Consider the following 72089-nt stretch of genomic DNA (forward strand, 5'->3'; position numbering starts at 1 on the left):
CAATGGGATCATGCAGTCACTCAGACACTAGTCATGCACTCATCTAGCCGGGCACTACTGATGCACTTATTCAATTCTCCATGCACTATCCATGTAGTTATCTAAACATTCAGGTACTACAAGTTTCTCAATCAAAAACAAATGGGCAGCATCCAAATGCAGAAACACTATTCATACACTCATCCAATAGGCCTGGTGCTATGCATGGGCTTAAAAATCATGTACGCACTATCCATCCACTCTATAAATCACCTATATACTATTTATGCTCTCTTGCAATCATACAGGCAGTAGAATTGCAGTCATTTATTCATCCCACCAGTATCTATGCATGTATAGAATTATTAAAGCATTAGTCACGCACTTGTCTAATCATTCAGGCTCTACTCATGAACTCATCCAAACCCCCAGATTCTAGTGGTATACTCATGGAAACATGCAGTCAGTAAGTATGCAGATATCCAATGACCCATGGAGTTATGTCATTGTCAGGGAATCGTCTATGCACAACTTGTATCCTCAGGGAACCACTTAGGCACTACCTGTGCACACATTCAATCATCCAGGGAGTATTGATGCATTCAGCCTCAAACCCATGTATTTACAAGTTTTACTGGGGGATTTGTAGTATTTTAGAACCATGTGGGTAATTATATATGCAACCTGTCAAATAATCTTTGCAAGTACTTGGAAGAATTAGTAAAACATATTGTTGGATATAGATTACTGTGCAGATGTTTATATGCAGCCTTTCTCAAAGTTCAAATCTGGTACATTTAAGTAGAGAAGTACTGGATACTAAATACACAAGTGACCCAGTGCTAGAGAGGCTCACAATGAGCTCTTTTGGTGTGTTTTTGGATTTACAGTGTTGAGACACTGCACGTACTTCTACACTTGGGTAATATGAAGCAGAGCTGTGATGAATTACTTTCAAAGCACAGGGATGCATGCTATTTTCAATAATATAATGGATCCCTGTGCTCTTACTTGCTCTGGTGCACAACTGGCTTTAATGCTCCAATTGAGGCCCCCTTGCAGCATTGTACAAGCTTGCCTGTGTTGCGGGAATTATTGTTTTTGTGCAGGAAGGCACCCCTTCCTGCAATACAACAATCACAAGAGGTGTGTTCCTATTTCTATGTGTGCTGCAGAATGCAGCATGCATAGAAAGAGATACAAATGAGGAGAAATAAAAGTATTTCTCCTTGTTGTGCCTCCTTACACCTCCCCTGGCGAGGCATAGAATTCTGACGTGTTCCCAGGTATACAAATTGTTGTAAATCTGTGAATGTGGTAAAATGCACCCACAGGCATGCTTCTTTCACTCAAAGTGCTGCATGAAAAGGGCCTGTGTTTACAAGGCCACAAAAAGCCATGCAGAGTGGCGTTATGTGGCCTTGTCAATATGAAGCATCACACTATGCCAATGGTGTGTCAAAAAAAGTTAAATTTTCCCTCATGGGGCTTGTAACATGCTCCCTTGGCTTGATGTTCATTTTAAAATTTACTAGAGAAGGGATAAACTGGTCTTTCACCATGTATAGGTTAGAAGTGAGATATGGGTCCTCTGTGTTGTAGGACAGGGTGCTAAAATATTCAAAAGTAACTAATAAATAAAGTTTGTGTTTTGCTTTGGGTTTGCTATATTGAAGTAAGTGCATGCAGTAATATAGCTAGGTTCAGCTGTAGATTTAAAACGACAACATACCATAAAAACAGTTTTTGTATTATATGTAAGTCAGCACTAAAGTAGTTTGTACATTAGCTAAGATACAAACGAAAATATACTTGTTTTTTAACAGAACAAGATACACTTAGGTACACACAGTTAGAATGCCTACAAAAGCACAGATGAAAAGGCAATAGAAGCAACTTCAGAATCTCCGCAGAAATGAGTTACAAAAGGGGCAGAATGCAGAAAAAGTGCTGAATGAAAAAAGTGCTACTGGTAAGAGGACAACGTCATTTCTTAAAAATATATGTGGACATTTGCAAAGATTACAACATAAAGAAAATACAACTATGAATATGGGAAACAACAAGAGTGGACAAAGTGTATATTGGAAGAGAAAAGTTTGTAACAAACATGGACACAACATAACCAGGGGACAGAAGCAGTTTAAGGTAATCAGAGCCAGGATGTTTCTTAATAGAGTCGTTGTAAATTTTGTGATGAATTTTAAAAAGTGTAGAAGAAGGAGAGATGCTGTGAAATAGAAAGAACAAGTTAAGAGTTTAGTTGATAAGGCTGTTGCTTTGAAGAGGAAGTCTTCCATTTTGATTCTAAATAGAATGAAGACTCTTGATAAAATAGTGTTGTGAATGAGGAGACAAATCCAGAAGTAAAGATTAGTGAAAAGTAGTAACTTTTGTACAGTTTTTAGTGGAGTTGGATACATACTTCTTGTACAGATCTCCAGGATAACAGATTTGTTTGTGCTATTGATTAAAGAAGTTATTGCAGAAGAGGTACAAGGAGGGCGTAGTTAGGGTCCTATATACAAATTGAATTGTAGTAGTGTTTGTAGTATTACACCGCAATCCATCGATATATTAAGAACATTCCTACATATCTTTCCAAGGCAAAGTTTAAAACACAAAATAAGTTATACAATTCAACAATGCAACCTTTAGTTTAGTGGCTGTACTATGTGAAAACTCCTGCTTTATGTTTAGGTGGAAGAAATAAACCACTTTTGCATGGTAGTATGGCAGACGTAGAAAAGGTTTATGGTAGTGTGCAGTTTCGTTTTTTGGTCCTGAGCAGGATTCCAGGGAAAATGCAAAGTTGTTAAGAGGAGGAGTTGCAGAACAGGGCACATGTATACCAGTTGATAGTTTTAAAGAAGAGATTACGAAATTTAACACAGTGTTGTCTAAAAAAACAGAGTATGTTTGTAGTTGTTGTTGATGCACTTACTAGAAGATTTGTACACAGACTGGTGACTTATATTTAAAAAGTGAAAAAGAAAATAATGATAACTGGCAAAGGTTACCTGTATATTTATTAGTAGGTGGACGGTTTGACTTTTCTATATGGCAAGTTATATGTAAGTAGTGTTACAATAAATTTGAAGATAATTAAATGAATAAAAAATAGACATTAGATACCCCTTTTGTAAGATAATAAAATGCCTGCTAATGTAGAAAAACTATGAAGGGCAAAAAATAAAACAAACATCAACATTTATTACTCTTTGCAACATTGCGAAAGGCCATTATGGACTGCTCTCCAGCATTCAATGCAACTCCACAATCCATGCAGTATGATGCCATCGGGGAAAGCTGTGGGGCCAAATCTTGAAGTTGAGATTGCACTTTTGAATGGACTCTTGCTTTGGTGCTGTTGTGGCTTCTATTGAAGTTGAGGGTCCTTCAGCTTTGTGTTGCCTTCCTGCTGCTCACTATGAACTCATCTTATAAAATGTGCAAAACCTATAAAAGGGAGAAAACATTTGCATGTATGATTTTTGGCAGCATTGCGAATAGCTGTAACACACTGCTCACTAGCTCTACAGTGCATGCAATACGTGGCCATTCTTGAAAACTCTGGAACCATATCTGTTGTAGTAGTCTGTACCTCTGAAGGGACTTTCTGGACAGGAATTGTTGCTGCTACCACTGATGCAGATGGTCCTCCAGCTTCCCTCTGCTTAATTGGCAATTGGAAAAAAATGTGTATGATAAGTTTTAAGATGATATAACATGAACTAGGGGAGAGGAGTTGACCTAACGGATAAGGAGCTCGACCTCGGTCCTGGGGATCTGGGTTCGAGCCTCGGTAACGACGCCAAAAACCTCCTGTGATTCTGGGCAAATCACTTAGGGCCAGATGTAGGTAGCCAAATACCGGTCGGTAACGGCCGAATTCGGCCGTTACCGACCGGTATTTGGCTTTTGACATGTAGGGGGAAGGAAACAGGCCAATTCGGTAATTTTACCGAATCGGTAAATATACCGGTCGGTAAATTTACCGACCGGTATTTTTACAGAATCGGTAAAATTGAGATGTAGGTGGGACTCTTCTGAGTCCCACAAGCCCTACAAATTCGGTATTTTACCATCAAATTCAATTTGATGGTAAAATACCGATTCAGATGTGCATGCACATGTGTGCATGCACACCTGTGCCATATGACAGGCAGACCTGCCCTTAGGGAAGGTATGCCTGCCACATGGCCCCCAAACCTTTTTTGGGGGTGCTAGAGGGTGTCAAAGTGACACCCCGTGCACCTTTGTCAAAATCGGTATTTACCAATTTGGTAAATACCGACCGGTAATGCCCATTCATTCCTACGGGCTTCATAGCCCATAGGAATGAATGGGCATTACCGGTCGGTATTTACCGAATCGGTAAATACCGATTCGTACCGATTCGGTAAAAGGAACATCTGGATGTTCCTACATCTCCCCCCTTCTTATTTACCGATTCTTATTTATCGAATCGGTAAAATTCGGTAAATAAGAATCGGTAAATTTTCCCTACCTACATCTGGCCCCTAATCTCCCCGTGCCTAAAATGAAAGTGTGACCTCATGTAACATAACTGGTGCTATGTAAATCGCTCTGATACCTGATTCGGTTCGGGTCTAGTTCGCGCTATATAAAACTCTGCAAAAAAAAAAAAAATTTAAAAAAACGTTGTCCCACATAAGTCCCAAACAAATTTCCAGCCAAAATCTACCACCTGCTCACAATAAAGTTCTGGAAAAGAAGATTGATAGTCATTTTACTGAAAAGTATATTATCAAATAATATTCCTTACTTTCCCAGTCATTTGATGTTCGCAGCAGTTTTTAATTCCCCATGAGTTTGGGTAACAATCAGAAGTTTGATGACTGTTTGGTAGTTATGTTCTATTCATGAGTTCAGATGCCAAGTTATTTTTTTAAACTGTTATTTTTATAAATCTGTTGTTAAAATAAAGGTAAACCAAAATGTTACTAAACAACTAGACTCAAACTTTGTGCAAATATGTCTATATATCTGTTTTACACTTTGTCATTTTTATTCATGCCTACTGATGGTATTGGCGACCTGCGGTGTTGCTGTGAAGAAGGAAAATACATTTTTTATTTAGTTATTTTGACAAATGAATACGAAGGGGAAAGCTAACTTAGTATTTTAATAAATAGCTTCACTTAAACCTTATGTAAAATATGTCTATATGTGTATTTTGCACTTTGTTTGTATTCCAGTGTGTCCTTGGCAATGGCACTCATAGAATCATACAGGCACTACCTGTGCAATGATCAAGGACGTCCTTTCTCCCCCAATCTGCAAATGCGCCTCCTGGCATAGTACTAGTTGGGGGTTGAAGTCCCCTTAGCTATTGAGGATATTTGGGGGGCAACTATCGCTCCTGTTACCTCCAGCAAGTCCCATAAACTCAGTTTGCTAAGAGGACTTTGGAGGCCATGCTCCCTTTGTGTACCACTCTGCAAATGGGTCTCCTGGCACACTACTGGTTGAGAAATAAAGTTATCTTGGGTGCTAAAGGACCTTAGGGATCAAGATGCCCTCCTGTTACTCACTGTAAGTCCTACTCCATTGGATTCCTGAGAGCTGGTCAGAGACCTGCCCCTTTTCATACCATTCTGCAAACACCATTGCTACTAAAAAAACATGGAAATTCACTGGAAAAAACAAAGGGGACAGGTAAGTTATAGTTAGGAAAGATAATTTGAAAAACACGTAGATATTCACTAAAAAAACAAAAGTTACAGGGTCGTTATAGCTAGTCAGATTTCATACACACAAAACAAGAGGAACTTAGCAGTTACGGTTAGCTGAGCTAACTATAACTTGTGCCACTGCAATGCACTGCTTATTGAATTACATTTGAATTTGTAAGGTGCACAGCTACCCCAAGGGGTTTCCCGGCGCTGTCCAGATAGGAGATCAGAGAGATAGCGGAATGTCTAAGAATTGAAGAGCCAAGTTTTCATCTGCTCATCCACCAGCCTCCCCTTCTTGACCCGCTTTGCTAGTGGGTGCAAATAAAGGCAACAACATTTCTCTTACACAATGCATCAAGCACTTCCCATAACAGATATCAATATTTCCCAATCTTTCATTCTCAATTTAGGAACTTTGCAAGGATTGACGACTGAGTGGACTTTCCTAGTATTTGAAGTCATGGTCGGCCAGCCAATCACCACTATTCTTGGACAAAGATTCTATTTATTGAGCTATTTTTCCAGCAACCTCCCTGTTGTTTCACAACTGATAGAAGACAGAGACGCCAAAGCACATGAAAAAACTTAACACTACTGTATTAAATATGACATTCACCTTAATCAATGTTTATCCACTTCATTCTAAATATAAAGAGCAAAATAGAGAAATGGACAGATAAAAACATCACTTTGTTAAAAAAATTGGGATTCTCCGAGTAACATTGAGAGTCTCGCTTGTCAAAATCCTACAAAAGTTCAAAAGGGATATTACAAATTTACTCAAAAATTTGGCACATCATTAATCTAACCATAACTATACTTGGGTTTTTGTAGTGTGAAATACCTTGAGGTACATTGCATTTTACAAATATATGAGAAACTCACCTGCATACACATGGCCATATTTATGAAAAAGTTGCACAGTGAGTTACCTTGCTGTTGTGCGCAGTGTCGCTGAGAAAGGACAGAATTGCACTGTATTTAAGGAACTATGGCACATTCATGTCCTTTCCCCTGTGCTAGCTCACAATGGGATGCCCAGTCCCAATGCAGGCACCCTTGCACCATGGGGCGAGGGTGCTTGTGTTGCATGCAGGATTGTTTTGGTGCAGGAAGGGGTACCTTTGCGTAGGATGCAGGACACATAGAAAGAGGAAAAACAAGGAGAAACAAAGATATTTCTCCTTGTTGCGCCTCTCCTGCCACATTCCAAGGTTTACCTGTTCTTGTAAATCTGGGTATGCGTCACAATTTGTGGATGTTGTATGGGCACACCCATGGAAAAACCTCCCTGGCGCAGAGTCTTGCAACACAGCGATTTGCGCTGCGTTACAGAACTCAAGATTTATAAGCCCCCGCAGGGCCACGAAGGGTGGCCTTGTGTGGCTTCATAAATCTCATGTTTCATTTGCGTCGCTCTTGCACCACATAGCGTAGCGCAAGAGCGACGCAAAAGGGCTCATAAATATGCCCAACAGAACCTCAACAATTCCACCGCAAGGAGTGCCATCTTGATTGAGCCTGACAGAGAAATGCACAGTATGTGTCGTCAATTAGACCTTCCTGACCTGTTATTTTATTTATTTAGTCACAAACGTGTATCTTCACAATGTGTTTCAAAACGGCTTGAAGCGACATCTTTCAACAAAGTATACAGCAATTACATTTCATTCTGCATCTTAAAAGGCCTAATCATGGAATATTTCCCATCTGTTCATTTGTAATGTGTGGATCGGGGGCAGTTATTTAATGCAATTACTTTGATGTCCCACGTCCCAAGATAATACATGTGTCCTTTTCAGACCCTCCTGTGATACCAGTGCTTAACAAGTGGGTTACAGTATCTTGAAAACTTGGTCGATACTAATGTTATGAAGGGAAATGACTCCAAGGCCCCGGGACAAAAGTTAAAGGCATGTGAACATGTAACAAGTTCTGTTATCTTAAACGTATGCAGTAGACAGCCCGTGAAATCTGAGACATTGTTTCAACCCTACTCCTGCAGAAAACTCAAATTGTCCTCGGCGTCCTTGAGATCAGCGTGGCACAATGCAATCAGAAAGAACTGTTCATTAACATAAAAGATGCTCAGGGGAATGCTTTTAACTCAGGAATAATTGAAGGCTCGAGAGATACTGTGGCTAGAGCTCTCAGTCACCTTTGACCAGGAATAATGGATAGAAGGTGACAATGATGAAAGTAATCTGTGATCAAAGCTTGATCGTGGGACCCTTGAAATGGCTGAAGGTTATTTAATGAAATAGATGAACAATCAGGATTCAAAGGCGGGTTCTCTTTATAGGCTCCTGCTCAGGGAAGTGTAATTGACACAGTAAACCTTACACTGAATGCTTGTCTTTTTTGATGTGGCATCAGTGATTGGAAACTGGCTTTTGAATATGAAAGAGAGACATGTAATGGCGCATTGCATACTTTTTGAGACAAAATGCCATGAATTGTTTTCAATCGTTGATTTAAGTTGACCAATTGCTCCTGAAAGGAAAGGAGTGACCTTTCTGTTTCTAGATGAGTGTAAGTGATGGATGCTACTACATCCAAAGAAGATGCCAGGATGCTGAAGTTGGCAAAAATAAGGTTCAAAGAGGTAGGTGCATGCCCCCAAACAGACTTCACTAAATTACTCCCCAAAGTTTCAGCTCCGAGAGACCTCTGACATTTCAGAAGTTACGTGAATGCCTAAGATTCCATTCTATTGGCTTCAACCCTTTACAAGCAGCTCTACAGCAGTTGCAAATAATATGTGGGCAGGGCTGCTTGGGCCAGTGTTGCAATGGAAAAAAATGGGGGTCCCTCTGTAGAATCTGTTTAGGGGGCCTATGAGTCTCCCTTATCTTACTGATATTCATTGGCCTTGAGGTGAATGGGGCTCCCTGAAGGTTTGGGCCCCTTTCTGCTTCGCACAGGCTGCAGGGGCCTGATTATGCCCCTGACTGGTGTTTTTGTTTAAACCAGATTTATTCCTATTAGTAAAGGAATGGCCAAAAATGCCCGACCAGAAATGATGCCTTTTTTTGTGCTCTCCTGTTACCATATGAGCACTGGGGTCCATGGGTAATGCATAGGGCATAACTCCAGGCATAACATTGGTAAATTAGCCGAAAGAGCACGATCTTTGCTAGAGTAACTGTGTGAAAAATGTGTTTTTATGCCACATGACATATACTGCTAGAATTCACACCAGCTTCATTTTGAATCTATAACATATTATCGACCTTAGAAGAATGATAGGCTAAAAAGACTTGTTAGGAATCAAAATTGTGATTACGAGGTAGAACTTAACTACTTCGCAGTGGCGCAGATTCCGCCACGGTGCGACGGAATTTGACGCGTGAGCAGATCGGACAGCCCCCGGCTGTCCGACGCACACACACACGGGGGGCGTCCGACCCATGGAAGAGGCTAAAGCATAGATTTCTGTTATGGAAGAAACAGTCCACTGGACCCCAGAACATAAACTTCAAATACTACATGCAAGACTGTACTGTTTGGCACAGTTTGCTTTCACATTAGGACCAGCTTTACTGTTTTTCATGTTACATAGTGCAGCAAGGCAGGTTGCTGCACTGTGTTGTGTGAACGGAAGAGAGCAGAAATGCACCATACCTACTAAGATATGACTGACTTCTGATCTGTCCTAGCACTTCTACACTGAGTGCTGCCTAACACCACCGCAGGCACCCTTCAGTCATGGTGCAAGGGTGCTTGTTTTATGGGCAGGACTGTTTTTGTGCAGGGACGTGCACCTTCCTGCACAAAAACAATTCTTATAGGCATATATTCCACATGGAAAGGGAAAGTAACACGCAGAAAGAAGGTTATTCATCCTGTAACAGGTAGACATACCATTGTTGCGCAGACCCAGGATAACAAGTCTTCGTAATCACGTGTTTGCATCAAAATACATTGGTGGATGCATGGGAACCCCAAGGCTCCACCCATTTATCACCTACCCGACACAAACTAATGCAGGGCAGTGCTTTACACTGTCTTGCATTATTTCGTAGTTACCAAACCTTGCAAAGCCACTCAAAGTGACTTTGCGTGGCTTAGTAAATGCCATAAAACGGATTTTGCTTCACGGTGTGCCATAAAAGTGGCTCAACCCAGGCGCACAATCTTAGTACATTTGGGCCCTAATGCCTTGCTGACAGCACTATTCAGTTACATTTGATCTGGGCTGGATCAAGGCCAAAATCCGAGATAAAGCTTTTCCATGGCAAACACTATTCATTTTGACATTATTTGCCTTGTCTCTATCTAAAAAATACATTTGTTCTTTTAAGCATCACTTTTTTTCTCATCTGAGGCTGCTCCTCAAATGGTATTAACCACTCCATTGTAACTGACTTATGATGCGGAATAAGGTAGCATCTTGTAGGTCAATCATGTTGCAAGGTTCGTAAAGCTGATTTCCCTTGTCATTTTCAATTCCTCAGGGTGAGTTTTCTCTTCAACAAAATAGGCTGTGTTCAGTGAGAAATTCGGTATTACAAACACATAAATAAGAATCACCTTTTTGCAGCAGCTATGCTGTTTCATTTATGACATATTTCTTCGTTGATTTTGCAATTCTAAGCTCGAGCACCACATGGTCCAGGATGATTCAACATCAAAATATCAATACATTGAAAATGTTGAATCTTTGTTATGCTTTCAATTGTGTTATTAACAGTATAAATGTGTTAAAATTCCAAATGCGTAAATATGCCTTACACAAAGAAACATGTAGCAATACATGCAGCCCCATAGATTCCCCTTTAAAATGAGGAGTCGTCAAGGTAATCTGTCATCCAAGTTCTGATTCCCCTGGTTATTCCTCATTTCCCACCGAGATTTTCACTCAGAAACTCCCCATGCTGTTATAAGGTGGAATAGCCGGACACTGGACCAGTAGTGTTCCGGTGGGACTTATATTTCTGAGGTACCTCATGATCCTAACCCAATCGGAATTACAGGACTCAAAATCTAGCCTTTACATGATAATAACTATACATCATCGGTTCAGGTTGATAGCGCTACACAGAGACCAAAAATACTTCAAACCATAATGGTGTAGTGGCTCCTTTCAAAACCACGAAGACCTAAGTCAGTGCATAAGCAAAGCAATCATGAGCCTGGTAACTGAATAGACGGTCTTGTGAAGAGACAGTTAGAGGCAGAAAAAGATTTCTCATTGGAAGAAAAAAAGAAAGAAAAACAGCTGTATATAGCTGGCAGGCTCGCAAAGTTATCCACTGTTGGACTTGGCACGTTTGGCAGGTTCACCCCGAAACTTTTTGCGTTCTCCTAGCCTTTTTCTGTAACCTAGTGTTGGTGACTTTTGGCCTCCGCGCACTTTAGCACTATGGTCCAGTGTGAATTGCGTGTGCTCTCTGTGTATGTGTGGTGAGACTGGCCTGCCCTCCCTTAGGAATGCATGGGGGAGATGTGTGTCCCTGGTAGTTCCTGATATGAGAAGAGTGCAGGGGTGAGTTTAGTATGTGCGAACTCGTGAGAATAAATGCTATGCAATGGTGTGCTCAGATTTATTGTGACTCGTGGAGAAGTGCGACTTTTAGAAGTTGGCATTTCTGTGTGCAATGTGTCTGCCTGCCTGATCTGAATTGCATATCTGGCTTGTGATTGACAGGTGCTGGATGATGTGGGTGGCTCCAGGAGCCAGGATGGGTCTACCCAGTGGTGAATAGTGAGATCTTCATGTAGATGGGAGGGAGGAGTTGCACCTGGGACCTGAATAGGGCAGTGCCTTCCCTCCACAATGCTGGCTCAACCTCCTGTGGAACATATAATGTCCCTGGCCTGTCCTGTGAATAGAAGAGAGGAGCTGAGCACAACAAAGTGCTCCAAAGCTTCCCTATACCAGTTCTGACTGGTATCCCCCCAGCCCTGTGCTGTGACACAAAGGGTTTATCAAATATATATATAGGGGCTGTGGCCCCATAAAGTGGTTCAGTTCTATTCCAGAATCCTGCCAGGGCATCCTGCTGGGGCACACGGGGGCTGCCATGGGGGCTTGCCTCCCTGGGCCCTGCATTGCCCCTTTGTCTTTGAAAAGGACTTTCTTGGAGCTCCTAGCGCCCAGGGAGCACTTTGGTACATTTTTATTTTTGGAAGGACTTTGCTCTTTGTTGCTGATGAGGAGCGTGGGCTGTGCCATGCTGAGCTGTCCTTCAGTGCAAGGGAGTCCCCAGCATGGGTATTCCCCCGTGCATCATTGAGCAGAGAACGGGTGCCACCCCGCTTATGGCTGTCTTGTTCGCGGGTGCCCACCCCGCTTTTATCATTATGAAAACAGCGGGTGCCCACCCAGCGTTGACGACGAGAAATCACCACTGCCAGAAAGGTACAAAGAGGAAAAGCGAAGTGCTGGGTCAACAGATCACCGCCGCCGGCCCGGGAACAAAGTGGAGCACTGAGGGCTGGTATTGTATTACCACTAGCTCCCGATCTCCAGAAGTGCTGCGTGCAGATTTTAATCTCACCCCCGCCGACCCGGGAGGGTGAGTGCGCCTGGTGACGTGTCAATTTCGCCATGCTGCAAAGGTGCCTCAGTGTGTCGCCTGGTATAAAAGGGGGTGGTGATGGACGGAGAATCTGAACCAATCAAACACTCACACCTAGTCAACAGATCTGGGTTTAATCCATCACCGTTCTTTAGCCCACTCTGCCACCCCAGTTCAGACATGGCCATGTGCAAATCAGTCTGACCCTGTGCCTCATGGGAACAGTCCAGCCCAAACTGCCAAGCCATGCCTTCCCTGGACCGGAAACAAGCTACTGAGGACCGGTTTCTGGTATTTCAGCCGTCTTCAGCCCGGCTCGCTTGAATCAAGTGGCAAAGTGAGCAAGGGACCCACGTCTGAGCATACCCTGCCAACTTATGGCAAACAAAGTGGTACAAAAGGGGGTGGTGATGGACGGAGAATCTGAACCAATCAAACACTCACACCCAGTCAACAGATCTGGGTTTAATTCATCACCGTTCTTTAGCCCACTCTGTCACCCCAGTTCAGACATGGCCATGTGCAAATCAGTCTGACCCTGTGCCTCATGGGAACAGTCCAGCCCGAACTGCCAAGCCATGCCTTCCCTGGACCGGAAACAAGCTACCGAGGACCGGTTTCTGGCATTTCAGCCGTCTTCAGCCCGGCTTGCTTGAATCCAGTGGCAAAGTGAGCAAGGGACTCACGTCTGAGCATACCCTGCCAACTTATGGCAAACAAAGTGGTACAAAAGCACGGGGAGGAGCAGCATTGGAATCCCCAAGCATGAGGAAGCCCTGCAGTTAACTGAGGAATTGCCAGCTGGGCAGGAGAGTAAACAACCCCCCAGGTAATGCTCGAGCTGCCGTCCCAGTGACGCTGGGGCTTTGTTGTGTTGGTGCCTGTCCCAGGCACGTTGATGGTGCTGAGCGGCCCCGTCTAGCAGAGGGCCGCTCTAGCGAGGGTGCAGAGTTTCTGTGGAGGCTCCGTGTCAGTTAGAGCGGCCCGTCTAGCAGCAGGCCGCTCCAACGTTGACCATATGGTTTCAGGAGCCCGGGTGGCCCCCACGAGGGGCACGGGAGGTGCAGGGTCCCTGTGGGGGGGGAGCCCAGAGGGGCCATATCCATTCCAGAGTTTTGGCCAGTATTCTCCAGCTGCCCCACGTAGGAGAGAGCAGTTGCAGCGTTTTGGGGGCAAATAGGTTTAGGAGCCCCAGAGATGAGCCTCAGGAGGGCACAGTGGTGCCAGGCTCTATTTGGAGATGCACAGCTGCCCCACCAGACAGAGGGAAGCTGCACCATTCGGTGCAAATCTTGAGGAAGTCACTGAGAGGGATAGAAGTGGCACAGAGGTGCCAGGCCACCCCCATTATTTACAGCTGCGCAGCAAGTAGTGGGCAGCTGCACCGTTTAGGTGCACAGTTTGCTGGGGCATATCTTGTGAAGTTAGGAGTGAGATGCACTCCTTTGCCCCAAACTTTCCACAGCTGCTTAGCAAGTTGTAGGCAGCTGCCACGTTTAGGTTTGCGCAGTGGTGCACCCTTGACTTTCGCTGCTTGGCAGCGCGCCCTGACTTTGGGAACACAGGGCATTTGAGCCCCTTTTTGGATGGCCAGTTGGCCAGGGGGACTGTTGGGATTTGTAGGGCACTAGCCCTAATGTGATGTGGTGCTAGGATATGTAACGCATTTAGTATGTTTTACGCACCCTGTTTGATACCTCTAAATATGGTTTATGATTATGAGGTTGTTTTGCATATCATGGTTTATGCTAGTGAGATTATGTTTCACTGTGTGATGTACGCCCCCAATGTTAGTTATGCTTAGGAGGCTAGGGCCTAATGTGTTTAGACTTGAGAGATGATTGCATAATGTGTTTATGCTGGTGAGGTTGGCGCAGAATGTAATTTGAGCCTGATGTGAGAATGTGCATAATGTAGTTTATGTTACAGGCTGATGCTAAGTACAGAGATTACCAGTGTTTACTGGTTGTACGTTTATGATCTGTTTTACTTTTACCAAGTTCGCTTTGTGATGGTTCTGACAGTGGTCCATGTGGCCCTGTCATGTGTATATAATCCCTTGTGAATATTGCCCAGTGCAAGTCGGCACAGTGTATATGGTGTGATTACAATTCTAATGTGTTATGAGAATACAAAGGCTATTTTTTATATAACCTTGTGTGGAGTTCCTTTTGTGGTCTGCCTGGGATGTTGTTGCTGTGTGCGTGAGCAAATGCTTTACTCATGGCCTCCGAGATAAGCCTAACTGCTCGTGCCAACCTACGAAGGGGTGAGCAGGAGTTATCTTTGGCGTGGAACTCCCCAGCCCTGACTAGAGTGGTGGTTTCTGCCTGGCTTTGGCGCAATCCTCCGCCAACCAGAGATACCATTTCTAACATCCATGCACTGGAAAGAGTGGAAACGTATGGAAATTTACAGTCAAGATGTCAGTCATCACATGGATAAAAAAAATGCTGATGCTCGCTAACCACAAATGTGAGTGATTTACAAAACTATAGAAGGACAATAGCATTTAGGGAACTAGTCCAATTTATTATTAAACCCTGTATCTCATTTTGGTATTAATGTATATTCTTGTGAATATATTTGTCGATTACTTGTGAGATTCACCCCATGGTAGTGTGTATCGATAGTGGAACATAAATATGCCTGTACAGCTGAAGATAGGGCAAGTTTGCTTGCAGAGTAGTGTTTGTCAAAATCAGTGGAGCAAGGATCACATTTTCAGGGGGATATGAGCTATGAGAGGATAAGATGCTGATGAAGAGGCAGCCGAATCAGTGGTTTAAATAGCGAGGCATGAAGAAACAAAATACTGAATAATCAGAAAGCATGGCCCAACTACATCAAAACCTCAGAACAGACAAGAGCATAGCTACACCACAGAATATCTGGATTATAATATTACCACCTATGATTAGTCACTCAGTCAGTGAGGCAAATTCACTTTATTCGGGTAATTAAAACCATAAAAGCATATTAAAAATATATAAGTACACAATAAAAAGTATTTCCTTGATATTACAATGTCAAATACATCACAGAACATTGAAGACAGAATCTAATTCATCAAATTGCAAATGATGAGAAGAGAAAAATAAAAATATGATTAAAAATACTCAAGTGAAGTTCTACAGCTATCGATCTGGTGAAATGAGAATGATGTAAACTTGAATTAATCTGTTCAAATCTACAGAGGATTTATATTAGATTTATGATAACAAGTCTATACATCAAAAGTGCTTGTGCCCTTCTGCAATCACCACTACTGCCACTTTGGCAGTATGGAAGTCAGTGATGGTGTACTACTGATTTAGGAGCTACCATAATTACAGTCACCTCGGATTTACCACAAATGCCACTTTTCCAAGAGCATCAAGACTAAAATATTTCCCTTCTGTGTTATCATCTGTTGAGAGAGCTGTGGCATACCTATCATGTCCAACACAACCACAGTCACAATTCCCTATCTTAGGTGCTTGTCATCCCCTTCTTTCCCCTGAAGGGATTGTATTGTAGTGTATTGAAATCTGTTTTTGCTGCACTTTCAGAATTATATTTCTGATTGTTACCCTTTCTTCTTTGTAAAGTGATGAATCCTAGCGTTGGTCTAAATCTCTATTGGAGAATTACATTAATATGTAAGTACTTAGCAACTTTAAGTGAAGGTAGGGTCATTTCACAAGGTATCTTGCTTTGTTAGGCTGTGTTGGTTTGCAATTTTAGAGTGATTTTTCTCAGAAGTGACAATATGGTCCGGGTATGCAGTTTTTCAATTTAGAAAAACATATTATTTATAATATGGTTTAGGCAGTAAAAGCTCTGGTAGAAAAAGTTAAAGCTTTTGCACCCTAAAGGTCCCTGGAGTTGATTGGGCCCTTCACTGGCGGACCGATCAAACTGCTGTTGGGAACCGAGGAGGGCTCTTTTTGGACAGATACTGGCTTTAAGAGAAGAACATAGTGTGAGCTATGTAGAAGTCAGGCCCACTAGAATGCACCCTCAGTGAACTGGCTGGACCTTGGCCCCAGTCTCCAGGTGGTTCTCCAGGTAAAAGTTTCTAAGTCCAAGGTTTTAGGTTTAGGCAGAAAAAGAACACTGAGGCAAACAGTTCAAGGTCCTGAGAAACAGGACTTAGGGTCAGGGCTCATTTCAAAAGAAGCCACCAGCAGGGTTTGGAGCAGGTCAAGTTGAAACTAGTCACCGGGGCTCTTCCAGGAAAGTGTCCCTGCAGCTTTAGTGTCCCTGTAGCTTAACACAAGGTAAGCCAACTGACCCTTGAAGCCGGAGCAGGTCCAACTGTAAAGGGTTTCCTCAAAGGTCTCAAAAGCAGATGCTATCCTTCTTCTGTATTCCACAGGTCCAATAGTGTTCTGAAGAGGGTGTCCAGGGGGGTCACATTTATGCATGGCACTAACCTATGGGTAAAGGTGACTCCTGCCCCCCGAGCCAACAGAAAAAGTTAATAGGGGTATCCCTACCCACTTGTGCGGTGGTTCCTGTGTACCCTACCACAAACAATCCCACAGAGCTCCTCTCTATCTAAATCTGTGCCGTTCAAGAGGTTTGGCCAGGAAAATAAGCAGTTCCTCCTCAGTGGTCACTCATATGCAGTTCTTTTTTTTTTTTTAAATATATTTATTATTTTCCATTCAGCACATAATTTAGACAGAGCGCCACAATTTCAAAACCATAAATTGATAAACATAAACATAAACATAAACATAACAGTACTTCGTATCTGATTCCGATAAATGAATTTACAAACATACATAAAGTCCCAATGCCTCTTGCATAATCCTACTTACAGACATTTCCTAAACATTACCCAGAAATTACCGAAGTCCTCATGACTACCCCAACCCCGCTCGCCATTTACTAATAGGTTCCCAAATTCGTAACCCCAACTGTCTTCTTTTCCTGCCTTTCCTTGCATAGATGGGTTTTTCTAAATTATATGCTGCCAACAAATTAGACAACCATGTTTGCAAACCTGGGGGGTTCTTATCCAACCAGGCCCTGGCTATGCATAACCTATACACAGCCATGGCAACAAAGATGAAATCCCGCTGCGGGATACCATCTTCAGGGACTACTCCTAACAATATGTGTACCGGTCTAAGACTTATCTTAATGCTTAAGGAGACCTCAAAGAAATTCTCTATATCCCTTAAGAGTGTGTGCAGCTGTGGACATAGTGCAAACATATGTATTATATCTGCTTCTACTGAGTTGCAGCACGGGCAGGTAATGCCTGTAGTCCCACCCCATTTCGCTATCCTGGCCGGGGTATAGTAGAGTGAATAAAGGGTTTTATAGTGTTGCGACTGCAACGACGCAGAGCAGAGAACTGTCCGTCCTAAATCCAGTGAGTCCTGAAACCACCCTATCTCGCCCTCCAGTTTCCCTGCCCATTTATCACTATACTTATCCATATCATCCTCCTTTGCATCTAAGAAACTGGCATAGAAACTTCGTATCGAGCGATCCCCCCCTAACTTTATTTTCTCTATGATCTCAATTCTGTTAAACTCCACCTGCCCCCCGTGCTTACTCCCTAGAAAACTCCTTATCTGCAGGTACTTAAAGAAATCCTGCCTATCCAATCCGAACCTATCCCTCAAATCCGAAATTAATACAAAACCCTCCGAATTCCTAACATCTCCTATCTGAACAATCCCCTTTGCCGCCCACCTTTCCATTGTCATATCCCCAAATACCTCAGTTGGAAAAGATCTATTTTTAAACAACCTTGTATACCGGTTAAATCTCCCTATGCCCAACTTTTTCATAAAAGCACTCCATTCCTTGATACCCGCCTCGACTGTCTTAAACCTGGTCCTTTTATAGTACCCATACTCTACACATGTTAAAAAACAGTTTTGCACGTCCTCTCCCTGGACGGCGGCATAAATTCTAGAGGAACAGTCTGTTATTCTTTGATCTAAACCCCCCCTCCTATCAGCCCTTGCAGATACTGAATTGCAGCAGCCCAATAATATAATCTAAAATCCGGTGCCCCCCATCCACCTCTTTCTCTCGGTAGTGTCATGAACCTATACGCCCTAAGAGGTTTGCCGTTCTGGGGGCAGCTCCCCTTCCACTGGGTTTGGTACCTTACTGACTAGAGGGACAAAGGAGGTGGTTGGCCCAGATGTTAGCTCTATCGGCCTTTGACAGAGTGAGCAGCTTTGAAGTTAATTAAGTTCCTTTTTTTTTCCTTTTTTTTATTGAAGGTAAAGTGCAATATACAGCTTAAACCATTGAATAAACACAGATAGAGCATTAATACCAAATACATATATAAAATGACATAAATAAGTTATTCCAAATAAATAGATGTTCAATTCTTGATATGGGACTGTGATTCAATGAGAGCAATTAAATACAGATAAAATATTGCAATCGAGTTATATTCTGTTCATAAAATGATTCTGACTTCCCTCCATTTCAAGACAGGCGCCCAAAGACGTCTACCCATCTCTCGTTTTTTAACTCCTTTGAATTCATACAGACAGGACTCGATATTGTGGATGCCCAAGAGTCTCCCTGAGTGGGCTAAAGAATGGTGATGGATTGAACCCAGATCAGTTGACTGGGGGTGAGTGTTTGATTTGCTCAAACGCTCCGACCATCGTCCCCTTTTGTATCGCTTTGTTCGCCCTAAGTGTGGCAGGGTATGCTCAGACGTGAGTCCCTTGCTCACTTGGCCACTGGATTCAAGATAGCCTGGCTGATGAGGATTATGAATCCGAAACCGGACCCAGGATGCTTGTTTCCGGTCCAGGGAAGACATGGCTTGGCAGTTCGGGCTGGACTGTTCCCATGAGTCACAGGGTCAGACCGATTTGCATATGGCCATGTCTGAACTGGGGTGGCTGAGTGGGCCAAAGAATGGAGATGGATTGAACCCAGATCAGTTGACTTGGGGTGAGTGTTTGATTTGCTCAAACGCTCCGTCCATCGTCCCCTTTTGTATCGCAAGAGTCTCGATAGCCACATCTGAAAGGGGGCGCATTTTCTTCTTTCCAGCCAGCTGAAATGAGTATTCACATGACCGCTACTGACACAAAGACCAGAGCTTCCTCATCCTCTTCCAGACCCAATTTTGAGTCTGTGCCAATTAATACCAATGTCGGGGATAGGTCGATCTTGTGACCTAGCAGCCCCTCCCAGAATTTCATTATCTCATCCTTAAGAGGGCCAAACCTGTCACATGTGACAAACATATGTATTATGTCCGCTTGATGTGAGCCACATCTAGGGCAACAGTCATCCTGTCTAACACCCCACTCAAAAAATTTAGCCGGGGTGTGATATGGCTTAAATACTGTCTTAAAATGCTGATCCCGTAGATTAGAGGCCCGAAAGAGCTTTTTATTCAATTCAATAGAGAGATCAAGATCAACATCGGGATTGTTCAAATTACTATCCCAACCTCTCTCCGTTTTCTCAATGTCATCCTGAATCTTATCTACCAGTAGGTTATATATTATTTTAATCTTTCTACACCCGCTGTCCAATGCCTCAAGAACAGAGGTATCTATTTTGGGCTTTAATTTAGGTCTTAGGCCCCGTAGAGTACGGGCTATTTGTTCATATAGGAACCAATGAGTGGCTGGGACGCCATACAGCTTTTGCTGGTCCTCAAACCCTATGATCTTATCTCCCTCCATTACATTTTCAATACTCTTGACCCCCATTCGCTTCCATTCCTGAAGATTCCTATCTGACCTCAATTGTGGTAACAGACATGAGTTTGCCAGGAGGAGATATGAATTTGCTTTAGGGGCTTTAAAATGTTTCAGAATGGCTTTCCATACAGACCAGGCCCCTAATAAAGTCTTAAAGCGTGCTTTTTTATAAAACCTGCGCTCAACTTCACGGAGCAGAAGACCAGTAGCGTTTCTCTCGAGCAGCATTTCATAAAATGGGGGTGGTCCTTGAGTCCCAGAGTTTAAATTCCCCTCAACAGAGTTGGCATTGATTTGGAGTAAAGTGGACATTTTAATTAGAAGGCAAGACCAGTGGTACAATCTGAGATTCGGAAGTGCCATACCACCCCTTTCCCTTGGCAGTGACATAAAATTAGTGGAGCGTCTGATATTCCCATAATGCCAAATAAACTTTATAAAAACTGATTCCAGCTTGTTCAGTAGTTTATCGTCTATAAGAAGGGGAATAGCCCTGAAGAGGTACAAGACTTTGGGGAACATTACCATTTTTATAGCATTCACCCTTCCAACCAGAGAAAGATGCAATACATCAATTCTTTTCAATTCTGTCTCTATGTTTTTGATTAATGGGAGATAATTCTCTTCTACTATTCTTTTGACCGAGGCATTAATTTTTACTACCAAATAAACTGTAGAGTCCACAAATCTGGAATCAGACTTTACAATGTTTCCTGAACAAATTATTTGAATTTTGGAATCATTTAAGAGATACCCAGAGCTCAGTCCAAAAGTCTTTGCTATCTTTACCAAGACCGGTAATGTCTGTTGGGGGTTCGTTGTAAGTATAGCCAGATCGTCGGCATACGCTAATAGTTTGTTAGTATATCCGTTAAAAATCACAGGGGGGATATTTGGGTTCACTAATATTTTCTGGATGAGGGGATCGATATATAATGAAAAAAGGATAGGAGAGCAGGGGCAGCCCTGACGTGTCCCTCTCTTTATAGAGAACATAGTGGACTTTTCCCCCATAGCCACGACTCTCGCAATCGGGTCCACATACATGGCTCTGAGTGCCCTAATGACTTTCTCCCCAACTCCTCTACCTGCCAATATCCCCCAGAGAAAGCCCCAATCAACGCGATCAAAAGCCTTCTCTGCGTCCAGCAGGATCATGGCAACCTCCCCCCCGTGGCAGCCTGGGCGTCAAAAAGGCTTATAGCTCTGCATGTATGGTCTGTTGTGCCCCGGCCTGGGACAAACCCATGCTGCCACGGGGAGACGAGATCGCCAATGATCCTGCCCAACCGCTTGGCCCAGTAGAGCTTTGTGTCAGTATTTATCAAGGAAATCGGCCGGTAGGAACCCGGCTTCTCTGCTGGTTTACCTTTCTTATGGAAAATTACAATATTCGTTTCCCTCCATGAATCGGGCACAACCCCAGAGTACAAAATTCCATTAAATAGATCAACTAACATTGGTACAATCTCACGTTCCAATGCTTTATACACTTCCAGGGGTATCCCGTCTGGTCCAGCAGCTTTACCTGGAGCTAATTCCCGCAGGGCAGACAGCACTTCAGCATAGGATATATCTTTATCGAGGTCCGCTCTAGTTACCCCATTCAAACAAGGGCCGTTATCTGGGTAATTTTGCCCCTGCTTGTGCCCATTTTTTCCGACATCATATAGTTCTTTATAAAAATTCTGAAATACTTTTAAAACATCCTTAGTTTCTGTATAAGTATTACCATCCTCCTCGATACAGGCAATGTGATTTTTTAATTTTTCCTGCCTTAACCGAAGTGCAAGGGCTCTGCCCGCTTGTTCTCCTGTTTCAAACCTCTTAACTCTGGAGGCTTGAAAATCCCTTATTGCCCTTTATGTTACTTCCTTCTGTAGAGCCGCTTTAACATTCAGCAAGACATTATGACTTTCTTTACCATCTCCCCCAGAGGCAATATCTGCGACATGCTGTTCTTCCACGGTGGAGAGTTTGCCCATGAGTTTCTCTACCTCCATCCTATCCTCTCTTCTAAGTCTTGAAGAGCAACTGATCGTCTCTCCTCTTAACGCAGCTTTAAAAGCCTCCCAGACCTCGTTCCGTGATGTACTGTACCTATTTGCTGCAAAATATTCTTCCGCCCACTTATTCATATGATCAACAAACCTGACATCTGCTAACAATCGCCTTTCAAAGGACCAAGAGGATTTAATTATCTCCACTCTTCCTAAGTCGTAGATAAGCAACAAGGGGTTGTGGTCAGAGAGCACTCTTGGGAGTTTGATAATCTCAACCTTCTCTATTTCTGACTTGAGAAGTATGTGTACCCTGGGTTCTGGGGTTATTTTATTTGCCATACATCTAGCAGCCCGTGCGAGCTAATAAGAGCCTGGACTGATCTAAAAACTCTGGGTTTTCATCCTACATAAGATATGCCATTACCCCAGTCTAATGAAATATTTAAATCTCCTGTGACTACCAAGGGAGTGGACCATCCAGCCAACTCTGTTTCCAAATAATCAAAAATTTCAGGATCATCATCATTTGACCCATAGATTACACAGATTGAAAAACCTAAATCCATCTAGGCGATTGCCCATCTACCATTCCAGTCCGTTCTCACTTTCCTGGCCTTGCCCAAGGTGGTTCTTGCTAGTATGGCAACTCCTCTAACCATTGATGATTGAGTTGAGCATGCGACTAATTCAAAACCCTTTAAGAATAATAAATTTCTCTTAGCCCACGGAAGGTGGGTTCCCTGAAGGCAAAGAATGTCTATTCTATTATACTTCACGAAGTATTCTAGTCGCTGTCTTTTCTTCCAGTCATTTAAACCAGCCACATTAAATGTACAGATTCTAATGCTCGTCATCTATTTGAACACAATTGCCTACAATGAAAAACATACCAGATATTTCTTTTAAACTTATTTGCTCTCTTTGATCTCTTTCCATATTGCAACATTTCCTTCTTTCCTTAATTTTCACCCCAGCCCTCTCCCCCTCCACTCCCCCCCCAACAGCCCCCCAACCGTCCCAACCCCTACCCCGCCACCCACCAACCTCCCTGCTCTGTGAGGGGCTCAGATCTGTCTGAGCGTGTGATGGATCACGGTGCTTTCGGTGAGAACTGCCATGACAATCCGCCAGACGATTACAAATCATTAGAGCTCAAGAAAAATACCAATTGACACAAATCACATATTACTTTCAGTGACAACCTATATCTAGCACCCAACTACCCAACCCATCGTCTTTAAGACAATAATTAATTTCAGTCAGTGTCTTAGTTTAATTTCCGATGGAGTCTAAATATTCCTTTGCTTTGATCTCAGAAGAAAAAAACATTACTTTCCCTTCATTAATGATTTTTAGTTGCGCAGGGTTTATTAGGAATACCTGCATCTTTTTGTCCTGAAAGGGTTTAATCAAGTTTCTTAGGCGCCAGCGTCTTTCTACCGTCGTATGACAGAAATCTGCTCGCACGAAAAAAGAGAACCCTTCGCCACCTCGTTGTGCATTAGGTCTTGCTAAATCAGATATAGCTTGTCGTAAGTTAAAATTTCCTAGAAAGATCAGGATCGTCCTGGGTTTGTCTCCTGCTTTCATGCTCCTTTTAACTCTGAAGGGTGTACGATGGACTCTCTGTAGCTCGCTTGACCAGTTCCAATCCTTAAGCTCTGGAAAAGCCTGCTCGAGGAGTTTTAACATGAATGACCTAATGTCGGACCCTTCTGATCCCTCTGGAACTCCCAGGACTCTCAGGTTGTTTCTACGGAGCCTGTTCTCCATCTCCTCAAGCTTCCATTGGATGTCAACAACCTGAGAGCTTTGTGCATTAACTATCGCCACAGCCGTCTCGACTTCTGCTTCTGTTGAGACAATCCTGTCCTCCAAATTTGAGACTTTATCTCCTGTATTAATACAGGCTTTAGATAATTTCCTGACAACGCCCCTCATTTTTCTCATAGCTGCTTGCGATTTGCGGCTTTCTTGACATGTCTCCTCTCTATGGTCTAAAATCTCTTGGTGGATTGTCTCTAATAGAGATATTTGGGTTCTTTCGATACTCAGGCTGTCCTGTGCGGTTTCAGACGGTGGGTGATCCCAAGTGAGTTCACCTCGGGGGTCTTTCAGGTCTTTAGCTGTATCTATTAATGTCTTCCTTGCCGCTGCGGGGTGTTCTGATTCGAGATCGCTACTTGAATCTCCCAGGGAGCTACAGTCGTCATCTCCATCCTCTTCAGACCATTCCAAGCCATCAGAGGCAGAGAAGAAAAACTCACTTTGAGCTGCATCCGTTCTTACTGCGATGATTTCATACACCTTTCCCCTATCTGATGGCCCGACTCCTTACTGCTAGCTTCCAGGCTATCTTTAAAGCTCTGTGCTGGTACCTGTAGTTTAGCCTGTTTTACCGCCTGTCTTGGGGGCTCTGATGTAGTCCCAACAGTCACTACCTGATCCTTATTGAGGTTGCAGAGATCTTCCCCTTCCTTAAACCCCTCAGGTATCACCACTTCGCCCTGCATCAGTTTTTCATTATCGGGTTCCGAATTAATGGTTTCACAACTCGCATTTTGTGGCACTTGAGTTGATTCAGCCTCCATTTTTTCAGGTAATTCAGAAGCACCCCCTGCTACCTCTAGCCCCTTCTCCTTACCGGCTTTTATTACCATTTCGGCTATTGAGATTGCAGCCTGGCGAGTCCGGGTCAGAGGTTGTTTCTCCTTGGGGTTCTCCGGTGTTTGATCCCCATTTGCCTTAATAGCGCCGCCCTCCCGGGGGAGATTTTTCGTCTTCATGGTCGTTTTTGAATTTGCATTGATTTTTGGAGCCATTACAGAGTAGTGGGCAACACTGGACCTCCGCCACCTGCACGAGCGGTCAGACGGCATCCACTTCGTGCTTTCCGAGCCCTTCTCTGAGTTCTCCCGCCGTGGCTGTGCTCTTTGTGTCAGGCTCCGCCCTCCCAGGAAGCTGCGCCGCTTTGATCCGAGAGAGCCGAGAGAGAGAGAGACAGCAAGGTGGCCGCCAGCTCCCGCAGTGCATGAACCGCTGAGCCGCGACAAGACAACGCAGCTAACATCACCCCCGACAGCGCCTCCAGACCATCAAATCAGCAGGAAAAGGTAAGCAGCGAGTTAGGCCATTCGGTCGTCAGATGTAGTCCATTTCGCTCTTTCAACCGGCAGCCTCACCAGGACACCGCTACAGCCGCGTCTAAGCAGCCGCCATCTTGCCCCCCGAAGTTAATTAAGTTCCTAGGCACTGCCCAATGGTCATTGTGTGAGAGGAGCAGAACACCTCCTCATGCTGAAGGACGTTGTATCAGCTTTGGAGCAATTCGATACCTCACCAATGAACTATTCAGCTTCTTGGAAATAGCTCTTGGAGCTGTGTTACAGTAAGGGCATATTTTACAATAAACCATTGCGTTTCTTACTCCTAAATACTAAGCACTATGCCATATTGGGTATTGAGGCTTATTTAGGGGTGAATTACTAATATTTCAGAAATGGGTCCAGGCCTGTCAAAATGGGTTATTTTGACAGGTCGAAATTGCAGTTTTAAAACTGCACAGTCAGACAACATTAGACGCTTGAAGTCATGTTTTGCATTGTTACTCTAGTGATGTCACAATATGTGCTGCAGTCAGTAGTGGTCAGTAGTGGGAGTAGCTGCTGGGCGGTGACGTGGGGAGGGGGAGGGGCAGGGGGGTAGTAATCTCTTGATTATGGAGGACTACATGTAAGTAGCTACTCCCACCACTGACCGCTACTGGCTGCAGTCCAGCAGTGATATTTAATATACAGGTCTTGGGTACACTTTGTCAGCACACTTGCACTGTGGCCTGGTTAGCAGAGTGCCACTGCAAAGTTTAAAAAAAAACAGCAGCATCACTCCAAAAACATTAGGGTGAACATGAAAAAGGCATTTTCCTACACTGATGTATTTTATAAAATGTTTTTTATGAAGTATTGATCCTTTGAAAATATGGGCAGATTGCGTCAACTGGATCGGGTATGTTGTAAGGGTGGGCGGCCAGCTAGGTGCCGTCTCCTACGCATTTTGCGTAGCGCGCGTAGCCAGGCGGCACTCCGTGCGCTCCGCAGACGGTGCGTAGCCGGCCACCACCCGCCTCCCTCCCGCCCTCCCCAAATACATAAATAAAAGTAAAAAAAGCTTTTAAAAACACTTACCTTGTCTGCCTGCGTCCCCGGGGCTCCCTCTCGCCGTCCCGCGATTCGCGCCGCCATTTCGGATCCTAATGCGCATGCGCGGGCGGCCGCGCATGCACATTTCTCATGAGGAATGCGCATGCGCGGCCGCCCGTGCATGCGCATTAGGATCCGATTCGGTGGCGGTGAGAGGGAGCCCCGGTGACGCGGCAGACAAGGTAAGTGTTTTTAAAAGCTTTTTTTACTTTTATTTATGTATTTAGGGAGGGCGGGAGGGAGGCGGGCGGCGCGGAGTGGGGCTACGCGGAGTGCGCGGGTGGGCGTAGTTGTGCGCCCACTTCGCGTAGCTCCGCGGAGCCCCACTCCGCCCACTACGCCCAGGGTTAGTATGTTGGCAACATCAAAATGAGGCACCTCAAATCCACTTGGAAACCCCACTAGCAATCTTGACAGCACAGACCCTATCTGTGTTGTTTTTTTGTCTAGCACATAAATACAAATGATTAAATATCTTTCAAATTATATGAAATAGTAATATATATACTTCATATGTAATGCATAGTGATAAATATGCTTGGGTGATACATTTTTAATTTGTTGTAGGCAGATCTAAATCTTCAGATAATTTCATACATTGTCTTTGGTTTAAAATCCACCTGCCACGGATTACTAAAAAGAAGAATGCAAGTGAAATGTCACGAGCATGCATTGTCATTGATTTTAACAGTAGGGACTATGAAACATGGATGCATTTCTTATTCAAGGGGACAAAAGACTGCATCTGTGGACCAGTATGATAAGTGAATAACCAGTGTTAAATATGGTGCTATAAAAATATTGGAGCCAGACTATTGTCTGCCAAAATATTGTAAGTTAAGTATTTATACGTAAGTATAGATATATTATACTTAACTCCTCATGTATTTACTGTGACAATATACAAATCTTCAAAGTACATAGAATTGAATAAATCAAGTTGGTTACTCTGGCCAAGGTTTTTACCTTAGTATTTAGACTAACTATTTCCTGGAGCTCTAAGTCCTCTAGTGGGGCAAGGTATGAAGATGAAGCCGGAAGGGGTTAATCGAAATCTGATATGCTGCCACAGAACTCTCACTGAAGCAGTTGGGTTTCATGTCAAAACCGCAATGCTTTAAAAACAGGTTTCCCTAGCCCAAAGGTTGGTTTACTGCCTTGCTCCAGTCCAATATTTTGCCTTTGTACTCAGCCACGTTTTTGTTCTCAAAATTCACCACTGGGGCAAGGCTGGAACCTGTAGGTAAACAGGGCTACACAAGTCCAGATTCCTTTAGGATGATCCTGTTTTCAGAGCAGTGAAAAGCGCGGACTTGAAGAAACTTGTTTTTATTTCTTTCCTATAGTGCACACTACTAGAGAAGGCTTAGCTTCTGATCCTAGTCTTCTGAAACATCCACTTTCTGGTCCCTCCTGCCGTCTTCACAGCAGGCTTCGAGTTATCATGTCTCTTTCCAGACAGGACTCTTGAAGATGCAGTCTCAGTGATCAGCTAGGCTATCTTGGAATCAGGAGCCTTTTGTGTTCTTGTGACGAATAACAGAGGGTTGTGCACTTAATCCTTGAAGAATAGTCTAATACCCCATGCCAACAGGGGTCTGGAGTCCTTGAGTCTTCTTTCTCCTAGCTTTCAGGAAAAGTCTTCTTCTTACAAGATCTTTATTCCCTGGAATGTTTTGAGGGTGATGTGGTGAAGCTCTAGTTTTATTCTGTAACTTTGTCAGTAGACATTCATTAGAGAATTTGTTAAATCTAATCCTAACTACTTATCCACAGAATTCTGCCATTTTTTTCGGCACTTCCCATCTCATTCTACTGCCTACTTTCTCCGAGTCGCTGAACAAAGATGAACCCATACATCCTCCACCAGTCTCTAGCCAGTCCCCTATGGAGAAAGGATGTCCTCCTTACAGTCAGTGCTAGAACTGGCTTCTACTTCTGTTTGGAATGGAGTTTTAAAGTCTAGTATGGCTATGGCAATCAATATTTGCACTCTATGCTAGCCTCATATGTCATTTTCAAATTAAAGTAATAGCTCTGAAAGCTGTGCCTTTTTGTGTCCCCCTCACAGTGGGCTGATCATTGCTAAGTGAACAGTTGCTAACAACACATCTGCCTTCCTGCTGCCATAGTACAGACCATGAATTCCCTGGAGGAGTTTCTTAATCAAGTCAGTCACGTACATGTAAAAGGTTTCTGGGCAATATTAGAGGCAAACCCATTCCAACTGAGTAAACTCTCAGGTGACACAAAGTACACTTTGCTGAAGTCGACAAAAGTTATCAAACACATACTCTTACTATTCAATTGGACATTTCTAACAAGGCGATTTTATGGGCAGCCAACTAGGCCAATTGCAACTTCAAATTTAAATTATACTTCCTTAATCATCGAAATTTGAATAGCAGTCTTGGAAACCCGCATCAGCTCTGCAGCCACAGTTTGAGGAGGCCCTGCTGGGATGGGACTCAGTCTCCCAGCATTCATTCTGCTATCAGGAGGTGCCAGCATTCTCAGTGCTACTAAAGCACCACAGTGCTACTAAAGCACCACAGGTGTTCCGCAGCTAAGAGCTGGCCTGTCTTTGCCCATCTATGGCCATTCAAGGCTGGGCTGGGCCATCTCTTTTTCTTCTGAAGCATCAAGCCTTCTTGGAGGTATCTTTCGTCCTGTATTTGTGTAGAAGTATTCTGATTTAGCCCCATTACCATCTGTTTGTCCTTTTTTCATGACTGTCTAGCAAAATATTGGGCAAGAGAAAACTACAAGGCGCAGGTGTGGCAATGTCTACCCTAACAGCTGCATCTACACCAGACTTGGACACACTTACCATCACCGATTACTTGTCAGTGGTTATGGGTGTGCTTCCGACTGAAGTAAGTAGGGTAGAGGGAAATAATCACCGCTGTTAGGAAGCGCACTCTGTCCCCACCTGTCCTGCAAGTTCCAGCTATCCAATTAATGACCACTGAGGGGGTGACTTCTCCACTTGGAAACCGGCAGAGCAGTTGTAGGAAGCTGGGGCATGCATCACTAAGTAAGTCCCATTCCTGTAGCCCGCTGCGCTCAGAAATGGCAGTGACACTATGGCTAGCATGGCAGATAACTCTGTGCATGCATTTGGAGATGCTGTAAATTCTCGTGGTAATTTTACGACACATTTAGCAGCCGCTGTTTCTTGTGCTAACTCTAATTCACCACCACCAAAGGTGAGCATGCATACAAATATGCAGCTTCTCTCAAAGTAGAATTGTCAACAGCCTTAAAATTTGAATTTTTAAGTGTCTCCTCATCCACTAAAGGCCCACACGATAAACTGATGGAATAGCTAGGTACCATAGTCAAATCCGGAAATGACGATCTTCTTAACAGGATTGATTTATTAGTCCAACCCCTAAAACAGACTTGTGTATGAAATTTGAACAGTATCTGGAAAAAAATCACCTTCCTGTGTGACCAACCTTTGCCTTATCTTCAGAGTGCCTATCACACTGAAAATTATCTTAGTCCTTCTCCTTTACAATGTTCTGAGGCCTTGTGTGCGGCAGTGGTTAGGGGCGGGGGAAGGGGGAGTGCCATAGGGGAAGAGGAGGGTGTGCGGCGCAGACACGTGTATGGCGAGGCAGGCGCCAGGGGATGGAGGAGGGGGAGCAGCGGGGAGCGGCACGGCGACCCCAGATTCTGTTTGTGGAGGGGGCACCTCGAGGGGCAACAGCAGCGGGAGGTTTGTCGCGGGAGGAGCGGAGTGGTGCTCGGCAGTTGAGGCGGGCCCAAAAAGATTTGTCCAGACGCGTGAGCAGGATGCCCCCGTGCCCGAGAGTGTTGGGGGGGCGTCCCTGCTATTGATTGAGGATTCTGACAATGAGGGGGGAGAGAGAGAGGGAGGGTGGGGAAGGGGTGGGTGCTGGGGATGCTCTAGGGGGTTGGGGTTTCGGGTGGGGTGCTTCAGCCGCTGTCCCCTGGTGGCGGGTGCCAGTGAGCGTGGGCCCGGGTGCAGGGGGGGTGGGGGTGATGATTTATCGGAAGGGGAGGCAGGGGTGATCTGGGCTGGTAGAGCTTGGGGAGCGGGCCAGCGCACACGGAGGGGTCCAGGCGCATGGGGGGATGGGGTGGTAGGGGGCCTGCGGGGGGTGCGGGGGCACAAGGGGGAGTGTTTGGGGCCGGGGTGGGGTGGGGCACCGGGAGGGGGGTGGTCGGTGCTGCGGGAGAAGGAATCGCTGGTGTGGAGCGAGGGGGAGGAGGAGAGGGACGGTTGGGGGGATGGGGCGGGGATGGCAGGCAACGGAGGGGAGCAGGGGGCTGGCGGGATGCACCGGCGTATCAGGGGTTTTGGAGGGGGGCCTGGAAGCATGGGGGACGCAGGGGTTTCTGGGGGGGGTTGTGGGGTCATTTTAAGCCTGGCATGCTGGACTCCACCTATTTCTACCGACAGGAACGGATGGTGAGGTGCTCAGGGGAGCAGCATGTGGCTCCAACTCACCGAGAGGATGGGCTGCCTCTGCTTCATGCGGGTGGTCGCGCTCCCATGAGGGACCGGACGATAGAGTCCTATGGTAGGTCCCCGTCAGCCTCACCCAGAAGGGTTGACACGCCTGCCGGGAGACGGGGCAGATGTCTGTCAGTACTGATTTGGACCCCAAGATGGAGGCAGATGAGAGGAGAAGGGAGAGTGTTGACTTTGGTGAGCTGTTGCACAACTGCAGGGAAAAGGAAGGGCTTAGTAGGCTGGAGCCCATGGAGGGCGGCAGGTGTCATGACGTGGATCTGGAGGGGCCTCAGCTGAATTACGATGGGGACAGCATGGAGGAGGGAGAGATTCGGGAGGGGCCAGACGGGGGGAACGGAGTAATGTTGTTGCTAGTGCTTTGCAGGCCCCGAGGAGTTGCCGGGCGGAGAAAGTGGTGGCCCGCCTGCTCCACTGGTTGGGCGGCGGGATCCGGTGCGGACGCTGACCTTGACGCCAGGTAAGGATGGTGGTGAAACATGGAACGGGTTGGGTGGGGCCCACCGGGGTACGGTGTCTGTGGTGGGCACTGATGCAGAGGGAGAAGAAAAAGGGGTGTGTTTAGTAAAGGGATGTACGTGAGGGACACAAGAGTGGACCCGGACGCGGCGAGCGTTGGTGGGGCTGGGGACGCTAAGGCAGACAGGGATGGAAAAGGGGGGTGGTGGTGGGAAGGAGAGCCACGACATACTGGTGCGTAAGCTTCCCTATATGGGCATCACTAAGCCCCTGGGGGCACACTTGTCCTTGGCCAGTAAGGAGATTTGGAAAGGGGATTATGTAGACATCTTGAAGCTCTTACATCAAGAGCTGATGGTGAAGGAAGGGTCGAAGGTGGAGGAGCAGGAACTGGCGAAGCGGCCGAAGGTGCCTCTGACCATGGAAAACTGGTGAGCTGGGTTTTAAATTTTCACCAGCGTGTACTATGAGAAATACCTGGAGCGGGCGGTCGCGCTTTTCAAATATATGGACGTGATCCAAAGGGCACAGGGGCTATGCTTGGTCGCACTATGACGAGGAGTTCCGGGAGCGATTAGCGGGGTAACTGGACGCGAAGTGGGGTGAGATCGACGCGGACTTGTACCACTAGACGATGGGGGGAGTGAAGTTTTGTAAGACCATCTACACGGCCAGCGGCTTGCTGCTGGCGCCTTGTCCCTTTCAGGCTCGCCCCACCTGTGGAGGGGTGGGACAAGGAGAGGCTGCCAGAAACGCCGCGGTCAGAGCATGTTGGGATTACAACAAGGGCGTGTGTGGCAGACAGTATTGCCAATTTTGACACAATGCTCTAAGTGCAGGAAGCGCCACCTGGTGGTAAACTGCTGGGGGGTTGGAGGCGGTTTGCATTCTCAGCAGCCCACAATGGCAGAAGCACAGCCGGGGGGCAGGGGAGGAAAAGGGGGGTCAGGGACAATGGGGAAAGGCTCATATGCCGGTTAGGCCGGAGCGGCTGGAGACCCTCCTAGCGTGTTAGCCACGGACCGAAGACACGGATGTGTTGCGCCGGGGGTCCCGGAGGGTTTCCGTTTGGGGTATGAGGGTCTGCGGATAGCTCGGTGGGCAGAGAATTTGAAATCAGTCAACGCACACAAGGCAGTGGTGCAGGACAAGTTGTTCAAGGAGGTGCGGGAGGGGTGAATGGCGGGCTCCTTTCGGGAGGCGCCCATCCAGGATTTGATTATTTCTCCTATATGCGTGGTGCCGAAGAAGGAGCCGGGGCAATTTCGTCTGAATCAGCACCTGTCATGGCCGGAGGGGATGTCGGTGAACGATTACATATCGACGGAGCTGTCCTTGATGTCCTACTCGTCCGTGGATGTGGCACGGTGGTTGGTGGCGGCGGTCGGGGGGAGCCTTCATGGCAAAATGCGACATTAAGTCGGCATTCAGGATGCTGCCTGTCCATCCGGAGGATCACCAGTTGTTGGGCATCCAGTTTGATCGGGACATATTTGTGGATTAGGCGTTGCCCATGGGGTGTTCGATCTCGTGCACCTTGTTTGAGCGCTTCAGTACCTTCTTGCAGTGGGCTTTTTCCTGGTACACTGGTAATGAGACGGTGACGCACTACCTGGATGACTTCTTCTTGGTGGGACGGCCTGGATCGGCGGACTGCCAGTAGCAGCTGGACGGTTTTACGGAACTCATGGGTTACCTGGGTGTGCCCCTGGTGCCAGAGAAGACGCAGGGTCCCAGTACAGTGCTGTCATTTTTGGGCATAGATCTCGACTTCGTGGCCATGGAAGCACGCCTGCCGGAGGACAAGAAGGTGCATATGATGGCATTGGTGGACAGCATGTTGAGGAAGCAGAAGGTGACAGTTCGGGAGGTCCAGGTTCTGTTGGGGTATCTGAATTTCACGTGTCGCGTCGTTCGGGCGGGTCATATATTTTGCAGGCAGGAGGGTCTGGCGCTGTCCAGTGTCACGTTGACACATCATCTCCTCCGTTTGTCAGCAGGGACAAAAGAGGACCTGCGCATGTGGCGGGCTTTTCTGGAGCGCTTCAATGGTGTGCCCATAGCACTCCCAGAGGACTGGGAATGGGATGTAACCATCTTGTCAGATGGGGCAGGGATGGGCGGTTTTGGTTTGTACTGGCAGGGCCGGTGGTGTGTGGAGCAATGGCCGTCACATTGGCAAGGTGGGGGACGGAGATTGCTTTCTTGGAGCTCTTCTCCCTCGTGGTGGCAGTGACGGTGTGGGCACACGAGTTGGCCCACTAGCGGGTGATCTTTAAAGTAGACAACATGGCGGTGGTGTAGGTCGTTAACAGACAGTCCGCCAAGGACCCGTAGGTGCTCAAGTTGATGAGGGTGTTTATTATGAGGTGTTTGGAGCATGATATTTTGTTTCAAGCTCGGCATGTTCCCGGGGTGGACAATGACATTGCGGATGCTTTGTCTCGTTCACAGTGGCAGAGGTTCCATGGGCTAGCCATTGAGGCGGACGACCACAAGACGCCAGTGCCGCTGGGGCTGTGGTACACGGGAGACACTGGGTCGTACAGCTGTTAAGAGTGTCGGTGGCGGTTTCTACCTGGAGAGCGTATGAACACGCATTGTGGGAATTTCAGGAAGGTGGGGTGGTGCAGCAGGAGGATTGCTGGCTGCGGTGGGGGCAGGTGGTGCAGTTTATGCTGCAAATGATGGACAAGGGGATGTCGAAGGTGAAAAAAGCCGACAAATTGGTGGCGGTCGCCTTCATGGGGAAGTTGTGGTGGGGCTATGCACTGTCCGCAGGGGAACTGGGTGCGTGTTTGTTGGAAGGTTGGGTGCGGGAGAAGGGGGCCAGAGTGTGTCAGCGCTGGCCCATCACTGCGTGTATGCTCAACACTTTGATTCGGCTTTTGCCGTCAATTTGCCACAATCGGGAGGAGACCGTGCTGTTTTTCACTCTCATGTCGTGGATGTATTTCGATGTGTTTCAAGTCTCAGAGCTGGTGGGGATCAGAAGGGGGCCTAGGATCTTGTGGGAGGACGTGGAACTGAGGACCTGGGAAGTGGCGGTGAGGTTACGACGTTCTAAGACCGACCAATGGGGTGTGGGGAAGTGGGTCGTGATGGGTCCGGTGGAGTCAAGTGCGGTATGCCCGACGGTTTGGGGTAAGTTGTTGGTGTCTGCGCAGCAAGTGGGGTTGGGAGAACTTTTCTCTTGAGACAACCATAACAGGGTGATGGCGGCTCAGTTGTTGTGGGTCCTGCGACATGTCCTACGTGCCGTGGGTGAGGACCCGAGGGTTTTTGGAACACACTCATTCCGCATTGGGGCAGCGATGGATACAGCAAGACAAGGTGGGGGAGGGAGGAACTCATGCCTTAGGGCGTTGGAATTCGGACTGCTATAAGACGTATATCAGGCTGAGGGGAGTGGGGTTGGAGAACCGCGCTTGATGGCGTCTTTTCCTGTGGCTCACATTTGTGTCTTTATAGGTGCAGTGGTGGGCCAGAGGTGGCTGTCCTGTCTATCCTCATTGTGGGTCATTCCTTTGTAAAATGGGCTGAACGTGCAGAATGGGAAAAGGACTGGAGTCTGAATCTGGGATTGGATCCAGGGTTGTTTGTTTGTTAGTGGCAGGGACGAGGGGGTATGCGGTGACATAATCTGTTGCTAGTGTTGTGTCAGGTGGTCAGGAGGCTGGGTGTGTCCGGATGTGCTTCTTATACACCTAGGCGAGAATGATCTAGTGCAGTTTAAGGGACTGGCTTTAGTCAAGCAGAGGAAGAGGGATTTGTTCTAAGTGCGACGCCAGTGGTCAGGCTGCCATGTTATATGGTCAGAATTGGTACCTAGGCAGATATGGAGAGTAGCAGAAAGGCCGGTGGCTAGAGATATGGGGCACAGGAAGCTCAAAAGGGAGATGAGGTGTTTTTGCGAGAAGGAAGGTTTGGGTACAATGGAACATCCGGAACTCCGCTACGGGCAGTGTATTTTTTTCGGGAGGACGGAGTACACCTATCTCAGTATGGGATGGAGTTGCACATTGTGCAATTGAATGAGGCACTGGATAAGGCCATAGGAGTATGCTGGTATCCTAACAGACAGGATTCCTAAGGGGGGGTCGAATGCCGTCAGGACGACTTTCGAGTGGCGTTTTTCCTAAAAGTACAGGGGTGAGTTTATGAGGTCTGGATTTACAGTTGGGTAGATATAAGAAGTTATATAGTTAGGTAGGTAAGAAAGTTGGAAATTGAAAGTTGGTGTTTATAATTGTTGCAGGGGAGATCCAATTTTAGGTGTGGGGGGAGCGGGGTATGTTAGGAAATATATATTTAGTGAGGTTTAGTTTTGTTCGGCACAGGCAAAGGGTATGTATTTGTAAGGTGCACCTGTTTCCAATAAAGCGGCCTTTTACACACCAACAAGCTGGTCTGTGGTATGTGCTGCCCCTCCCCACCCCATTATGGGCCCAATAGGGCTTGGAGGGGGCGGCCGACCAGCGGTAGGCCTGGCCCTCCTGGGGGATTTTGGCTAGCGGGGAGGGCAGCCAGCACCTCAATTGGGCTGGTTGGGCGTCGTGGGCTCTTTTTGGGCTGGTTGGGCTGGTCTTGGGCTACCTTTGGACTAGGGGAATATTTAACTGGACATTTTGGGAAAATACCCACCATTTTGGTGGTAGTGACCCAGCAGCTGGTAAAAGGTGTCCTCAGAGGTTTAGCTGTTTTCCCTCCCGCCCTTTGTTTCTTTTCGCCTGGGGGGGGGGGGGAGGTTGGGTACTGGGTTGTAGGTTTGTGCAGGATGGGTTTTTCCGAGGTGGTCTTGTTGGGACCAGGTGCATCGGGGGTTGTATATTGTATGAGGGTTTTCGTCTGGAGCAGGTGCTGGTGTGTTTACTGTAGGCCTTTTATGTTGGCGTTTTTCCTAAAAGTGCATGGGGGAGTTTATGAGGTCTGGGTTTACAGTTGGGTAGATATAAGAAGTTATATAGTTAGGTCGGTAAGAAAGTTGGAAATTGCAAGTTGGTGTTTATAATTGTTGCAGGGGGGATCCAATTTTAGGGGTGGGGGAGCGGGGTATGTTAGGAAGTATATATTTAGTGAGCTTTAGTTTTGTTCAGCACAGGCCAAGGGTATATATTTGTAAGGTGCACCTGTTTCCAATAAAGCGGCCTTTTACACACCACCAAGCTGGTCTATTGTATGTGCTGCCCCTCCCCACCCCATTATGGGCCCAAATACAACTCCATTAACCGCAGCACCTCTCCTACTTTTCCATCCATCAGAGGTAATAGCAAATACCTCAGACTTTCAGACGTCTGCACCTAACTTAGATACCTTAAGTGCCAAGGGTATAGTTGTTTCTTCAACCTGCAATGATACCTCTCTTGTCAAAGTAAAGACTTGGAATATCACAATAATACGGTCGAAACCTGACAATGTAGATTGGCTTTCTCTCCTTCTGTAACTCGCCTCTGCCAGTCGCCTTGGAGAGGGCAAAGGATGGCACAGCGATCCTGATTTCTCTCAATTGTAACAGGGTACATGTTAAGTAGTAAGATTCTACTCCATGGTTTCAAGTAATACTGTTAACTTTAACTTTGAGTGGCTGTGCCAAGCCAAAACATCAGACCTTATGGTGAAACGTCCAACTCAGTTTGATAAGCCTTACTGCTGGTTTAATAGTGCTTGCAGTAAAGCACATAAGCATCTTAAAGATGCATTAAATGGCAGGTACCCAGTCAGGATAGTAATTATAAAGTTATGCTTGATGCCAGAAAGGAAGAGCCTAGGGCCAAAGCCTGGCCTGATATTTTGGCCACCGGGCACTACATATTTCGCCCCCGGCCAAAGTATGAATCAAGGCAGCTTATACAGTAAAGACATTGGCAAGCCACAATAGAGCAACTCCTCACCAACTTTGTATGTATATGATCCAGATGGATGATTCTCTTTTACCAGCAACTCAATTTTATGTGACCCTTAATTTAAAACGTCAGCATAGATTTTATCTAACAAAGTTTAGACTAGGCACAGTGCCATTTTTGGTGGTATTCCCTACCCAAGGAGGATGGACACAGGCCCTCCACCATGTCCTTGTGATAATTCTTCAAATCAATCCACCATACATTTTTTTTGTGCCTTTTAGCACTCTGTGATGAGAACGTTTTTACTTCCGCTTTTGAGACTGCATAGCACCAGTTCCCTTAAGAATAGTTTTAAAATCTTATAATCATTGGGATCTCATGAAATTTGCCTAGCTGTTCTCAGTTTTATTAGAGGGGCTGTCAGTATTAGAAAGCAGTACAGTTAGTGTGTCTTCAAAATAAAGGTTGTTTGTTTGCTGCTTTAATTTTATCAGGTGGCACGGCACTTTCTTTCAATAATAACAAACTTGTATTCTGCAAAGCTCCTTGTAAAGTTTTCACATATTGGAATTGTTAAAAGTAATGCATTTGTGCTGCATTTATGATTCATGGAAATTGAATAACGTTTTATGACTGGCTGAATAGCAATTCTCCATTGAAAGAATGCATCTTCTAAACCATGTTAAACTGAAGGAACTACAAACTCTTCCACAATTTTAAATTCAATGACTGCCTAGTTGTAATCAATTATTTTTTCCTAATTTGTAGTGAAAACTATGAAAGGAGGATTGCTGGGCCTTAGTTGGCTGCCCATGGTAAGCTATCCTTATTGTAAATATTGGCTTCCATTACAATACTGTAGCAATTATTCTGAATAAGTAGACTCATTACCAAACAGTCACTGAACACAAACTGGTGAGATAGACTGGACACATAACATTACAGTACATTAGATGTTTTGCCTGAATATATAATTTTGGAAATTGATAAAACTATCCTAAAAAATATTTGCTAACGGACACACTACGGTGTAGGAAACTTCTTTTTTGGCATGATCCCCCATTATTTCAGGACTTATGCTACCTTGTTTTTTTTTCCTCTGGTACTGGGATGAACCTAACCAGATCCCAATGCATGTGTTCAGACCTCTACAGTTTGATACAATTGGCTAACTTCTGATTGGCAACCATAAACTTTCTCTAAGGCAATAGTATTTGCTGCGGTAATACACTCATGGTATGAAAAGTTAAATGTTACCTGGGTACTTCAGCCCTTATTGTTCCATCCACTAGTGTAACAAGGAAAAACTGATATCGCTGTGGCATTTCCCAGGTCAGCTGCTGTCCTGCCTGCCACACTGTAGAGAGTGTAGCTTAGGTGGATGAGACACCTTTCTTTCTCTGCACAGTGGGTCGCAACATTTCTCTTTCGGATATATCTGTTGGCAGCTGACCCGCTAGCCTAGTCCTGCTTTGCCGCATTCTTCTCTGTCAGGGTCTTTTCCCAAACAATGTGTACTACACCATGGGCTTGCTTGGATTTCTCCTTCCCAGGGTTCCTTGGTGAGGTCATTGGAGAGGGTAATATCTGCCCCAACCTAGTATTACCACTTTCCTGTTACTGAAGTTATTGCCTAAGTAAGTATAGATATGCCACAACTACCTATTTCCTAATTGTTAGACCTGGCATTTCTTGGCGTGATTACCCCTGATTTTTTGCCCCTACCTCCTCTATTTTTGATGCTGTGATGGGTTTCGTGTTACCAACTTAGATGCTTTGGGCACTTTACCATTGCTGATCAGTGTCAAAGCGCAAGTGCTCCCTGTATAAGTGTAATGGTAATTGGTTGTCAATAATTAGTATATTTGCTTTACTAGTAAAGTCCCTGGAAAAGTGCACTATGTGTTCCTAGGTTAGTAATGCAAATGCTACTAGCGGGCCTGCAGCACTAATTGTGCCACCCACACCAGTAGCCTTAAAGAGAGAACTCAGGCCTGCCCCTGTAGTGCCTGCGCGCAGTTTGTAAAACTGCCATGTTGTCCTGACAAGTGCACTCACTTACCAGGCCTTACCCTTCCCTTTCTATGCACATCTGACACCCCTATGGTAGGTCCAAGGTACCCCATGGGCAGGGTGCAGTGCATGGAGAAGAGTCTAGCCGGTGGCAGTGGCTGACTCTATCCGCTCACGCTGTGTGTCTTGTGTGTGTTACACTGCGAGCGCTGACTTTTAATAGCGTTTTAAAACTTTGGCGAATGCTGCTAAATTTTATGCCTGTGTAATACTGTGTTAGTTTTTTAAACAGCGCCTCACCTGAAATCACTCTGCTTACTTTAACACTCCCGCCCCGGTCCGCCGCGTCCAGCGTGGGCGTTTGTTGCGGAGGGTGGAGGAGGAGCCCAGCACTTCCGGGCTAAGGTTTGCTAGTTCAGCGCTCTAGTCCCGCTGTACTGCACGAGTGTATAAATTCTTCCTTTCTGCACACTCGCGTGGTGGAGAAGAGTCTAGCCGGTGGCAGTGGCTTTCTCTATCCGCTCACGCTGTGTGTCTTGTGTGTGTTACACTGCGAGCGCTGACTTTTAATAGCGTTTTAAAACTTTGGCGAATGCTGCTAAATTTTATGCCTGTGTAATACTGTGTTAGTTTTTTAAACAGCGCCTCACCTGAAATCACTCTGCTTACTTTAACACTCCCGCCCCGGTCCGCCACGTCCAGCGTGGGCGTTTGTTGCGGAGGGTGGAGGAGGAGCCCAGCACTTCCGGGCTAAGGTTTGCTAGTTCAGCGCTCTAGTCCCGCTGTACTGCACAAGTGTATAAATTCTTCCTTTCTGCACACTCGCGTGGTGGAGAAGAGTCTAGCCGGTGGCAGTGGCTGACTCTATCCGCTCACGCTGTGTGTCTTGTGTGTGTTACACTGCGAGCGCTGACTTTTAATAGCGTTTTAAAACTTTGGCGAATGCTGCTAAATTTTATGCCTGTGTAATACTGTGTTAGTTTTTTAAACAGCGCCTCACCTGAAATCACTCTGCTTACTTTAACACTCCCGCCCCGGTCCGCCGCGTCCAGCGTGGGCGTTTGTTGCGGAGGGTGGAGGAGGAGCCCAGCACTTCCGGGCTAAGGTTTGCTAGTTCAGCGCTCTAGTCCCGCTGTACTGCACGAGTGTATAAATTCTTCCTTTCTGCACACTCGCGTGGTGGAGAAGAGTCTAGCCGGTGGCAGTGGCTGACTCTATCCGCTCACGCTGTGTGTCTTGTGTGTGTTACACTGCGAGCGCTGACTTTTAATAGCGTTTTAAAACTTTGGCGAATGCTGCTAAATTTTATGCCTGTGTAATACTGTGTTAGTTTTTTAAACAGCGCCTCACCTGAAATCACTCTGCTTACTTTAACACTCCCGCCCCGGTCCGCCGCGTCCAGCGTGGGCGTTTGTTGCGGAGGGTGGAGGAGGAGCCCAGCACTTCCGGGCTAAGGTTTGCTAGTTCAGCGCTCTAGTCCCGCTGTACTGCACGAGTGTATAAATTCTTCCTTTCTGCACACTCGCGTGGTGGAGAAGAGTCTAGCCGGTGGCAGTGGCTGACTCTATCCGCTCACGCTGTGTGTCTTGTGTGTGTTACACTGCGAGCGCTGACTTTTAATAGCGTTTTAAAACTTTGGCGAATGCTGCTAAATTTTATGCCTGTGTAATACTGTGTTAGTTTTTTAAACAGCGCCTCACCTGAAATCACTCTGCTTACTTTAACACTCCCGCCCCGGTCCGCCGCGTCCAGCGTGGGCGTTTGTTGCGGAGGGTGGAGGAGGAGCCCAGCACTTCCGGGCTAAGGTTTGCTAGTTCAGCGCTCTAGTCCCCCCTAGGTCGCCTATAAATGTGCGTAGGTCTGCGTCCGCGTGCAGCGGGCGCACCGGAAGCGCGCCGAAGTCGAGCCTAAGTCCAGCCCGTCTGCGCCCGTCCGCGCCAGGACGGGGCGCGGGGCCAGGACTCCTTGCCCCTCTCATCCCTCACCGCTGCGATATGATAGGCAGGTATTGCTAGATTTATGTCCTGATGTCCCCCTCCTATGCAAACACAATATGGAGGCGCTTTCCTTGCATAGATGCCCTTCGTGCACATTCACGCCAACTATGTTACCTACCAAGAATCCTATCACTAAGCAAATTAAGGCTGGCCTGATCAATTGTCGCTCACTTAGTAAACACAGCACTCAAATACATCACCTACTTGAGGATGATGGATTCGATATCCTGTTTTTAACCGAGACGTGGTTAGGTGAATTTTCTGACCCTGACATCATAGAGGCTATGCCTCCTGGCTACTCCCTCTCCAGAATAGACAGAAAGGATGGAAGGGGAGGAGGAATTGCTATAGCCATTAGATCTCCAATAGTCTGCTCTCTATCCCCCATCATAATTGACCACTGTGAAGCTGGCTCTTTTACTATAGTCTTTGGCCCTCAACTGTCTCTGTCAGGCATTCTTGTATACAGGCCTCCTGGCAGACTGTATGATTTTATAACTAGCCTGACAGAAGCCACAGCACACTTAGCAATTAGGAAAAGTAGACTGATTGTGCTTGGTGATATGAACGTCCACTTTGACGATCCCCTCGATACCGAAGCTAAGGACATCAGGTCTGAACTTCAATCTCTACAGCTCGACCTTATCAACAGTGATCCCACTCACAGACTGGGCCATCTTTTAGACCCAATCTTTATGAATGGTTCCGGAGTACATGCCAACTGCCCTATTCCGGTCCCTTGGACTGATCACTTTATTATTCCATTCATCATTCAACTATCCGACTCTGATCCTAAACCAGTCTGCAATCATCGCTACTTACGGCGGAACTGGAAAAACTTCTCTCATGAGACTTTTAATAAGATACTTGATACAGGAGGTTCCCTGGGAGGCACAGACTGCGAAACAGCCTACAGTCTCCTGCAGAATCACATTCTAAAAGCCCTAGACACCACCGCTCCCATTCGGGAAATGAAAAACCCCAAATATGCGAGGAAATCTAGTCCTTGGTACACGCCTGAACTTCAGGCTATTAAATCGGCTTGTAAGAAATTGGAGCGTGAGTGGCGCACCAACTTTTGTCCTACAATTAAAACACAGTACAAAAATGCACAAAAACAATACTATAAAAAAATACGCTCCTCTAAAGCTCTCCACTATAAAACTCGCATAGGGGAGGCGGAGAACTCCTCTAAAGAGCTTTACAAAATTTTCAAAGAAATATCGGTGCTTACCAACGACAATCAACCTTGTAATGACTCGGTTGAAACCTGCAATAAAATAGCCCAGTACTTCTCCGGAAAAATCACCAACATTTATGCCAACTTTTCTGAACAGATGACCTCTGGTCACGATTTTAAGGAAAAATTAGAAACTGATCCTACGGCACAAAGTCTTCTACACTTCTCTGTACCGCCCACGGAAACGCTTATAAATATATGTAAAAGCGTTAAATCAGGTTCCCCTCGGGACCCAGCTCCACCAAAAGTTCTAGCCACTAGCCTACAAGTACTGGAACCCTACTTCAGGCATGTTATTCAAGTATCCTTCTCCTTGGCCTGTCTTCCGGAAGATTGGAAAAAAGCGATAGTATTGCCCATTAAAAAGAAACCTAACATCAGTCAGGATACCTTAGAAAATCTCCGACCTATCTCCCTGCTCCCCTATCTCGCGAAAGTGGCCGAGAAAATTGCAAACAAACAACTGATGGTCCACCTAGAATCCAACCACTCCCTACATGGATCCCAATCTGGTTTCAGAACGAACTACTCCACGGAGACAGCTCTTCTAAGATCGACTGAAACTCTTCGGGCAGGAGCAGATGAGGGTCATACAATGGCACTCATCATGCTGGACCTCAGCGCTGCGTTTGACACTGTAGCACATTCCATCTTGCTACAGTGTCTAGACAAAGCGGGGGTCACCAAGATAGCACTAGGCTGGCTTAAAGCTTTCCTTTTGGGCCGCAGCTTTCAGGTCCAAAGAGGCTCATTCCTCTCAGACAGCATTGCTCTTGAACAGGGGGTGCCTCAGGGCTCTGCCCTGAGCCCGACCCTGTTCAATCTGTATATGGCTCCTCTGGCAGATGTGGTACAATCGTATGGCATAAAATTAGTATCCTACGCCGACGATACCCAACTGCTCATCTCGCTATCCCAAGCCCCTACTTTAGCTGCAACCAACTTCAAAAACTGTATGCAGGAGCTGGCAGGTTGGATGAACCAACACTGCCTAAAACTTAACGGCTCAAAAACAGAGGTTCTTGTGATAGGTGGTAGCGACACCAGCTGGACTCAGGATTGGTGGCCCTCCTGTTTAGGACCTTTACCTACCCCTGCCAAGGAAGCCAAGAACTTGGGGGTTTGGGTTGATCCCAAACTCTCCTTTGACAGTCACGTCCACAAAGTGGTAGGGAAGTGCTTCGGGGTGCTAAAAATCTTAAATCGCACTCTAGACCTTCTTCCGCTAGAGGCCAGACGCACCCTGACCCAAGCACTAGTCACCTCCCGTATTGATTACGGAAATGTGCTTCTTCTAGGGACAACTGAAAAGAACAAGAAAAAGCTTCAAGTCCTACAAAATACGGCAGCACGGCTAGTCCTTAAGTTACCCAAAAGAGCTGCCTCTAAATCCGCTTTGGATGCTCTTCATTGGCTTCCCATAAAAAAAAGGATCCTCTTCAAAGCATTGCTCATATGCTACAGGATCAATTCCATGAAAGCCCCTGAATATCTCAAAGACTTAGCCATACCCTATGAGCCAAATAGAGCACTTCGCTCTATGGGAACGGGTCTCCTTAAAATTCCTCGCGTAAAGAAGGCCAGGATGGGAGGACGCTCCTTCCGCGTGCTGGCGGCTAAAAACTGGAATGCCCTTCCCACGAACATCAGACTAGCTGAAACAGAAACTATTTTTAGAAAAGTCTTAAAAACCTACCTGTACACCCTATAACCTCGGCCTCTGCGTCCAGCTACTCTCTCCACAGCGCGGGGACACGCCGGGAAGGCGTCACCAGGCGCTTTATAAACTCTTTATTATTATTATTATTATTATGTGAAAGATAGAGCATGTACTGAGGTGTGTACCATGTCCTGACAGTGAAATACTCTCCATTTTGTTTTTTACTGTTGAAAGGCCATCTTGCCATAGGACGGAATGGGGAGGCTGTGTAATATGTTTTCCAGCCTATCTTCCCAAAGGCTTAAGATGGAGATGTGAAGTTTAGTGTGCCTGAACTCACAATGTAATAAGACATCTTTTTATGAAGATGGTTTTTGCATTGTGTGTTTAGAAACCACTCTTTCCGAAGTAGCTGTTTTTTTTTGCTCTAACATTTCTGTGTGTCTCTGCTTGGTTGTGGATTGACTGTCTGGATTTGAAAGTAATTGGATCTGATTTGATTTTGATTTGATTTATAGTTTTGTAAAGCGCACATATGCCCTTGGGCGTCTTAGCGCTACACAAATGGACCTGATAACGTGTGCTGTTGGAGTGGGCGTGTTTTTGACGGGACTTAAACAGCCAGGTTTTCACTGCTTTCCTAAAAGACAATAAGGAGGTGCTGTTCTTGATGTCCAGTGGGAGTCGATTCCAGTCCTTAGCTGCATGCAGTAGGAAGCTCCTGCCCCCCCATCTGGCCTATTTGAATCTAGGAACCTGTATTAGTTTCGCTTGGCTGGACCTTAGCTCTCTTGAGGGGACATATGGCTTGAGATGGGTTCACAAGAACCTGGGACCCAAGCCCTGGAGCCATTTATAAGTCATGCATAATGATTTAAACCTGATTCTTTTTGCCAGAGGAAGCCAGTACAGTGATTCCAGGTGATGCGATATATGTTCCGACCTCGGGATATTCAGAATCAGCATAGCCGCTGAATTCTGTAGACGTTGAAGTTTGGTCAAATGCTGAGCCTGCATCAGAGCATATAGCGCATTCCCGTAATCAAGTCTTGATAGGGCTAGTGAGGTGACCACAGTTTTACGGGTGTCCATGGGGATGTACGGCAGTATTTTCCTAATAACTTTTAGAACCAACCACATTGTGGCTACTAGTTTGTTAGTTTGTGCCTCGAATGTTAGTCTATTGTCTAGCATGATTCCTAAGTTTCTCACATTATCCACCAGAGATGGACAATTACCTAGTTCTTCGGGCCACCAGTCTGGGGACCAAATCCCTGTGCTTGTTTCCAGAATCATCACCTCGCTTTTATCCCCGTTAAGTTTCAGACAATTTTGCTCCATCCACACACCGACCTGCTTCATGCAGTTCTTGAACTTATCTGCGGTGTTTACGGTGTCATTTTTAATTGCGACCACGATCTGTGTGTCGTCTGCGTATGACACTGGGAGGAAACCATATTGCCTAATTATTCCTGCTAGCGGTGCTACATACACGTTAAAAAGCATTGGGCTTAACGATGACCCTTGTGGCACCCCACACGGGGAACTAAAGGATTTCGATTTTTTTGTCTCTCCTAATTCCACTGTGAAGGTTCTGTTACTCAGAAATTAAGCCAGTAATTTTCTTGCCTCTCGGTGGACCCCTGCTGTCGGTAGTCGGGCCAGGAGTGCATCATGATTTACCGTATTGAAGGCCGCCGACAGATCTAGTAGGATCAGGGCGGCCTTCCCCCCAGCATCCAGTACACTCCTGAGTTCTTCTACCGCCAGCAACAAGGCTGTTTCTGTGCCATGGCCCTCACGGAAGCCATACTGCGTGGGGTCCAGGGTGTCTGTATCCGCAATAAATTGTGCGAGTTGTTTATTTAATAGTTTCTCAAATACCTTGGCCCCAAAAGGGATCCTAGCTATTGGACTGTAATTGCCAGGTTCTGCTGGGTCTAAGTTAGATTTTTTTAGAAGGGGTAGAACTGATGTTAATTTCCAGAGTGTTGGATAGGTACCTGATTTCACTATATGGTCCATAAGCCCTACCAATTGCTTGCTGAGAATCTCCGGGAAGAGATGAACATTTTTCAGCGGGCATGGATCTACTAATGCCCCTGATTTGGTTGCCATAACTGTCTGGTAGACCTGTTCCAGTTGTGTGGAGCAGAAGTTAAATGTGGGTTTTGGCTCTGTGCTCGGGCCTTGTTCCTTAATTTGGTACATATATTCTGAGGGGGAAGTTGGAATTTTGTCCACCTTAAAGGAATCATAGACCGAAGTAATTTTAACAATAAAAAATTGCCCTAGAGTATTACAAAAGTTTGTGTCGACTGACAAATTAGTGTTTGTTTTTATTTTGGATAGTTTTTTTACCGTAGAGAAGAGTTCTCGGCTAGAGTTTTTAGCCTCCTCTATTTTCTGAGTAAAGTATTGGCTTTTGGCTACAAAGATCAGTTTTTTACATATATTCAAAGAAGCTCTGTATTCAGTTTTACTGTCTGCATCATAGCTAAGTCTTCATATCCTTTCATGTTTTCTGCATGATCGTTTCTGGGCTCTCAGATGTTCAGAAAACAAGGGTTGGGATGGCTGTTTTTTCTTAAAGGTCGCCTTTTTTCTGGGGAATGTCTTGACCCAGTGGAGGAGGTTAGACGGCAATAGGCTGACCTGCATCTGGAGTGTAGAGGGGAGGAGTAGCCCCTTTAGGTGAAGAGGCCTGGGTTGCTGCCATAAAACAATTGTCCCATCTAATGCTGAGTGATTGAGAATCCAGACCCACACTAATCAAAGGAAAAAGGTGTCACTGGCAGGGAGGCACCCATAACTGGTTTGAACAGGGGTCAGTGCCCCTATGAACACAAAGACTTCAAAGACATTTAGGGGTATAACTATGAGAGCTGAAGCCCCTGAACATTGGAATTGGATTGATCAACCCTGAAAAGGATTGACCCTGCTTCGTGGTCAAGAGTAACCTCTGCCAAGGAAGAAACAGCTGAAGAGACCGAAGGAAAGGACTGACCCTCGCAGCGTGTTCTGGGGCTGGCCTGCAGTTTGCTGCTTTAACCAAGGATAGGCTAAAGGGACTTTGCTGTGTGCTGTGTCCCCCTGTTTGAAAAGACTTTGCTGTGTGCTGTTTCCTGAAGTAACTTATCCCCAAGGGCCCAAGAAGAGCTGGCTCCCTGTTGCGGAAACTCAGGAACACAAAAGTTTCCAGGAGAGTCTCAGTGACGCTGTGTGTGTGTGCTTTTTGCAGCCTGAGACGCTCGAAAGAATTGCCTTATGATCGTGTGCACCTGGACTCCAAGCAAATCTCAGCGACGCTGTGTGCTTGTGCCTTTTGCAGCCTGTGCCCTTCGTGAAGATTGTCCTGTGATCGTGTGCAACTGGAGTCAAAAGGAGTCTCAGCGACACTGTGTGCGTGTGCTTCGTGCAGCCTGAGACCTTTGTGAGGAGTGCCCTGTGATCAGCCTGAGATCTTCGTATCGCCAGCGACCCGGTCCGGCATTCCCAGAGGAGCAGATCCACTGGCCTGGGCCTGCCATTGCCAGAGCGCGACCTCAGACCAACCCTTTCGGGCGAGGGCCCGAGTCCCACTGCCCGGAATCCACAAAGTTGCATCGATGGCCCAAGGCGCAGTAAGAGGAGAGGAGAGCGAGGTTGCACCCTCCAGGTAAAGGGTGTTGCTGCCTGGGGCGGGGTGTGGGCTGGGAGGGAGACGCTCTTGGTCTCTCCCATTCTTGCAGCGCGAGCCTCTGCTTCTGCTCGTATCATGGCCTGTACTTGCCAAAGAGTGGCAATACCAGGGCCAAGGGGCAGAGCTGCACTTTGGTTTACACCATACCCATGTTGGGGGCATCTGTTGGCGGAAGTTGACCGTGAGTCAGTGCGAGTGGCGGAGAAACCGTTTAAGGCACAGTGATCGGTGCTGGAGTGTATTACGCATTGCATTAGTTCTGCATTACGAACTACCTGATTGTTGCATTATGCATTGCATTCGTTCTGCATTACGGACTGCCTGAATGTTGCATGATGCATTGCTCTATTTTTGCATAACACACTATCTGATTGTTGCAATACACATTGCATTAGTTTGCATAACAAACTGCCTGATTGTTGCATCACTCATTGCATTATTTTGGCATTACGAACTGCTTGATTGTTGCATAACAAACTTCATTATTTTTACATTGCAAGGTGCTTGATTCTTGCATTATGAACTGCATAGCATTGCATTAGGGCTGCAGTGGATCATTTATAATTGCTCATTACAAACTGCTTGATTGTTGCATAACGAACTTCATTATTTTTACATTGCAAGGTGCTTGATTCTTGCATTATGAACTGCATAGCATTGCATTAGGGCTGCAGTGGATCATTTATAATTGCTCATTATTATCTCCAGAACTTTCAAGGGCTGGCTGACCTAATACCCGGCCAGGAGGAATATTACAAATATGGATATGTTGGATTTATATTGTGTGGTCTCATTGTGTATCTTTTTATATGAATTTATACTTTTGCCTGTTTTTTCCTTACCATTATTCCTTTGCACCGCAGTAGTCTTCTACCCTCACCACTGCCTTTTCTTTATCCTTGTCCAAGACTGCAACTCCAGCATCTATACATCCAGATTATCTTAAGCTCACTGTTTGGTATCTTCTGGGTCATATCATCTCAGTCTTCTGAAGCCTTTGTGGATTGTTCTTAGAGGTTTTTGACCATCTGTCTTGTTTTCTCCTCTGGGCTCCTTCTGTAAAGGCATGCTGTGCTCTGTTCTTTTCAGTGTCAGCAGCACCATGGCTACTGGAAAGTGTCACTCTTATTTTTGGCAGGCTAAGTCTGTGAAGACTAGGCCATTGAGGCTGAGAATCTGTGAGTAGCCTCTGCTCGCTGCTCGCCTTCATGGCAGCACTGTATATGGCATGAAAGGCAGACCCCATAGCCAAAAGCAAATTAGGCCCCCTGGCCCTGCTGGATATGGTGGAATTGCTCATGTGTTGGGTAACCTATGTGGGTAAGCTAAGTGTTGCTCCATCAAAGTTAGGGACAGAAGACTTGGGTACCTCACTACCTAAAGTAGAAGTGAGGAAGAAAATGACACAGGTGTAGTAAAGTTTTAATTTAAAATGGGTCCTGTAACTGTTGAGAGGGGTCAACCCCAAAGAGGATTTGACCATAGCAGGGGGGTGTTAGGCACAATAGTTCCTGCATTAGTACAGCCTGTTTTCTTTACTTTCTTCCTCACGTGACAAGCCAGGAAAACTACCCCAGGGTTAGGCTGAGTCTCCTTTGTGTGATGGCTGGGGGAGGGGGAGAAAACAAAGCATTTTTGCGGATGTACCCAAATATTTTGACCCATTTTGACCACTAGATACTAATTTTCTGAGTCTGAGTTTGCCCTAGGCAATGCTAACCATGTTCAGAGCCACTGCTCTGTTTAAAGGGTATATGGTAATAAGGTGTTAACACAATTGGTTATGACAACCTACCTGTAAGTCCCTAGTATATGGTAGGGCATGTAGGTTAAGAGGCCCAGTGGATTGAATGCACATTAGTGTGCACTGCTGTGGTGCCTGCTGTCATTTTTAAAGACAGCCATGCTTTGCTTGCTGCTTTTAAAATAGAACTATATCTAAATTCTACTTTGGAATTAAAGGTACTTCTAAAGTCTTTAAACTACCTTAAGGATTTGTACATATAAGTCACTCCTAAGGTCTTACCTAGGTGTCCCAAGTGTAGCGTACAATATTATAAAGCAGGGACATTATAAAAGGTGGTTTATATGCCCTGGTGAGGAAAAAACTGCCAGTTTTGTTTTTCCTAATTTTAGTGTGCTATCTCCATAGTATAACAAGGGAAGGCGTTATTAAAAATTAATAAAGCCTATCTTTTGACAGGATTGAGCTAGAAAAATAAGTAAAAGTAATAAAATGATAGTTACAATAAATCTAGCAACTTGTTAGATTTATTATAACTATTGCAAGAAAGTAGTTTTAGAACGTCCTTAATGAGGTATGAAATGGCCTGGGATGAGACAAAGGAAACATCTGTGGGGAAGAGATATACTGCTGCATATGCCAGGACAGGAAGGGAACAGGGTTGCCAAAATTTATCTTCAAAGGGAGAAAGACAGTAAGGACAGAAACCAGGCCCACCCCCACTTCCTGTACCCCCAGCCATATGGGAGCCCCTTTAATTGAATTAGGAGAGAGGGTGGAAGGGGAGTAAAGGGAAACGTTAGCCACACCTTTGGGTTAGGTTATCCAGATCGGAACCAGGAATGAATTTCTCTTTTTTGATTTTTGCTGAGAAGTGTTTGCTCATTGGTCAGAGGTGCCCCTTTTTGGCCAGCCTAGAAACTGGAATAAGTATGGGAGCGCTGCTCAGCAACTCAGATCCCTGCCTGGAAACATCAAGAGAATAATAACTACCCTGCTGAACCCCTGATCTGAACCAAGAGCAGACTGCACTCACAGGAACTGCACCTACTGCACACTCTGAGCTTCACAAAATATATGTTTGCCTTGCTTTAAAGGTTTAGGGAGTGGACTCCCTGAAAGCATCAGGTAGAAAAGAACCTAAAGATTTCACCTACATCATCTTCACCAAGATTAGCCCAGCTGACCAGCTTCACTTGGACTTCAAAGGATTTGATAAGGCTCATTTTGGGAATTGTAGTCCTTTGCCTCCAAGATGCAACTCAGAGCTTCTGGACCTTTGGCAGAAGTTGTGGACCCTAAAAGATCCAAAGGAAACATTCAGTTTGAGAAGATTTGGACAACTTTTGGTAAGAAACTTCATAACTTGACCAACAATGAGAGTGAAGCCGGTGTCGTTGAAACGTGACCCAGTCTGAAATTCAGGTTTGTCCCACTTAAAGCTACAGAGGTCTTCACCGTCAGCGATGAGAACCAAGACCTCCAAGACTGATCAATGCATTGCGCAAGCGGGCCACTGTCGTCAAACTGAAACCCGGCTTGCCAAGATTCTCTCAATGTCGAGTAAAAAAGAAGCAAAAAGTGACTGAGTACGAAGGTGAAAATTGCCCAGCCCCAACTACCCAATGAATTACACTCCATCGCAGTTGGCCCGAAACTTTCACTTGGTCCTGGTCAAGTGCGTCCAGATAGCCGCTGTTGGCACCTTTCACTTTTTGGCTCTAAAAAGCTAATTTTTTCATTTAATCTTTCGAATTTCATATCGCTAGGTTCACTACATTAAATTTTGTTAATCATTTTTGTGTCATTTTAATTATAAAAATATTTCTGATTTCTATAAAATGGTGTTGGAATTTTATTGTGTATTGTGTTTTACTTATTTACCTTTTTGCAGATATTAAGTGCTCCATACACCTGTCTCCTAAGTTAAGCCTCACTGCTTATGAGCCAAGCTACCAAGTGGTGAGCCAGGATTAATTCATTCAGATTCAGACTTGACTGGCCCTTATTTTTGAATGTGCTGGTTTTACTAGCTGTAGGTACTTACAGTTCCAATTAATAAACTACCTTCCAACACCAAATACCCAGGGGTATGTTCTCAAGAACATGTGATAATTACTGCAAAGTTAGTTTAACACAACGCTTCACATCGCAGTCCAACGCGAAAAACTAACGGTGTGTCAACGTAGTATTCACAACACGGCAGTACCATGCAATAGGCTCACAATAATGCATCAAATGTCTGCGTTAAAACCAGCGTGACGCTGAAAAAACGCGAAACACTAACCCAAAAATAGTAGCGATGAGGCCAATCGTGATACAAACATCAGCAATAACCAGCGACAGGCCTGCGAATCCCACGCGTCATGTGGGAAAATTCCCCATAAAAGCAGAGTAAAAAAACGGTGAGGTGACAACCCCACAGCCGTGACGCAGAACAAATGACCATTGTCCCGCATCAGATAGGCATCTCCTCACAAACAGTCACAATGTACATTGACATGCATTCTGTATGTAAACTGTGCCAATGCGGAAACATACAAGGAAAACACTGTGAAACTGCATCACCCTTCACATTGCAGATGGACAATAAACACCTCCTGCACACAGGGGTGCCATGCCCATGATCAAACAATTATTAAAGCATGGACGAATGTAGGGGCAGTGACTCCCCCTTACGTACATGTTGCCCATGTCGTGGGATTTGAGTCACAGGGTGCATCCCTGCATCATGGGGGTTCATATCTGAGCCCAAAAGAAGCCCTGTTGTCACTTGTAGGCCACAAATGACAGCCAAAATGGAATGATTTGCGACACATGTGAAACGCTGAAGAGTGGGATACCATACTAACTGTGACACACAGAACACGGCAGTTTGAATACGTGACCCCCTAAACAGCCTCTCTGCTCAGAGGTGACACACCCACCATCCATTAACATACTTCAAAATTGCTAGCATAACATGTCGCACTCACACTTGTCAGAGTGATGTTCCTGTGCAGATGAGGGACATACACGCAGGGAATGTGTCTTGGAATGCATTTATTTGCACATGCTGTGCTTGTAGTCATTCATTGTACTGTCCCATGATTGCTAAGGCCTGTCACAATGTGACAGTAACATGAGAAGAAATTGTCAATGATGGTGTTCCTACGGGTAATTCCTGCTGTGGCTGCAGTGGGGTGTGGTCCACCTGCCCATCTTCATCATCATCGTCCGGTGCATCTGGCACCTGTATCCATGGGGCATTTCTGCGTACACATATGTTGTGCAGCACACAACATGCAATGAGCATCTGGCACACGATTTCTGGCCTGTACAGGAGCCTTCCACCTGTGATGTCCAGGCACCTGAAACATGACTTCAACATGCCAAATGTATGTTCCTTGATGCCCCTGGTGGGTTTGTGGGCCAAAATGTACTGCCTCTGGGCCTGTGTGTTCGGGGCTCGGAGGGGTGTCATCATACAAGTGTGGAGTGCATATCCTTGATCACCTGTGACAGTGCAGAGAGACATGAGTCAGGACTTAGTACTGCATGATGTGTTGACAGGCTTACTGGTTCATTGGTGAGTGATATGTGCGACTTAGTGATTCCAGTATGACATGTCCTGCTTCTTGCAAATAAGCGGCAACAATGTGTATTACGTAGCCTCACTGCTGCTCCTCCCTCCCCAAAGCATATTCACTAGTGTGTGCAGCACGGTTACATCACTTGCACCACTACGGCACACCATTGCCATGCCTGTCTGCTCATGTCCACAAGCCTAACTACGACACAGTGATGTTGTGCACTGAAGGTGGCCGGCCACGTTACATTTGAAGCTTATTGAATTTGTTGAAAGTAGATTCTTATCGGCCATTGATTTTATGATAAGTGAAAAAAGGGTTGAAGTTTTAACTGCTCAATTGTACTAATGGCACTAAAGCACTTTATTTTTCTAATTGTGCACTCCAGGCTGACCTTGAAGAAAATGTTCTCTGTATATTGCACTTTAGTAAACACTCATATAATTGCGCTTATTGCAAAGACTAGTAAACGCATGTATTGTATTTTAACATTTTAGAGGATTAATATTTTATCTTGGTTTTATGTAACAAAAATAATGTTTTTTGTTCTTTTATGATTCTATGAATCAAATAAAGATGTTTTTGACTTGACTTGATGGTAGTGTTCTATCACTTCCCTAACAAGATCCTTTTCTCCTCCGGACTGACCCGTGTCTTCCTCTTACTCCTCTCCTTGAGTACTGTGATATGAACTCTTCCGTGCTGGTCTGAGGAGGCTGCCAAGATCTTGGGCCTCAGGATTGGAGCTTGCACCGGCACGTGGTGGGCCCTCTGTGACACACGGCAGTTTCGGCAGGTGAGCAGTGATGCTTGGATGCGTGGGGGTGGGCAAGACTGGTTCAGGGACAAGTGGCCCGGACTGCGGCAGGCGTACAGGATCGCACACACTGCTGCTCATGGAGTCGGCCTCGTGTCGGGGTGAGAGATGCCATCCTGGCGGAGACGTTGGTCATTCCGGAAGAGAACCACGCCCAGGGCTACGTGCTTTTTATTCACATCCCTACGCAAGCCTGGCGTACTCCAGGCCAGCCCACTCCGCACACGCATACCAAGGGGGCGTAACAAGCTACATTTCCTTGATCTTCCCCACTGGCTGGAGTGACACGGTTGCGGCCACTGACCACTACGCTACCAACACCAGCAGTGTATGTCGACATGGATACGTCTGTGGTTTGCATACTGCAGTCCGTCCAGCACATCCATGCCACTCTTGGCATTGTGTACATTCTCATTCATCGGTCACTTGCTTCCTTCGCACATGCCTGGTTCCCACCTCTCCCCCATTCTGCTAATGTGTGGCTGAGGTGCCATGCCGTTAATGGCTTGTGTGCATGGCTAGCTCAGGTTCCCACAGTAAGTTGTGCAGTTGTGTCTGGTGGGTGGGCATGTTGTTTGGCATGTTGTATGTGAGTTTGTAATGTGTGTGCATTCTCAGAGTTGTGAGTTGCATCATTGTGGATTTCAGGTGTGTGGTGTGTTCATTTGGTACATACCGAAGAGCAGTGCATTTCCGTATGTGCCAGCCCGGAAGCGCTGGTTGATGATGGACAGTCTAAAGATGTAAGAATCATGCACACTGCCTGGGTAGTTGGAGACGACATTGGTGAAGAGTCCCCGGTGGTCCACTATTGCTTGCACATTGATGGAATGTGTGTTCTTTCTGTTGCGGTAATTGTGTGCAGTTTTGGCAGGGGCCACAAGTAGGTGCAGTCAATTGCCCCCAACACATGAGAGAAGCCAGCTATGGTGTGGAAGCCTTGCTGTTCCTGGGCATTGTGGCAATATAGGTACTGAGGTACTAAGCTGATGATGGCATCCAGGACAGGTGTGATGAAGTTCGATAGGGCTGGCTGTGAGACTCCCCCAACTCTGGTGGTTGTTGGTTGGAAGGTACCAGAGGCTAGCAGGTGCAGCACAGCCAGCAGCTTGGTCTGAGGTGGGATGTTGATTGTCTGCTGTGTTGGTACCATCAGCCTGTGGTTAATGATGGTCAGGATGTAGAGGATGATTGTCCCTTTGAGCCTGTAGTGGGCAATGACTTTCTCTGGTGTTAGGTCTGTGAGGCTGGTGCATTTCCTTAAGGTCCGCTCTCTTTGTGCTGTCTCTGTGGTAGCTCGTGGGGTGGAAGGGGGGTCTGGACGGGTGGTGGGCCTGCGAGGTGGCAGTGGGTGTTGTGGCCCTGTTGGGGCTCTGAGCAGCATGATCGGTAGCTCCATGGCATCTTTTGATCTTCAGGTGTGGTTCTGGGCTGGGCTCTCTTTTATGTTGCAGATTGTCGTCTGACTTTACACCAGGTCAGAGCAGGTGTTAATTTTCTGCTTCTAATGCACCTTTTCGCCTGTTTGTGATCTTAAAACCGATCTGGCTGGTCATTGAGAATGTTGCAGTGTGGTGTTGTCGCAGCTTTTTTGCACAGGAACGCCTACTCTGCATCTCATTAGCGTTAGTTGCCAGGGTCATCTTGTGATGACCCTGGCAGCTACAGTTAGCTCAGTAAATTATAAATGTTAAATTTTAGAGTTTTGAGGATTTTTAAATATAACTTTTACCGTATTTCAACACTTAAACCTTTGTTTTTCTATGAATACACCCACCAACACATATATTGGTGAACAAGGCTGTGTTCCTCCAAAACGCATCCAATTGTGGTCACAAAATAAAATTTGGAAACTCCATACATGGCGCATCATCCTTCATAACAAGGGAGAACTTTGGTTGATTATGTACCGACTCTCATAAGGTCCATTGCAGAAGATGCACCCTTTGTTTAGGAGCAGAAGCAGCAGGTTAAGAGAGACCACGACAAAGGATATATGCATATATATATTCACTGAAAAAACCATAGGTTTCAGGAGTTATATAGTTAGGAATTAGTTTTTAAAAAACCTTTGAAATTCACTCAAAAACTATAAGTTTTAGTGGTGGTATAGTTAGCTGGACATTTTACTCATACAAAACTAATGAAATTGCTCCTATATAGTTAGTTGTACTAACTATATTTCGCGCACCCGCAATCCACTGCTGATGATGTCACATATTAGATCATTCATGACATGGTCAGTGACATCACTGATGACATCTCAAATGACATCACTGATGACATCATCCAGTGAATGTGGTTTGCTTCGTTATTTAAATATGCATTATATATATAGCAATTTACATTGAAGAATGAGTGGATATATATAAATAAATATTTGGATGGAGGATTTAGTAGCAGTGTAATTGACTGTTTACTTGACCAATTTATAATGTCTCACTAAATATAGTGGATAGTGACTAAACTGTGTGAATATCTGTATCACTTTGTCAGTTGTTGTGTAAACTGATTCTACAGTTGGTTACTAGCTATGTGAAAGTCTATATTAGTTATTGATTAGTTAACTGAGTATTTGTATGGGAGTGTGAAAGTGTGTGTGGTTCGGTGGCGGGTGTGTGACTGTCCAAAGATGTGTGAATAGTTGATTCAGTAGATATATGAAGTTAAAACTACATGTTCTAACAGTTTGGGTGAGGGAATCTCTTTATGGGTGTGGTGATGAGCAAATATATTTCTCAAAGGTACAGGTCCAACAAACTAGAAAAATAAAAGGCAGTGTATGTGTCAGTTGTTGTATATAAATAAGTATACATAAGACACAATGATTGTGTGAGTGACTGTATGGATAACTGTATACTTGTAAAAATTATTTTATAATTCACTAAGTATGACTTACTATCTAAATGAATAGAAGAAGTGGTGTTTGTATAAGTGTTTTGCTAAGTAAATATGTAAGTATGATCCATTGTTTGCATAAGTGAGTAGGATGACTTCATATGTGAATAGGATGCGTGCTGTTGTTTAATGTCGATCCGGTGTCATTTGAGATGTCATCAGTGATGTCACTGACCATGTCATGAATGATCTAATATGTGACATAATCAGCAGTGGATTGCGGGTGCGCGAAATATAGTTAGTACAACTAACTGTATAGGAGCAATTTCATTGGTTTTGTATGAGTAAAATGTCCAGCTAACTATACCACCACTAAAACTTATAGTTTTTTGAGTGAATTTCAAAGGTTTTTTAAAAACTAATTCCTAACTATAAAACTCCTGAAACCTATGGTTTTTTCAGTGAATTTCAAAGGTTTTTTTAAATGCTAATTACTAACTATATAAGGCCTGAAACCTATGTTTTTTCAGTGAATTTCAAAGGTTTTTTAAATGCTGATTCCTACCTATATAAGGCCTGAAACCTATGGTTTTTTCAGTGAATTTCAAAGGTTTTTTAAATGCTAATTCCTAACTATATAAGGCCTGAAACCTATGGTTTTTTCAGTGAATTTCAAAGGTTTTTTATATGCTAATTCCTAACTATATAAGGCTTAAAACCTATGGTTTTTTCAGTGTTTTTAAAAAAAAAATTGATTGGTTAACTGGCTTATTAAGTGTATCTTAGTGAATACATATATTAGCGAGTAATGTTTAAATATTTAAATATATGCATGAGTGATGTAATATGTGACGTCATCAGCAGTGCATTGCAGACATGCAAGTTATAGTGAGTCCAACTAACTATAACGTGGGAATTTCAATGGCTTTATACGAGTAAAATTTCCAGCTAACTATAACTGGTGTGAAACCTATGGTTTTTTCAGTGAATGTCAAAGGTTTTTTAAATGCTAATTCCTAACTATAACTGGTGTGTAACCTATGGTTTTTTCAGTGAATATATATATATATAAAATTTCTATGGCAAAATGAAACCCCTCATTTTGTTCCTTTTCAAATTAAGGGTATTAAGTGTTACCACTTTATTCCAATCAAGATGACTTCAGGTGTGCCATACTTTTGTCATAAGTAAGACTGTTAGCGTTCTAGTTGTTCTTTAGAACACTCTGGGACATTCTGTCATTGGGCTATAGTTGGGCTACATCTGGCTGATATTTGGGCTACATTTGTTTTTTTTTTGTCTCTGGTGGCCATCCTTGGGCTACATTGGGCTACATTGGGCTACATTGGGCTACATTGGGCTACATTTGGGCTCTAACATATATATAGCCCAATGTAGCCCAATATATATTTTTTCAAAGTTAATTTTCGTAAAAACCACTGGAGCACACATCTTGAGACATAGCAAAGGCACATCGGGCTACCAGTCCCTACAATTTTGCCAAGTTTGGTGGAAAACCATTCAGCCGTTCAGGCTAAAAGTGAGTCTAACCGCCCTATGGAAATTAACATGGGGAAAACATGTTTTGGGACCCCCCTTTTATCTCGGCCCCCGCTTGACGAATACCCCCCAAACTTTCAGGGAAGGAGCGGAGCGCCACGAGGCAAAGTTAAGGAAAATTTCAGGAAGATTCCTCAACTGGCGCCAAAGTTATTCCCAATAGAATGTTGCGATTTCCCTATGGAAAACAATCCTAACTATATATACCTACTGACTATCGCCAGTAGGTAATATATATATATATATATATATATATATATATATATCAAATCAACAACTTGGCTTTCCTTTTCTTTGCCAAATAACACACGCACAAACTCAAATTGCTGAAGAAAAAGCCTTTAATGCAGTTTAAAGGCTACCAGAATACTCTACGCGTTTCGGGAGCTTACCTCCCTTGCTCACGAGTGAAAGTGTTTAGAGAGGCAAGAGAAAAGTGGAAGCTCTATGAAAAAATATAGAGTAATTAATTAGCCAAGAGCTAGTGAAGAAAAACATTTTTTGTTAATCCAAGGGAAAATTAACCAGGACTGGAACTTCCATAAATTTATAAACTTATTGTAATAATTGGGTTTATGAGAAACTACAAAACATTTTTCTTCAGAATATGAATTATATAGCTGTCTAGCATATGAATTGGGAATATGTAGTAATGTTTGCGTTAGTTACTATTCACATTTAATTTTTGCAGCACTAGTCTGCTTTCTATGATTATGCACAGGAAATGTCACATGTTGATTTAAAACCTATCGAGATTCTAAACACTTTCACTCGTGAGCAAGGGAGGTAAGCTCCCGAAACGCGTAGAGTATTCTGGTAGCCTTTAAACTGCATTAAAGGCTTTTTGTTCAGCAATTTGAGTTTGTGTGTTATTTAAGCATGGGCGGATTTTGCGGATTGGCAATCCGCGAACTTGCGTATTTACGGATTCGCAATCCGCGAAGATCCGCGAACTCTAGCGGATTTGCGGATTTTTCCGTTTTTTTGTGTTGGCGCGTGTTCGCGCCGATTTTGGGACAAGTTCGCAATTGCGAACTTACTTTTCGGCTTGCAACGGCCGCGACTATGTTGTTTCTACGTCTGGTTTATCATCACAGGTTCACAGCACCCTCTGTTTCACCACTGCCACCCTCTGGGACACCCATGCCACCCTCTAGTACATCCTCACTGGCACCTATTAGGTTTATTTATCACTGTAGATTATGGTGGTTGAAAAAAGCAAGCACACCTGCCCTTCTTCAACTGCCATCAATTAATTTGTGTTTCATTAATGTGTCAGTAATTTTGAAAGTTCCAGTCTGGCTGGCACCTGCTTCCTTCCTTATCTGTAATTTGCTTTTTGTTGCAGTGAAATTTTTTTTTCACAGGACCTTTATGGTGCTATTCTATGAGCCTGCTGTTTGGGTCATAGCAGGGTCATAGAATAGTTGCAAACTCTGGAGGGGCCCATCAGGAAGCACTACCTTGAATGTTACTAATGTTAAGTTTGAACTTTTGCACCTGCTCATTGCTTTCAGTTTAGCTAAAATCGTTTTTTCTGCAATTTCGCGCGTTTTTTGGGGCGCGAATCCGTGCGAGATCGATTTCGGAAGCCGCGAATACGTGCGAATACAAAATTGTTTTTGTTGCGACGTGTATGTTCGCGTGATCTTGCGCGTGTTCGCGAGGCGCTTCTAGCTATACGTTTGCCAAGTTACCCTATCGGTCGTACACGGGCGCGGCCATCTTGTTGGCGTGACGTAATTCCGTTTCCGCCCGCTATGTGTAATCTCGCAAAGTGTGCTGCTCGCTAGTACAATTTCGCGCGTACTCGCAAGGAAAATCTCGCGCGAACTTACCCACGCGGTCGTGAACGGGCGCGGCCATCTTGTTTCTCATTCATTGCTATGGTTCTGGGCATGCTTTCTCTATCCTCTCTCAATCTCTGCCATCCTTTGCTTGTTTGAAGTTTTTTTGATCTAATTTTACTTATTATCTAACCCTCTATTTTTCTAGCTCTATATTTTTGTGTTTTCTGCAGCTTTTAGTTACTTTTAAACTACTTTTTTAAACTCTTTTCTTTTCTTCTTCACTATTCTATTTCTTCTTTATCATTTAAGTTTATTTCTGCCCAGACCATGGTAAAGGGAGCCGGGAAGCACCCTGAGAAGGGGAAGGGTCCCGCACCCCGTGCCCGGCTCCCGTGCGGGCGTTTAAGGGGGGAGCAAGTGGTCCCGAGGGAGATCTTCAGCGCGGAGGAAGTGGCGGCACTGATCTTCCACGTCCAGCGCCGCCTCCCCAAGACGATCCTGGGAGGCGGCAAGATCGCGACCGGCTATGGCATCCGGGAGCGTCGCAAGCGGTGGGAGAAGGTGTGCCGGGCCATGTACAAGATCTCTGGGGTCCGGCGCACATATAACCAGGCCACCCACCGCTGGACCGATGTCATGGACCGGGAGCGGGACTTGCTGGACGCGCTCGGCGTAGAGGTCCCCGGGCTTGGTGAGTAGTAGTAGTAGTACATTTACTACTCTGTTTTATCCTGCTCTGTTATTTGCAAATCTTTGTTCTTTACCAAGAGCAATAATGCTGCCGATTACATTGAGGTAAATTATATTTCAAAATCTTCTATGCATTTCAGGTGCACTGCTCTCCTTCTCAGTAGCCTTGCTTGCTACTATGCTTCTTTGTTTTGTATGTTGTGTTCAGAAGCATTTCATTGGCCTGAGAAATTATGTATGAGTGTACTGTAAAGAAAAGAACTGCGTAATGCTAGACAGTAAGGGTCATATTTTCAATTACCGGCGCATCCCTGCAAAGTAGCAGGGATGCGGCAGTAATTGTGTGCCATGCCACCACCACCCATTGGCCCAAAACGGCACAGAAGCCTTACGCATCTGTGGCGTAAAGGCAGCGCATTGCTGGAGTTGCTTGCCAACGATGGCGCAGCTCCAGCAATGCTCTGGGGTACCCTATCTCCCCAATGCTGCATCAAGCCGTACGTCGGCTTCAAGCGCGCAGGGTTTGAGTCATGCATCATTGTCCTAAAAGTGACTGATTGACATCTTGTAGATTTCCCTCAGCCACTTTTAGGATTCGTTCCTGCGCAGGTACGCCCTCCCTTGCGCCGGAACGCCCCCTGATGGCGCAGGGCTTTACAACGTGATGCATCGCCCATATGCCCATATGTGTTTTTTTTTTTAATATATACGCCGCACCAACACCATGGCGAGTCTTTTGTTCTGCCGCTGCGTCAGAAAAGGCACGCAACAATGGAGGAAAATCAGCCGCAACTCCCGCAAGGGACTTATAAATCAGCCCCAACAGACTGAAGTCCAGTCCTTCCTTTAGACAGTCACATGGCTATCAGAAGAAATAGTGGCGGTGGTGGCGGGTGGATTGATAGTTTGAGTATTCACTGATCTGCAAGCAGGATGGACTTTGTCTGTCACGTGTTGCGCACTGCTGCCTGCAGTGCCAGGCCTAGGCAAACCTCTTTAGTAGTCTGTTTATTGAGTTACATAGGAACTTTCTAAGTCAACGTTCCGCAAATCAGGCAATACGAATAACGTAGTATACCACATGAGATAGATCCCGTGGAATAGTTGTCTATCTATTTGCTATTTTTCCAAAATATGTTGTTATTGTTCTTTTGAAATGTTTGATTTGGTTGAAAAATCTCATCCATGTTTTCTGGTTTTTCTTTCTTTCATGTTGTACATCAGCTCCCCCCAAGGGCAAGAGGACACAGGAGGAGGGTGCTGAGGATGCAGGCCAGGATCGGGCAGGCGAGGGCTCCTTTGCTGGCCCCAGTAAGTTTACATTTTAATAAACAGTACCTATTTTTTCCTAGCGTTCCTCATTCGATTTTTTCTAAATCGTCTTTGATCTTCTTGTAGACTGGATATAAATTCTTATCCTGCCTCGAATATGACTCCCTGTGGTATTACTAGACTATTCTTATTAGTCTGTCTGTGTAGCTAACTAAGATTGGACATTTGGCAATTCCATTGGACTCCCATTATATTCAGCAATACCTCTATGCACTGTCTCCTTACTGACTAGATAGTGTGGCAGAGTCATTCAGCTCCCGAAGTCACCGATTATAGATCCCCAATGATCTCTAGATTATCGTACGCAGGACAAGAGAGTAGTACGGAGTCACAGCACAGTCAAGAAGTGTCAGAGGCACTCATGCTTGCAAAAATTCCAAAACCTTTAGCTCATCCACTCTAGTCTAGAGGAACAAAAACCACAGAGTCTATTTAAGTGTAAAAGCTTTATTAAAAGTAAACACATTTATTAAAATCTACTTTGTCATAAAACTATTTAACTGTAAACGGAAAAGTGGTTAGTGCTGACGATTAATTGGACACATTTCTTGTGGTCGAGCCGAACTCTCACCTAGTTTGAACTTGATCCTGGTCGTGTTCTTAGGACTCAGGAGTCAAGCTTCTGTCTGTTAGGAGAAAAAGTGGTGCGTGTTAAAAAATCAAAAGCAAGCATTCATCAGTTGTGCATAAAAGTGCAGCAAGACAACAGCCTTCCCTGGAAAATGGGACATTTTTACTATGGAGTAGACAGTCACAAATTATTACATTGTATTCTGTTTTTTTAACATTTCTCCTAGACCAAATATTATATAGTAGTGAGTGGTGTATTAACATTCTTAAATGTACTTTGTAGGTGTAACATCTGGTGACGGGGCCAGCGCGGAGGTGGCTGTGTTGGACTTGGACTCGGAGGCCTCTGGGGAGGAGGCGGCGGTAGAAGAGCTGGTGGCCGTTCCTGTGGGGGATCAAACGGTGGTGGCGGAAACAGGTAAGCTATATATTCCTTACTTATTGAGATTGAAGACTGCATAGTGTGCTTTCTGCACGGGTGTATTACAATTACAAATCAACCAGGTAGTAGCCTCCTCGAAATGTACTTCGACTTAGCTGTGAAGTTTTTGGTGAGAAGAATCCCAATAAGTTCTTAGACGAACGTGATGGATGGGATGAACGAAAAGCGAAAGAAGGGTGTAAGTAAGTGGGACGCGAACTTGTATGATGGGTGGCAAAGAAGAACGATATGTGTTTGCTTGGCCCCCGAGGTGGCTGGGAAGGAAAGAATATGGTATGGTGCATGGCTGGGTCAATGATGAAGCAAGGATGGGTGGAAGGACAGCAGCCTGGGTGGGTGAAACAGAAACTGTATGTGTGCGTATACTTTGACTGAATGGATGCCTGGAGCATGGTATTCTCTGACTCTTACATAGCACATGTGTATCTAGAGAGAGTAGATGGTCGCCAGGTGAAGTAAGTGTTACCTTGAAGAGCATGTACCACCGCACCCGCACGTCCGTCCCAGTGCAGGGAAGGCAAGGAAAAGAAATTGTAAATGTGTCCAATACTACCATGAATAGTAGCAGTACTTTGTATTGCGTTTGCATTCACAGCATATATCTGGTTATTACGGTGGACACTCCGTACCTCTCTTAATAACTTTAGTTTACTTGTAGTACGTCATTCATGTGTGGGTGTATCACTGTTCACTCAATATTAAGCAAAGCACCTAAAGTCATCTCATCTGTCATTAAATACGTCCCATGTGAAGTGATAGATAATCAAATTAGTTAGCTTCTTCAGTTTCCTTTTCTAGTACTCATTTGCACTGTAGGGTGAAAGGTAAATTAATTAAGCAGTAGCCCTTGTAACAGAGTATTCTCAGTGCCACCCGTAATAGAAAAGTAATAGCTTCACCACCTGCATGTACTGGACCGGTACAGTAAAGCAAGTCTGTCTCAATCATCATGGTGTGCAACTTTTTTTCTCGGGTGCAACTTCACTGTGCTGTGTCCATGTCATTCTGCCGGCTTGCATAAGATAACGTACCCATTTCCCTAAACAAGAGAGAAGAAGAAGAATAAGACTGGTGTACTGTCATAGTCGACTGTAATGGAAGTCCATAGTGGTCGTAGAATTAGTTCATTAAACTACCACTACTGTTAGAGCAAGGATGCAGAAGTGGGAGGTTACATAGATACTGTCCTCAATAGTTATGTACTGTGCTTTCAATTTGCTACTTGTACTCTGTGACCCAACTTTCGGCTCAATCACTTTGTGTTATTAATAAGGAGCATTGGTTACAGACTATGTCTTTCTTTCTTCATATAGTTGCTCCTTCCAAATCAACAACAAGGAGGGAGCAGGCTAGATTGGCCCGGCAACGGAGGCTGGAGGCCACAGTCGCCGAGTATTGGCGGCTGGTGGCCCTGGAGGAGGAGGAGGACACGCAGTCGAGCGGGGCAACATCCTCGACTGTGACCACTGCATCCTCCTCTGTGACTAAGCCAGCGGGACCGAGCCGGGCTAAGAAAGCCGACCGCCACCGCCAAGCAACCGAAATACCAGCTGCCCCCCACAGGAGCTGCAAGGAACGCCAACGCCGCCTACGAGTCCGCATGTCCAACCTGGAGCAGGAGGTCCTGAGGTATAAGAACTTGGTTAAGGGCCTCCGCTCCGAGCTTGCCACCCTCCGCAAGGAGTATGATGCCCATGCCGCATCATGCACCAGCACCAGTACCCTCCAGTAGTGGAGTGTCCCTTGCCCTTTTTTTATAGACTTTTGGGGGGTGGGATTTGGGAGTTGGGATCGTTTTGGGACGTTTCAGAGACAATCGTTGGGGTTAGGGTGGGTGAGGGAGATTATTTTGTTAGGGCTAAATAAATATATTTTTCAACTTTATCTGACCATACCTGTTTTTTACTGCTTTTCAGTCTGGTGGGTGGGGGGCGGGGGTGTAACAGTAACTTTGTTTTCCTGAACAGTCGTAGGACTTTAGTAGTACAACCGTCAATCTCTTGTCTACTCCGAAATAATACTCCATTATACTACCTCCCACCAAACGCTTATCTTACCTGTAATTTGTGTTAGAAATTAGGGCTAGGCCCAGGGCTGGCTCCAGGTGAAATGGGGATTAACGTTGTCAATCCTGGGCGGGTGACATTTCCTCATTGCGGTGGTACTAGTGGTGTGACACAGTGGCAGTTGCATGCCTATGGAAAAAAAGAAAACGAAACCTTGTTTGTCCTCCTTACTGTAGCATTACAACGGTTACGGTACGATCGAGAAAATAGCAGGTGACAGTACACTAGAACAGTGCCATAATGTAGCCTAACAAATGGTAAAGTATTTGCTTGCAAGTATAACTAGTACTTGCGTTGAATTTATTTGACATTGGCTACTACTACTAGAAGATATAGTACTGAAGCTGAGTAAGTCTAGAAGATATCCTCGTATTCCTTCACCAGCCTGTTGCTGCTATCACCTTATCCTCCCCAGCAAGTGTGTGGAATTATTGATGTCATTTTAGTCAGACATCAAGCAAAACAACACAGCCCGGGGGAAGAGGGTTAGGGTTTGTAAAATGGATGGGAATGGGGGTTTCTTTTTGGGTAGGTTTTGTTGAGAGAAGAAAAAAAAAGCAGAGCATGGACAAACAATAATTGAAGATACAGAGTTTACAGACAATCTTTGGTTACAAACTAAAGGTAAGCACATGCAGTCACACTCATAGAATAAAAGACAACAATGGATACTGTATCTGTATTGCGTATGTTGTTGGAGTTGTCCTGTTGAAATTGGTAAGTAAGTTGCATGCAGCAAACAATTCCTCTTATTGGCGGCACTCCTCCATTCCAGCTGACGCTTCGTCCATCAATGTGGTGGTGACCACTGACAGAAGAGACACCCTGTCCACTGCCTGCCTGGCGGATGTTGACTGAAACCCGGCCTGTAATTATTGAACGGAAAACAGGAAGTGCTATTACAATACCACTGATAAATAAATAAAAGGTATGTACGCTGTGTGGTTCAAAAAGTGACACTTTGATTTCCCTAATAGACAGTACAATATTTTTGAAATTGCGTGCTCTGTCTGAGTCACCTTTTTAAGGATCAATAAGTATGGCCAAAATATTATAGCGGATCTTTCCCCTCAAGGTGGGTGTACTACTGTGTTTTAGAACAAAATTTGACCTTCCCAGCAATGCTCCCACCAAGACCCTTACTAAAGCCAGTCGCAAAAATGTAGAAGAACCCAATCATATCTCCAAAAACGATGCCTAGCAGAAAAATGGTTACAAAACGTACTTTGAAAGTAACAGTAGGCCCAAATACAGACCGTGGATTGTATTCAAACCACTTGCCTGCAAGCAAAAGTATCCATAGCCAGCATCGCTCCAACAGTGCTCTACAACAACAGAACCGCGTTGCAATAGAACCCCCCCTAAACACATGCAATCCTGCTGCTAGGGCTAACCCTAACGAACCCTAACTTACAAAAAGTGCCAAAACTGGTGTTTCCTTATGGATTTTGTCCAACAAACTTCTAGCCGGTATTAGACCTTCCCAGGAATGCCCCAGGCAAGACCCGCCAACCCACCCGCAAAAAAACACCCGACACAACACCACCAAACAGCGAAAAAGCTAAATCTCATACTTACAATGTCTCTCGGCCTTCGGTCCAAACGCGGCGCTGTGCAGCTAGGTCGTCATCATCATCAATCATCATAACTCCTGTTTTCCACCACGGATTTCCTGAAAAGCAAATGCAATCAAGATTAGACTGTCGCAGCAGTGCTTCGACAGAGACCCCGGCCGCAACCCACCCACGAACAGCAGGAAGCCCCCCAAAACGCTACATTGAGCAAGATGTCTGAAGAAATGGCAAAAAAAAGGCTGTTCCTTATGGATTTTGTCCAAAACACTTCTATCCGGTATTAGACCTTCCCAGGAATGCCCCAGGCAAGACCCGCCGGCGCCAACCCACCTGCAAAAAAACACCCGACAACACCCCCAAACAGCGAAAAAGCTAAATCTCATACTTACAATATCTCTCGGCCTTCGTTCCAAATGCGGCGCTGTTCAGCTAGGTCATCATCATCAATCATCATAACTCCTGTTTTCCACCACGGATTTCCTGAAAAGCAAATGCAATCAAGATTAGACTGTCGCAGCAGTGCTTCGACAGACACCAAAAATTACACACAAACCCCCGGAACCCCGCCAAAGAGCACCTCAAAGGCAAGCAAGTCAGCAAAAACGGCAAGAAATTTCCACCTCATATTTGGTCCAAAACACTTTTGTCCATTATTAGAGCTTCACAGCAATGGGCCCAAAACCGTCAACTCACCCGCAAAGAAGTACAACACCCCCACAAGTGCTGAGTCTTTCTTCATTGTGCGTAATCCAGCACTCTGCTTGGAGGGAAATCGCAGTCTGGAGGAGGAGGATAGAGGAGCATGTTCTTCAGAACTTGTGAACCTGAAGAATGTAGACTGCGGCACCTTCAAATCAATAAGCAAACAAGTGAAGACAGTTCTGATGATGGTCTTGTTTTTGGGATTAGGTGATTAAAGTTTGAATTAAATTAACTGTGCAAAACAAAGAAAGAGAGACACAAAGCACACAGGAAAAAAAGTGAATAAGGACGAAAAAGAAAGTTCTTGATTGATTGTCTCATTTTCAGGGCTCGGTGTCAGGGAATAAGAACAAGATTTCGTCATCATACTCTGCGAATTCAGGCTGGATGAGGTCAGTGGCACCGAACAGAGAAAAAATCCCCTCATCTACGTTGCTGTCCTCCTCGTCTTCATGCGGCGTGCTTTCTCGTACTTTGTAATCTGGTGGTATGAGGTGCTGATTCATCTTGATCATTGTCAGCCGCTCCACAGTTTTTGGGCGAGAGGCGGCTCCGTTTGGGAGTTACAATGCCACCAGCAGCACTGAAAACACGTTCAGAAGACACACTTGCGAGTGGGCAAGACAAATAGTTTATAGCCAGGTTGAAGAGCTGTGGCCACAATTGTTTTTTGCCATGCCAATACTGCAATGGCTCATCATTAAGGAAGACCTCTGTTGAGTCATTCAGATAGTCCTGCACCATCGACTCAAGGTCATCAACTGTTCCTCCACTTTGCTTACTTTTTGCTGTGCCTATGACATTTTTTCGAGAACCATACCCCATCAAACTTAGCCAATCCTCCTCCCCAGCCACTGTTAGTGTTGTCATTGTGTGTGGTGCAGATGATCCAGTTGCCGGTGTCTTTAACGGCTGAGAGGTCACTTGTGCCCCAGCCACAGGTGCAGAAGTGGATTCTTGTGACTGCGGATGGCCTGCTGATGCTGATGCTGATGTACTGGCTTCTCCTTCAATAACCTGCCGTTCTTTTTCAAACCTCTTGGCTGACCAGGCTAACCAATGTTTGTACTTTTGAACATCTGCATCAGCGAAAGGAAAGAATGCGTTGTCTGCCAGCGCCTTTTTGTAGCGTGGATCCAGAATAGTAGCACAAATGTAATGCTGATCTGAGTTGATGTTTTGAAGACGTTCATCACCACGTAGGCGATGTAATAATTTCTCAGACAAAAAGAAATGTTTTTTTTTTTTTTTCATCTTTTTCAAACTCAGAAGAAACCGCCATCAGTTGGTGCTCCAGTATGCACAACAATGGGATAGCTTTTCCCAAATTACAGTCCTCCTGGCTGACTGCACGCGTGAAGAACTCAAAAGGACGAAGCATGTCTGTCAGGCTTTTAACTATGTCCCATTGCGCCTTACTCATCCGCAGGTCCTCCTTCTGAGATGTAGCCTCTGTCAAGAAATAGTGATCGAGTACTGTATACTGCTCATGCAGACGCTCAAGCATGTAGAAGGTTGAGTTCCAACGTGTTGCCACCTCCTGGATGAGTGCTTTCACTGGCATTCCACGTTGAAGTAGCAGTCTCCGCAGATGCTTCCGGGCCTTAAAAGAATGGCTGAAATGGTTGCACATTTTGCGGCAGGTGGCCATTACCTCGAACGCTGGACTCTCTTTATCACTCAAGAATTTTTGAACTACCAGGTTGATACAGTGCGCCAAACACGGCACTCTAACATGGTCACCAAGGAACATGGCCTTAACTACATTGGCGCCATTATCCGTGGAAACATAACCAATCTTGCGTTTTAGGGGGGATAGCATTGTCAAGACCTTTTTGTCAAACTCTTCCAAAAGGTTTTCTGCTGTGTGACTTTTCTCCAAGCCAAACATGGCTAGTGTTGCATGTTTCCGAGCAGCTTTGAAAACTTGGTCCGGGTCAACACCTGCGTTTAGCTTTGCTTTAACACCTGAAAAAGAGACCCAGTGTGCAGTGATGCACATGTAATCATCGCCTGGGCCACTGGTCCACATGTCTGTTGTCAGATGTATTGTGTGAACAGCACTCTTCTGCAAAGCTGCCCCAATCGCCTGCAGCACATCTTCATGTAGTGCTGGAACCGCAACTCTGGCAAAATAGAACCGGCTCGGAACCTTCCATTTAGGGCAGAGCGTTGCAACTAATTCAAGAAAACCTACCGCTTCTACAAAAGAAAAAGGTAGAAGGTCCACAGCTAGCATTTTAGCCAGCTTAGTGTTATACAGACGCGTCAGTGGGTGGTTGCGTTCATATGGCACGTCTGAAGTAAGCATTGTTCTAATGTTGCCCTGGACCAAGCATTTACGGGCTGATAATGACTTCGTTGACCCAATTTTGCTCGCTGGTGAACTTTTGTGCGTTGGTGTCTCACTCGCTCCAACACTCTTAGTGTGCCTCACATTGGGTGTGCTGCTGACAGGGGTACTGGGTGTAAGGGAAGTGTTTGACACGTCTTCTTCCTGCTCGTCAACATCAGATGAAACATCAACGTTTCCTTGATTTTGGCCTTTCTTGATCGCAGCTAGGTGCGCAAACCATTTGACAGCGTGCTTTCTCTCAAGATGACCACTCTGGCCGCCGGTACCATAGTTGGTACCTGACTTACCACGACTAACTGCAAGCTTACAAAGGGTACAAATGGCAAACTTTGGATTTTTAAGACAAACAGTAAAGAAGTCCCAAACTGGGGACTTGAAGTGTCTGTGGGACCTGGAGGAGGCGGCGATACTGGTGGTGGTGGTCATGAAGCTAATGCCAGATGAAGTGGAGGATCTGGATTGCCCAACTTTTGTACGTTTTCCACTTTCACCGCCACTAATTAAGGTCGAGGTTGACGGAGGTCTCTTCTTGCCAGAAAGAAATATGGAAGCGGGACGAGTTGGTGTACTACTTAACTCCAATGATTGTGGTGTTTCCACTGCCTCCTCATCGACAACATCATCATCATCATCATCACGCGCAGCAGCTCTTCGGGCTAGGGTCAAAATGTCTGTTTGCTGCATGCCCGCTGGGGCTGCAGTGACCTTTATGATGACTGGGTCGTCGTTGGCAGAGTCTTCATCAGCAGCAGTATCCGCCACTTCTTGTTGAGCCTCATCACACTCCATAAGTCTGAGACTTTGGACGAGCTTCCTTTTACGCTTAAGTACCTTTGTTGGATCATGGTGTGCCTCACTCTCAGACGGCTGTGGTGCTGGTTCCCAAGTTTGATCCGTATCATCAGAAGGAGGTGTGCTTGAAGAGGATGTAGACACCACCCTTGATCTCTTCCTTGCTAGGGTTGTGGAAGACAATGAAGGATCAGCAGGAGGAGTGGCTTCCTCAAATGATACCTCGCCTTGATTGTCGATTTCCTGATGTGCCCCTACTTCGGGAGGAACAACTATTGTGGGCACTTGTGACCCTCCATGCACCTCTGCTTGCGCATCTCCTTGCGCTGCCTCTCCTTCCACATGTACTTGGGCTTGTACTTGCACATGTGATTGTTGTTGCGGCTGTGGTTGTTCAACACTCGTCAGATGAGCTACAACAACCTGTGTTGATTGAGGGACATTGCTGCTGCTTTCTTGCGATGAGCCAACATCACTGGTCGATGGTGATTGAACAACTATACTGGCTGCCTCTGCAGCACTCAAGGGCTTGGACTTAAGTTGGCGTGGTGGTGGTGGTGGCACTGAGCCCAATGGAGCGGGGGGGTGCTGCCAGCTTGGTCCCCAGCAGATCCCGCTGCTGCTGCTGCAGGCATACTTTTTCTTTTACTCCCAAAAAAAGGGGCGGGCGGCACACCAGTCTCCTTGGTAACTTGCTTCTTCTGCTCCTTACTGGCACCTTTCTTGCTAGAGGAGCTACGGGTTACTTTTTTGGGGCCATCCTCTTCAGAGCAGGTCAGCAGGCAGCAGTTGCACGAGTTGCAGAGGGTTCTGTGTCCAGACGTGACGTCGCGTGACGTTATGCTGCACACACCGCTGCAGGACTTCTTCCTGGCACTGGTGGTTCTCTTGAGTCTTCTTGTGCACCTAAAAGCAATGGAAGACAGAGGAACATCAGTTCAGTTATACACCCAAAAATTCGACAAAACACAGAAAAATGAGCACAATCCCATGCCATCCTTGATGTTTACATTGAAGACACCCCACAGAAAGACTACGGACATGCAAGTATGCAACACTCACTACCCCTGGGCATAATGGATGAAAAGTAGGCAAAATAAGTGCAGGCCTCAGACACTGCCTCTCCTCAAAATGGCCCCTTACACCCCAGGCACATGTTGCCTGTACCAGCCAGCACTCAAGATGGCCACCACCACCACCCACATGGCCAGTCCACATCAACAGTACACCCCCAAAAAACAGAAAAACAGCCAGAAATCACCACAATCCAACGCCATCCATGATGTTTACATTAAAGAGAGTGAGACCACACCACAGGCACACTCAGTCCATGCACCACCCACTACCCCTGGGCAAAAGGCCACACCAGCAGCCCCCCAAAAACGACAAAAAACAATAAAATAAGCACAATCCCAGCCCATCCATGGCCTCAATTATGTTTAAATTCAAGAAGACACCCCACAGAAAGACTAGGCCCATGCAACACTCACCACCCCTGGGCAAAGGGCCCCACCAGCAGGCCTAAAAAAACGACAAAAAACAATAAAATCAGCACAATCCCAGCCCATCCATGGCCTCAATGGTGTTTAAATTCAAGAAGACACCCCTCAGAAACACTAGGCCCATGCAACACTCACTACCCCTGGGCATAATGGATGAAAAGTAGGCAAAATAAGTGCAGGCCTCAGACACTGCCTCTCCTCAAAATGGCCCCTTCTTACACCCCAAGCACATGTTGCCTGTAGCAG

The sequence above is a fragment of the Lissotriton helveticus genome, chromosome 12, assembly GCF_964261635.1.
Source record: "Lissotriton helveticus chromosome 12, aLisHel1.1, whole genome shotgun sequence".
Taxonomy (NCBI): domain Eukaryota; kingdom Metazoa; phylum Chordata; class Amphibia; order Caudata; family Salamandridae; genus Lissotriton; species Lissotriton helveticus.